The sequence below is a fragment of the Coffea eugenioides genome, chromosome 1 (genome assembly GCF_003713205.1).
Source record: "Coffea eugenioides isolate CCC68of chromosome 1, Ceug_1.0, whole genome shotgun sequence".
In the NCBI taxonomy this organism is placed as follows: domain Eukaryota; kingdom Viridiplantae; phylum Streptophyta; class Magnoliopsida; order Gentianales; family Rubiaceae; genus Coffea; species Coffea eugenioides.
Window position 1 is genome coordinate 42,771,096 of NC_040035.1, and position 53,908 is coordinate 42,825,003.

General features: G+C 35.5%; 4 protein-coding genes and 1 non-coding gene across 14 annotated transcripts in view; 3 read left to right on the plus strand and 2 right to left on the minus strand.

Moving 5' to 3' along the window:
- Window positions 1-4,613: 4,613 nt before the first annotated feature.
- Window positions 4,614-4,720, minus strand: LOC113752724. The gene has a single exon (XR_003464899.1). It is a non-coding gene; the product is annotated as a small nucleolar RNA R71 (small nucleolar RNA).
- A 12,266-nt stretch (window positions 4,721-16,986) lies between these two features.
- Window positions 16,987-21,466, plus strand: LOC113781960. Of its 9 annotated transcripts, none has more exons than XM_027327904.1 (7): window positions 16,987-17,108; window positions 18,476-18,647; window positions 18,980-19,050; window positions 19,627-19,758; window positions 19,862-20,000; window positions 20,091-20,152; window positions 21,176-21,466. In XM_027327904.1, the coding sequence occupies exons 4-7, from the start codon at window positions 19,633-19,635 to the stop codon at window positions 21,275-21,277; spliced, it is 429 nt and encodes a 142-aa protein (XP_027183705.1). In that variant the 5' UTR covers window positions 16,987-17,108; window positions 18,476-18,647; window positions 18,980-19,050; window positions 19,627-19,632; the 3' UTR covers window positions 21,278-21,466. The 9 variants fall into 9 exon arrangements, with proteins under 9 accessions (XP_027183705.1, XP_027183714.1, XP_027183669.1 ...); XM_027327868.1 differs by having other exon boundaries at window positions 16,988-17,108; window positions 19,568-19,758; XM_027327851.1 differs by lacking the exon at window positions 18,980-19,050 and having other exon boundaries at window positions 16,988-17,108; window positions 19,568-19,758.
- A 209-nt stretch (window positions 21,467-21,675) lies between these two features.
- LOC113779769 lies at window positions 21,676-28,955 on the minus strand. Its single transcript, XM_027325485.1, has 12 exons — window positions 28,828-28,955; window positions 28,578-28,651; window positions 27,349-27,729; window positions 26,793-26,858; window positions 26,502-26,641; window positions 25,828-25,954; window positions 24,879-25,030; window positions 24,312-24,447; window positions 22,650-22,734; window positions 22,280-22,551; window positions 22,079-22,153; window positions 21,676-21,797 (listed from the first exon to the last, which is right to left on the minus strand). The coding sequence occupies exons 1-12, from the start codon at window positions 28,871-28,873 to the stop codon at window positions 21,714-21,716; spliced, it is 1,638 nt and encodes a 545-aa protein (XP_027181286.1). The 5' UTR covers window positions 28,874-28,955; the 3' UTR covers window positions 21,676-21,713.
- Window positions 28,956-35,007: 6,052 nt separating this feature from the next.
- Window positions 35,008-37,523, plus strand: LOC113773078 (zinc finger MYM-type protein 1-like). The gene is made up of 3 exons (XM_027317612.1): window positions 35,008-35,251; window positions 35,561-36,846; window positions 36,936-37,523. Exons 1-3 carry the CDS (start codon window positions 35,008-35,010, stop codon window positions 37,521-37,523), a joined length of 2,118 nt encoding a protein of 705 aa, XP_027173413.1.
- A 13,438-nt stretch (window positions 37,524-50,961) lies between these two features.
- LOC113761286 (magnesium transporter MRS2-11, chloroplastic) overlaps window positions 50,962-53,908 on the plus strand; it is a 9,311-nt gene continuing 6,364 nt past the window's right edge. The window contains exons 1-5 of one of the 2 annotated variants that reach the window (XM_027304216.1): window positions 50,962-51,442; window positions 52,242-52,314; window positions 52,701-52,771; window positions 53,082-53,167; window positions 53,317-53,407. In XM_027304216.1, coding sequence (XP_027160017.1) covers window positions 51,062-51,442; window positions 52,242-52,314; window positions 52,701-52,771; window positions 53,082-53,167; window positions 53,317-53,407 — 702 coding nt within the window. In that variant the 5' untranslated portion in view covers window positions 50,962-51,061. The remainder of the gene's footprint in view (window positions 51,443-52,241; window positions 52,315-52,700; window positions 52,772-53,081; window positions 53,168-53,316; window positions 53,408-53,908) is intronic. The other variant, XM_027304206.1, reaches the window with a different exon arrangement.

Consider the following 53,908-nt stretch of genomic DNA (forward strand, 5'->3'; position numbering starts at 1 on the left):
GTTTTTAGTAAGTTTTAGTTCTTCGATTAATGTTTGTGTGTTTTGTAAGTGGCAATGACAAGAGTTCATGCAAATGATCTCAATTGCAAGGGTGTTTATATTAAGGCAAAAAGGGAGTTTTCATGTTCAATTGCTGCATTTCATGCATTTAAAGTGTTTCATGTTTAAGTTATATTCATGCATGATCATATTAAATTTGAATTTTATTCAAAGAACATGAAGTAGGTTGAATGTGGAAGGTTGGCCAAGCAAATTTGGAGGAAAAACTGCAGAAAACAGCTTTTTCTGCAGCAAATCCGGCCATAAATCCGGCCAAATGTCCAGAATGCTTAAAAAAAAAAAATGTAAGACCAAAAACTATTTTTTTTCCTCTCATTTTCTCCTCTCTTCTTTTTCTTTCTTTCTTTTTCTTTTCTTTCTTTCCTTTCTTTCTTTCTTCTTCTTTCCCCCGCTGCCTGCTTCATCTTCTTCCTCGCGAGCTCCGCCAGCCGCTGCACCTTCATCGCAGCTCTTCCGCTCGTCCAACCACCACCTGCGCGCCACCAGCAGCCAAGCCGCTGTCCCTTTCTTTTTCTTTCTTCTTCGGCTGCGAACCTCACCCAACCGCCGCCCACCCCAGCTCTTCTCGCCGCTGCCTCGGCTCTCCTCGCCAAGGGTGACCACCAGCTCATCTGACCTCCTTCACCCTTGCCATAGCCACCGCCTCCAAGATCCGCCTGAAGCCCCGAAAGCCGAGCACCACCAGATCCAGCTGCCGCAAACTCTTCTCTCTCACAGCCACCACCTTCATCGCACTACTGGCTTCGTATGCACGCGCCTGCCTCAATCTCTTTCTATTATTTTTTTTTATTTTCTTATTTTATTATTGCAGTATGTTTTTATTATTTTTATTACAGTACGTTTTTGAAAATTTTGCGTGTTTGGACTACCTGACATTTCTATTCCTCCTTAGTTGGGTACTTCTGTGTTACTTTGCTTGTTTCTTTTTACTTTGCTTGATTTTTATTTATTTAGTAGATTGACTTGTGAATTGAATGTCCAATCGTTAATCATTATATATATATATATATTTTAGGTCGAATTGTGTTTAATCTGCTGTACTTTGTGTCTAACTGTGGGTAATTTGCTACAGTTGTTTGTTCAATTGGGAGGTGCTTTTACATTTGGCTAAGTTTGGAACCACGAGTGTTTATTGATTGCATTTGTTATAAGTATTGAGATATCTGTATAACTTGCGAGTGAATGCAGTGTGCATTTTGTTCATTGAATTGATTTTTCATTTGTTAGTGCTTTGAATTTCTTGTTTCCATTATTCGTTAGCAACTGTTGTCTATTGTGGTTTGGAGTGCAATTTGGAAAGAATGGTGAAACCACGATCCCGATCCTTTGACCTCCGCTTCGCCTCCTCCAACTACAAGTGCTAATAGCTGGCACCAGCTTCAGGGGAGTTTTGTTGTCCTTCTTCTTATTTTTACTGTTTCATTATCACATTGAGGGCAATGTGTGATTTAAGTGTGGGGGGGATTTGGGTTTAGTTTTGATTGGTGTTTCTTTAATTTGCTGCCTTTCTTACTAGTGTTTTGATGAATAAATGTGGCATCTCACTCGTCTATTGCTGGTTATGATTTATTCTATGAATTTAGTTTAAGTGGCAAGTAAAAGCATGTTATCTTGGTGAATATCATGAGTTTAATGACTTGGTGCAAATTGTGGTTAAATTGTTTAGGCAATATAAATATTTTACTAGCAATTGTTGTGTGGATTAGGCAATTGTTGATCTTAGTTCTCCATATTAGGAGATGACGTGGGCCATGATCTTTAATTATCTGGTTTTCTGGTGCTTTAATTGTGATTAATAAATGACCCTACTCCGCTAGTGTCGTCACCCAGTAACCGGGAGTCTTCACCACAAGTGTCGACTTTCGCGTCAAAAAGTGACTATATATATGAGTAGTTAGTCCTGAAGCTGTGAAGAGTTGAGTAACTGGGCTCTTTCATCTAAAAATGTCAGAGTTCACGTCAAAAGACTTGAATAGCTTGGGACTGAGCATTTATTGAAAAAAAAATTATTATAAAAAAAAATAAATAAAAAAAAGAGAGAAAAGAAAATAATAAGTAAGCTTATGATTATGTTGGCCTGCCGATCCTTGTTCTTCAATGTTGAGATTTTGATTTTCAGTTGACCCAATTGCTAACTTTTGCTAGTTTAATATTTTGATTTCTTAGACGACTTAGCCATGAATTGGACGAGTCTATGATTTCAGGAGCTAACCGGGAGAAATATGTCTTGACACTTAGCCACTAAAACTTGATTTTGGGATAAGCGTAGCTTGGCAGTAAATGAAATGAGAGTTAGCCATTGTTGAATTTAGTTGTTCCCATGCTTGAGGACAAGCATGATTTAAGTGTGGGGGGAATTGATAAGGTGTTAATTGTTAGTAATTTTATTATTAATTTTCCCTGTTTCCATGCCAAATATTATTTTAATTGTCAACATATACTTATATTTGGCATCTGGACTCAATTTCAGGAAGTGGAGCAGAAAAGAGAGATTTTCTTACAACAAATACTCCACACGTGGGAAGTTTCTAAAGAACATACAAGCTAGGTTCCACGGGTGTATTTGTGCTGGAATTGATGATTACAGTGGACTCCTCCGTTTTGATAATTGCAGAGGAATTGATGATTGTGCTGGAATTAATTGGAATGATGTTTTCTTTCATTATCTAACGGGGACCACGTAGAAAGTCTGTCCTTATGGTGGGAGATGTACTCATTAGCCAAGATGTTGGCTTTGATGATTGTAGCTTTTCCAATTGCTCCCTACGTAGAGTAGTGGGCTCAAGGAGAAAAGACTATGAAAAAGCTATGAAGACTAAAGGCTTGCCTTATATATATCGAACGATGGCAGAAGACGAGACGCTAGTGAGTTGTAGTTTTCTTTCAAAATAAGCTCCGTAGGAGGATAGAGGAGTTTGTAGTTTTTCTCTCCGAGGGATGTTCCAGAGGAGAGAATAGGGAGTTGTTTTGGTTTGTTGAATTCTATTGTGCAATTTTCTTATTTTCTTCCGAGAGCTTTGTTATTCACTCTCTCAATTATCGAAGAAAGATGATGTCTTTAAATTCAATTGAATTGTGTGAAGATTTTCGTATGAGGCGTGGCTAATTTTCTCATCTAGTCAAGGATCAACGCGAAGACGCAGTCCCAAATATCTGTGAGATCTAATTAATTTTACGTGTTCCTTAATTTGTTAATATTTGCATGTTTTCTATTTTAATTTCCATGGGATTATTTTGTTAATTGGATATCAAGGGCCCGATGTGCAATTTGACTTATTAATCTCTTGTCAAATTAATCAATTAAATCTGTAATTATTTAGTTGGTTAATATTAGTGACAACTAGTATTTTCACATACTAGGGGGACATACAATCTGATTTAAATAACCCTTGTAGCGTGTTATTAATTTGGGTTAGGCTTTTCTAATTTTTAATGCAATTAGGAAATTAATTCCTACGGTCGTACCTAGGAGTATTTCCTGGTTAGAGGTAATCAACGGTCGTACCTTGGTTATCAATAAATTAAGGAAAAGCTGGTCGTTAGAGTTTATCGGCGACTATAACTAGCCTATTAATAAAATTAAGTGAACCTTCTTTGCATCAATGATCGGATGAATGGACTGTGTCTGCGTAGTTGTATCCTTGGCTAGAATTTTTTATCAGTTATTTAATTGCTATTTATAATTGTATTAATTAATTAATTATTTTTGGTTAATTATTTTTAGTTAAATTGTTTAATTATTTATTTTATATTTCATCCTGATAAAAATCCCCCGTGTCTCGAATTTAAAAAGAATCAAATTTTTTTCAGTCCCTGTGGATTCGACCCTGCTTACTACTATACACAGAAAATTTATTTTTCTTAAGCAGGTATTTATTATTGCACAGGCACGACTCCTGTCAATTTTTGGCGCCGTTGCCGGGGACTGGCGTTAATCATTTGTTTCTTTTTTAAGTTCATTTTTTTTTCTGGTATTTTTCTAGTTTATGCCTCGCTCTTCTCGTACAGGCGAATTAATTTTCGACCCTGAAGTAGAGAAGACCGCGCGTAGAACGAGAAAAGCAACCAGGCGGCTCAGGGAGGAGCAATACGATATTGCACCTCAGGAACTTGATCCAGAGGTTGAGCCGACAAATTTGTCTGGTGACAATTCAAGTGATTCAGACCAAGAGGAAGTCACTATGGCAAATGCACGAACACTAAGGGAGTTGGCTGCTCCTGATTTAAATCAGCAGCCCTTGTGCATTACTTTTCCACATTTAAATGATGACACCCCCTTTGAACTAAAATCTGGTCTAATTCATCTCTTGCCATCTTTTCATGGTCTACCAGGTGAGGAGCCCTACAAGCACTTGCAAGAGTTTGACGTCGTTTGCAACAGTATGAAGCCTCCGGGAATTACAGAAGAGCAAATAAAGATGAGGGCTTTCCCCTTCTCTTTGAAGGATTCCGCAAAAGACTGACTCTACTACCTACCGCCTGGTAGTATCACCACGTGGGACCAACTGAAGAAAAAATTCTTGGACAAGTACTTTCCGGCATCTCGAGCTGCAAGCCTAAGGAAGGAGATATGTGGTATCAAACAACACCCAAGCGAATCTCTCTATGAGTACTGGGAGAGATTTAAGAAACTGTGCACCAAATGCCCTCAGCATCAGATAAGTGAGCAACTGCTCATTCAATATTTCTATGAGGGGTTGCTTTTCAGGGACAGAAGCATAATCGATGCTGCAAGTGGAGGGGCGTTGGTGAACAAGACTCCTCGAGGAGCATGGGAGTTGATTGAAGGGATGGCTGAGAACTCACAGCAGTTTGGTTCAAGAGAGGACATCCCGACGCGTAGGGTGAATGAGGTGGAAACGTCCTCTATCCAACAGCAGATCTCCGAATTAACATCTTTCGTAAGACAATTAGCTGTGGGGAGTGCTTCACAAGTCAAAGTGTGTGGGGTGTGCACTGCCGTAGGTCATCCTACGGAAATGTGTCCACTGGTTCAAGAAGAAACTGCAGAACAGGTGAACATGGCTGGCCACGCGCCCGCGCCCGCGCCAAGAAAGCAGTACGACCCGTACTCAAACACCTACAATCCTGGTTGGAGGGATCACCCCAACCTTAGCTATGGAGGAAATAGGCAGTCTAACTTTGTGCCAAATAGACAGCAAGGGCACCAACAGCAGTATCATCCTCGCCTACCACCACCACCACTCCCTTCAAACTCAAATCCGTCCATGGAAGAGATGATGAAGCAATTACTTGCTAATCAACAAAAGACGGATTCAGACCTGCAAAGCATGAGAAATCAACTGGGACAGGTGCAATCATTGCAAAATCAAATGAATCAAATGGCTATAACAATCAACCGTTTGGAGTCCCAAGTTCAAGGAAAGTTGCCATCTCAACCTGAGGCGAATCCAAAGAATGTAAGCGCAATGACCTTAAGGAGTGGCAAGGAAGTTCAAGGACCCGAACCGGTGATTCCTAAAAACAAGGACGAGGAACGGATTGAGAAAGAATTGGAAGAGGAGGGCAGAGACGACAAAAATGCAAAGGTACCCTCGAACCCAATTCCTACAGCTAAAACTAATCCACCTCCCTTTCCTAGCAGGTTAGAGAAACCAAAGAAGCAAGACAAGGAAAAAGAGGTCCTGGAGATCTTTCGCAAGATGGAGATCAACATACCCCTACTGGATGCGATTAAACAAGTACCCAGGTACGCAAAATTTTTGAGGGACCTGTGTGCCAACCGCAAGCGGTTGAAGGGGGATGAACGAGTTATAGTTGGGGAGAATGTTTCAGCAATTCTACAAAGAAAGCTTCCACCGAAATGCGGAGATCCAGGTATGTTTACTATTCCTTGTAGGATAGGTAATACTTTGATTGGAAAGGCCATGTTAGACCTGGGAGTCTCAATTAATGTCATGCCAAAGTCCATTTATGCTTCCTTAAACTTAGGCCCTTTGAAAGAGACTGGGATAATAATTCAATTAGCTGACAGGACCAATGCATACCCTGACGGGTTGATTGAAGATGTTTTGGTAAAAATTAATGAATTGGTTTTTCCAGCTGATTTTTATGTGCTCGACATGGAGGATGAACACTCCCGTGATCCGTCACCTTTGTTGTTAGGTAGACCCTTTTTGAGTACAGCCCGAACCAAAATTGATGTTAATAAGGGTACTTTGTCTATGGAATTTGATGGTGAGATTGTTCACTTTAACATCTTTGAGACCATGAAATATCCATCCGATTCAAATATTGGCTCTGTTTTCTCGGTAAATGTTATTGACCCTGCTATACAGGAGATTTTTGAAATTGAAGGCAGGGATGAACTAGAGGTCGTCCTGACCAGGCACTTTGAATCCGAAACGACCTCTAGGGTAGAGTTGAGTGAAGAGCTTAAATGCGTGATTGGATCGTTGCAAACGTTACCAACCACGAAGACAAGGTATGATCTTGCACCGATTTTCATACCCGAACCTCACCAAAGGTTACTTCCATCTGTGGTGCAGGCACCTGTCTTGGAACTAAAACCACTGCCGAAACACCTAAAGTATGTATACTTAGGTGAAGGGGAGACACTTCCAGTGATCATCTCCGCGGGTTTATCAAAGGTTCAAGAAGAGAAACTACTTCGAGTTCTTAGGGAACATAAGCAGGCGATAGGATGGACCATCGCCGACATCAAGGGAATTAGCCCTGCGGTGTGTATGCACCGAATTCGACTCGAGGAGAATGCTAAACCCGTACGGCAAGCTCAACGGAGATTAAATCCTCTCATGATGGAAGTCGTAAAGAAAGAGATTTTAAAACTGCTGGACGTTGGAATTATATTTGCAATATCAGATAGCCCGTGGGTAAGTCCAGTACAGGTGGTCCCGAAGAAGGCAGGGGTGACAGTGGAATCAAACCAAGAGGGTGAGCTCGTACCAATTCGAAAACCCACCGGATGGCGACAGTGTATCGATTACCGAAAGCTAAATGCCGTCACGAAAAAGGACCATTTTCCCCTCCCTTTCATTGACCAGATGGTGGAGCGATTAGCATGTCGAGCTTACTATTGTTTCTTGGATGGATTTTCAGGTTATTTTCAAATTGCCATCGCACCCGAGGACCAAGAGAAGACTACTTTCACCTGCCCATTTGGAACATTTGCATACCGAAGGATGCCATTTGGATTGTGTAATGCACCTGCTACCTTTCAAAGATGCATGGTAAGTATCTTTTCAGAATATGTTGAGAAGATTATTGAGGTTTTCATGGACGATTTTAGTGTATATGGTGAAAGTTTTGAAAACTGTCTAGATAACCTGAAATTGATCTTAGTAAGGTGTATAGAAACTAATCTCGTGCTTAATTGGGAAAAATGTCATTTTATGGTTGAACACGGGATAGTTTTGGGTCATGTTGTATCATCTACAGGTATTGAGGTTGATAAGGCAAAAATAGATGTTATATCTACTTTACCTTACCCCGCGAGTGTGCGGGAAGTTCGTTCTTTCTTGGGTCACGCAGGTTTCTATAGAAGGTTCATCAAGGATTTCTCGAAAATTGGAGCACCCTTGTTCCAACTTTTGCAAAAAGATGTATCCTTCGAATTTGATGAAGCATGTAAGGGGGCATTCAATAAGTTAAAGGAGTTATTGATCACCTCACCTATTATCCAACCCCCTGACTGGAACCTCCCATTCGAGATCATGTGTGACGCCAGCGACTATGCAGTGGGTGCGGTATTGGGTCAAAGAGTAGGAAAGGCAGCTCATGCTATCTACTACGCATCTCGAGCCTTGAACGGAGCTCAATTGAACTATTCAACCACCGAAAAAGAGCTTTTAGCAGTTGTTTTTGCCTTAGAAAAATTTCGGTCTTATTTACTTGGTGCTAAAGTTATTATTTTTTCTGATCATGCAGCTTTGCGGTATTTGTTGACAAAAAAAGAGGCAAAACCGCGATTGATACGGTGGATATTATTGCTACAGGAGTTCAACCTGGAGATCCGAGATAAGAAAGGGGCGGAGAATCTGGTAGCAGATCACTTGAGTCGAGTACAAGTCGTCGAAGATGACATCCCATTGAGAGAAGCATTCCCCGAGGAGCATTTATTTTCTATTAACTCATCTTTGCCTTGGTATGCAGATATTGTTAATTTTCTAGTCACTGACAAATTTCCTACAGGATGGCCTAAGGCAAAGAGAGACAAGTTGAGGAGCGATGCAAAGTTCTACATTTGGGATGATCCTTACCTCTGGAAGCGGGGTGCTGATCAAATCATCCGTAGATGTGTAAGTGAAGTTGAATTTCAATCTATTCTAGCCTATTGTCACTCTTTTGCATGTGGAGGTCACTTTGGACCGAAGAGAACGGCTCGTAAGGTGCTAGAGAGTGGATTCTATTGGCCAACTCTATTCAAGGATGCCTACTCATTTTGTAAGTCATGTGATAAGTGTCAAAGAGTGGGTAATATCTCTCGTAGGGATCAAATGACTCAAACCCCAATGATTTTTGTTGAAATTTTTGACGTTTGGGGCATTGATTTTATGGGTCCTTTTCCTTCTTCCTTTGGTTTTTTGTATATATTGCTTGCTGTAAATTATGTTTCGAAATGGGTAGAAGCAAAGGCCACCCGCACTAATGATTCCAAAGTGGTTGCAGAATTCGTTAAGTCTAATATTTTTGTTCGCTTTGGGATGCCGCGAGCAATTGTAAGTGATCGGGGTACTCATTTCTGCAACAAAAAGATCGCTGCAATTTTTAGGAGATATGGTGTCTTGCACAAAGTCTCTACATCATACCATCCTCAGACAAATGGTCAGGCGGAAACATCGAACCGAGAGATCAAATCAATTCTAGAAAAGATGGTCCGACCCGATAGGAAGGATTGGAGTGTGAGACTAGATGATGCACTATGGGCATATAGGACAGCATACAAGACACCCATTGGCATGTCCCCTTACCGATTGGTATTTGGAAAGCCATGTCATCTCCCGGTCGAGTTTGAGCATAGAGCATTTTGGGCGGTCAAACAATGCAACATGGATATCGAGGAAGGCGGAATTCAAAGAAAGTTACAATTACTAGAGTTGGAAGAAATTCGAAATGAAGCATACGAGAATGCAGTGATCTATAAGGAGAAGAATCAGATCTTTCATGACCAACAGATCTCTAGGAAGACATTCGTCTGTGGGCAAAAAGTTTTACTATACCACTCCAAATTGAAACTATTTCCAGGTAAATTACGTTCTCGTTGGATTGGCCCTTTTGTTGTGACTAATGTCTTTCATTATGGTGCAGTAGAGATCCAAAGTTTGAAAACAGAGAAGAAATTTGTGGTGAATGGTCATCGTCTCAAGCCGTATTATGAAGGATTTCCAATTGAATGGGTGGAGATGATGCAACTGGAAGACCCGATTTGCTTAGTTTAAGCAAATTCTGGACTCCGTCTAGCCAAAGACGTTAAAGAAAGGCACTTTTGGGAGGCAACCCAATTTTTGATTTTGTTGGTTTTTGTTGTGCGATTCGTTAAATATGTCGTTTCTCATCTAGGTATTGCTTAAATTTGATATTTTTCTCTATTATGATCAGGACAGGTGATCATGGCGTGCCCATGCGAAGAGGGCACGCATTAAAGTTCCAACTTCAAGGTTTTGGAAAAGTGACCAAATGAGGCAAAAAAGGCGAAATTTGATCAAAGATCTCAATACCTCAAATTCAGTAATTGTGGTTTTTGATGCATTAAAGAGGTTTAGAATGCATGTTTAGATCATTTTACATGTGCGTGAATGGTTTATTTTGACATAGAAATGATCTATGATGCATTTTGGGAAATTGGGGTATCATTTGTAATTATTCCAAAGTTGAATTTCTGCTAAATTTTGCAGCAGAAAACGCGTTTTTTAATGAAACGCGCCACTGAATCGCGTTTTCATAGAATCGCGTTTTCAAATCTGCGCCTATAATTAAGAAAACGCGCCTTAAAAACGCGACAGGAAGTCGCGTTTTCTACCAAGTCGCGTTTTCCAGCCTGTTCAGAAACCAAAAACGCGTCTTCAAATACGCGACTTAAAGTCGCGTTTTTTCACGTAGTCGCGTTTTCAATGCTGCAAATTTGGTGAAGAAACGCGACTTCACAAAACGCACCTTGAGGCGCGTTTTTTGAGCCGCGTTTTCTGAGCACAATGATCGACCTCGGATCCTTTTAAAAACGAAGGCTTGGATCACTTTTCAACTCTACTTTTCTTCATGTTGGCTTGTTTTTAGTAAGTTTTAGTTCTTCGATTAATGTTTTTGTGTGTTTTGTAGGTGGCAATGGCAAGAGTTCATGCAAATGATCTCAATTGCAAGGGTGTTTATATTAAGGCAAAAAGGGAGTTTTCATGTTCAATTGCTGCATTTCATGCATTTAAAGTGTTTCATGTTTAAGTTATATTCATGCATGATCATATTAAATTTGAATTTTATTCAAAGAACATGAAGTAGGTTGAATGTGGAAGGTTGGCCAAGCAAATTTGGAGGAAAAACTGCAGAAAACAGCTTTTTCTGCAGCAAATCCGGCCATAAATCCGGCCAAATGTCCAGAATGCTTAAAAAAAAAAAATGTAAGACCAAAAACTATTTTTTTTCCTCTCATTTTCTCCTCTCTTCTTTTTCTTTCTTTCTTTTTCTTTTCTTTCTTTCCTTTCTTTCTTTCTTCTTCTTTCCCCCGCTGCCTGCTTCATCTTCTTCCTCGCGAGCTCCGCCAGCCGCTGCACCTTCATCGCAGCTCTTCCGCTCGTCCAACCACCACCTGCGCGCCACCAGCAGCCAAGCCGCTGTCCCTTTCTTTTTCTTTCTTCTTCGGCTGCGAACCTCACCCAACCGCCGCCCACCCCAGCTCTTCTCGCCGCTGCCTCGGCTCTCCTCGCCAAGGGTGACCACCAGCTCATCTGACCTCCTTCACCCTTGCCATAGCCACCGCCTCCAAGATCCGCCTGAAGCCCCGAAAGCCGAGCACCACCAGATCCAGCTGCCGCAAACTCTTCTCTCTCACAGCCACCACCTTCATCGCACTACTGGCTTCGTATGCACGCGCCTGCCTCAATCTCTTTCTATTATTTTTTTTTATTTTCTTATTTTATTATTGCAGTATGTTTTTATTATTTTTATTACAGTACGTTTTTGAAAATTTTGCGTGTTTGGACTACCTGACATTTCTATTCCTCCTTAGTTGGGTACTTCTGTGTTACTTTGCTTGTTTCTTTTTACTTTGCTTGATTTTTATTTATTTAGTAGATTGACTTGTGAATTGAATGTCCAATCGTTAATCATTATATATATATATATATTTTAGGTCGAATTGTGTTTAATCTGCTGTACTTTGTGTCTAACTGTGGGTAATTTGCTACAGTTGTTTGTTCAATTGGGAGGTGCTTTTACATTTGGCTAAGTTTGGAACCACGAGTGTTTATTGATTGCATTTGTTATAAGTATTGAGATATCTGTATAACTTGCGAGTGAATGCAGTGTGCATTTTGTTCATTGAATTGATTTTTCATTTGTTAGTGCTTTGAATTTCTTGTTTCCATTATTCGTTAGCAACTGTTGTCTATTGTGGTTTGGAGTGCAATTTGGAAAGAATGGTGAAACCACGATCCCGACCCTTTGACCTCCGCTTCGCCTCCTCCAACTACAGGTGCTAATAGCTGGCACCAGCTTCAGGGGAGTTTCGTTGTCCTTCTTCTTATTTTTACTGTTTCATTATCACATTGAGGGCAATGTGTGATTTAAGTGTGGGGGGGATTTGGGTTTAGTTTTGATTGGTGTTTCTTTAATTTGCTGCCTTTCTTACTAGTGTTTTGATGAATAAATGTGGCATCTCACTCGTCTATTGCTGGTTATGATTTATTCTATGAATTTAGTTTAAGTGGCAAGTAAAAGCATGTTATCTTGGTGAATATCATGAGTTTAATGACTTGGTGCAAATTGTGGTTAAATTGTTTAGGCAATATAAATATTTTACTAGCAATTGTTGTGTGGATTAGGCAATTGTTGATCTTAGTTCTCCATATTAGGAGATGACGTGGGCCATGATCTTTAATTATCTGGTTTTCTGGTGCTTTAATTGTGATTAATAAATGACCCTACTCCGCTAGTGTCGTCACCCAGTAACCGGGAGTCTTCACCACAAGTGTCGACTTTCGCGTCAAAAAGTGACTATATATATGAGTAGTTAGTCCTGAAGCTGTGAAGAGTTGAGTAACTGGGCTCTTTCATCTAAAAATGTCAGAGTTCACGTCAAAAGACTTGAATAGCTTGGGACTGAGCATTTATTGAAAAAAAAATTATTATAAAAAAAAATAAATAAAAAAAAGAGAGAAAAGAAAATAATAAGTAAGCTTATGATTATGTTGGCCTGCCGATCCTTGTTCTTCAATGTTGAGATTTTGATTTTCAGTTGACCCAATTGCTAACTTTTGCTAGTTTAATATTTTGATTTCTTAGACGACTTAGCCATGAATTGGACGAGTCTATGATTTCAGGAGCTAACCGGGAGAAATATGTCTTGACACTTAGCCACTAAAACTTGATTTTGGGATAAGCGTAGCTTGGCAGTAAATGAAATGAGAGTTAGCCATTGTTGAGTTTAGTGTTCCCATACTTGAGAACAAGCATGATTTAAGTGTGGGGGGAATTGATAGGGTGTTAATTGTTAGTAATTTTATTGTTAATTTTCCCTTTTATCATTGCCAAATATTGCTTTAATTTGCTTTAATTGTCAAAATATATTTATATTTGGTATTTGGATATAATTTCAGAAATTGGAGCAGAAACCTCTTGAGAAGATTATTGTGAAGCTTTACACAATTCCGGTGCAAACCAACGAAGAAGAATGGAATTGCATTTGGGAATTCAATTTGGCTAGACAAAATATCAAAGTTGGTGGGGACCGCAAATAAGTTGTATTGTCTAAAGTTTGCTTTCTTTGCACATTTGTGGTCTTGCTTTCTTATTTGTGAACGTGTGCACTTGGTCAAAAGAGAAACCGACAAACCATAGTTGGCTTTGCTTTTGTTTTCGGTGGAGTTGATTAGGTAGGGAAGGAATGTTTTCTTCTGTAAGCGTGGAGTGAAGTTTCGATTTGGTTTTTTTTATATGTGGGAGAGCGGCACATTTCCGCAGCAGAGTTTTTCTTCTTCTCTTCCATGAGACTATTTTGATTGTATTAGACTACAGAGAATATAATTCTTATTTTTAATTATTAGTAAGAGATAAATGTCTTTGAGTTCAATTAAATTGCGTGGGAATTTTCTTATGAGGCGTGGCTAATCTTCTCCTCTAGTCAAGGATCAACGCGAAGACGCAGTCCCAATTATCTGTGAGATCTAATTAGTTTTTACGTGTTCCTTAATTTATTAATATTTGCATGTTTTCTATTTTAATTTCCATGGGATTATTTTGTTAATTGGATATCAAGGGCCCGATGTGCAATTTAACTTATTAATCTCCTGTCAAATTAATCAATTAAATCCGTAATTATTTAGTTGGTTAATATTAGTGATAACTAGTATTTTCACATACTATGAGGACATGCAATCTGATTTAAATAACCCTCGTAGCGTGTTATTAATTTGGGTTAGGCTTTTCTAGTTTTTAATGCAATTAGGAAATTAATTCCTACGGTCGTACCTAGGAGTATTTCCTGGTTAGGGGTAATCAACGGTCGTACCTTGGTTATCAATAAATTAAGGAAAAGCTGGTCGTTAGAGTTTATCGGCGACTATAACTAACCTGTTAATAAAATTAAGTGAACCTTCTTTGCATTAATGATCGGATGAATGGACTGTGTTTGCGTAGTTGTATCCTTGGCTAGAATTTATTTATCATTTATTTAATTGCTATTTACAATTGTATTAATTAATTAATTATTTTTAGTTAAATTGTTTAATTATTTTTAGTTTATTTCTGATAAAAATCCCCCGTGTCCCGAACTTGAAAAGAATCGAATTTTTCCCAGTCCCTGTGGATTCGACCCTACTCACTACTATACACAGAAAATTCATTTTTCTCGAGTAGGTATTTATTATTGCACAGGCTCGACACCTGTCAGCAAGAGAAATTATGAAATGAAATGGAAAGAAATAGTTGTACTGGAAACAGGTAAAATATTAATGTACAACCAGGAAATAATCCAACAACAATGTATCAGTTTTGCTGCACCCTTTCTTTGAGTTCATTTTATGGCCTCCTTAAAAAAGAGTGCTCTTAATGGTGCCTCTTGTGAGTCGTCCGCGTTTAAACATCATAGAGAAAGAAATTACTGTTGAAATGGCCTACTCATAGAGATAAAATGGCAGTTTGCCCCCCCTAGTTTTCATTTGTTCCAATACCTAGGACTATTGACTTTGTACAACGGAATTGCTGTTTCTAGCTCCTAGGGAAATGCTTAACTCAGCTACAGTTATCAGAAGTTTATTAGTTTTTTGGCTATTGCGTTTCCACGTCCAACCACTTCTTACTAAATGCATGCACACGCAGACCTGATGCATATCGCTGAATCAGCTTTGGAAATCTCTTTCCTGTATACGTAGCATTCATCACAGAAAAAAGAAATGTCAATATTTCCTCCTTGACCATCAATCTGATTCTCAGGAAACTGTGAATTATATGCGCAGGCCTCCATAAGCAGGACACAAGACTAAGAATCTGATCATGGACTACTGTCAGGGCTTGAACTGTCGCCTGAAATTTAAGCATAGAGAATGTAAATTGGGTAGCTGGTGTTTTGTGACAGCAAGATCCTTTGATGAAGTTTGTGTCTCTTTGGTATGCCCACCTACTTATCTTTTGCCTAGTTTGCTTAATGATATATCAGACTTAAAAACACCTACAACAGTGTAATGTACATGTTGTGTTTAAGTAATGAACTACTTGTTTGATCCTTCACAAAAACTATAGTAGCATCCTCATTACTGTATTGGTTCATCTCAACTTTTCTAATTATTCCAATATGGTCTTTTTCCTTTTGATTCTTCTCTCTCACCGTTGCTTTGTGCAGCTGATACCATCAAGACTTTTCCTACCTTTTCCACAGCTATACTCACTGCGTATCATGTATGTTTTAGACTTTTGAGTCAAAACAGTGGCACTGAATTGTTTTTCTCAGTTCTTGAATGTTGAAAAACCAGTTCGCCCCTAAACATCCTCTCTTCAGTATTCTTATTTTCCCTCATCTCCATCAACTATCTATATTTCATAGATTTGATAACAGATCAACGTAAGGCTGGATGATTACGTTCTCAATCTTTCCCACGGGCAATGGATGAATATTCAAAGAGGACAAAGTGTGTGTGTGTGTATATATATATATGTAACGATGCTTTTGCGAATAGCACAAAAATTAAGCACTGGATCAAGAAGTGATATTAGCTTTGCGGTCAATTTACTTCATTGGCTTAGAAAGCTGCCTTACAAATAAACTTTGCCTCATGATTTCTTCTTCTTCTTTTTTTCTTTTAAAGTAATGATTCTATCATCTAAAAGAAATTAAGAAAATATGATTAATTATTGAAGCACATCACACTTGTAATTAACTTTCTTACACGATTCAGCATAATCTTAAAAAACATTAGGAATTCATCTAGAACTCTTTGGTGGAATGGTATCAAGTAATAACACAACCAATCTTCATAAATTCTAGACCCTACTTTAACACCCAATTGTGTGTTTGTTACTATCATTTTGTCCTTAAAATTATACAGAAATCATGTTATTTTCAACACAAAATTGTGCATTTTGTCCTTATAATTTAAACTTTAACACATTTGGTCCCTCTTGCTCATAAGTACATCATTTGGTGTGTTAAATGATGATCTTTCAAAAATTATAGAAGTCCAAATGTGTCAACCATGAAACATGAAAGACGAAAGAACAATGAAATGTAAACCGCGCAAACCAAAGATATCATTACTCCTACTTAAGGGTCCGTTTGTTTCGGGTGAAAATGTTTTCCAGAAAAATATTTTCCTAATTTTCCGTGTTTGGTTGCACAAAAGTTACTGAAAACATTTTCCTATGTAAAATATTTTCACTCATCTTATGGAAAACAACTTCCCTTCCAAACTTACTGAAGTTGTTTTCCGAAATGCATGCATCCCGCCAGTAGTATGTTCCAAACTTACTGAAAATATCTTGTAATATGTTCTTTTTTTTTTTTGTAAACAGGAGGACTCGAACCCAAGATCTCTTCCTTACACTCCCTCTCCCGTACCACCCAACCCAACCCTCCCCCTAGTATATTCAAAATTAAAAAAAATCTCATCCTGCTCATCCTATGCTAGTAATTAATTATGTATAATAGGGACATTCTTTTCTAGAGAAACTTTCAGCAGTGAGAGTGCAAGATATATGTCACAATAAGCATTGCATGTGATTGATATTTGACACTAAATGGCCAGCAATTTGTTTATTGCTTAAGAAGATATTTTTTATTCATATATACATTTCTCCAAGATTTTTTAAAGTTAAATAATGAGATAAATTTTACATGGAAAGAAGTATGTAGTTATAATGTGTAGAAAGTAAAGATAGAGATAAAAGTGAAAATATTTCAAAAGTTAAACAAACACCAGAAAAATGAAGTAATAAAATATTTTCAATAAGCTAACCAAACACCTGAAAATGATGAAAGGAAAATGATTTTCATGAAAAATTACTTCCACGGAAAATATTTTTCCAAGGAAATAATTTTACTTCCAACCAAACAGACCCTAAGTGACTAAATTAGAACTAATACTGAACATAAGGGACTAAGAATGAAAATTTCCTTCCAAATTATGCTTTCTCTGTTTTTATGTTAGTACTTAGTAGGCGTGTTCATCATTGGAGACAAAGAAACGCGTGACCGTTGCAACACGCCTTTAAGCCAGAGCGGCCATTCATAATTCGATATCAGGCCTCAAAAGAAAGCGGGATTTTGCAAATTCGAAGTTCATATGTTGATTAAACCTTGAAAGCTTTTCGAAACCTCCGAAGCTAACAGAAAATTTCTGAGGATCAATTTTCCACTTTTTCTCCAGGTATGACTACTTTTCCCATTTCTTGTCTATTTTGTTATTTTTCTTTTTAATTGTTTTAACTAGCTTCTTTTCTGTTTTTGTGGATTTGTAGATATGTGTTACTGGGTTTTGGATTCTGGGATAGTAAGTTAATTTGATGATTATTAGTTTCTGGGAGAACATGCTATCAAGCATTTCAGATGATATTAGACCTGGATTTGATTACTGAAACTTTTTTTTTCCCGCAAAATGTTGAATATTGTTTTATATTTTGGTTCCAACTGGTTTTGTGGATATAATAGGTCAATATTTGATTATTTTCCATTCGATGGGACGGAAATAAAATTGGGAAAGTAAAATTCTCGGCGAAGTAAGGAGGTATTTTTCTAATAAGCTGCTTTGATGGTAAAGTAAAATTCTGTTTTGTGGGTCAAATACCGGAGCTGATATAAGGGATGCCAGCCAAAAAATATACTGTAGAAGAGAGATTTTAACGACTGAGTTCTTCCTTAACCTTTTAATGTCTGAGTGTCGAAGCTGACTATGCTCTGAAATTTAGTTCAAGACTATGATCTGGATTTTTATTGTCTTTCATTTCTGTTTCTTGTTGTTGTCACTCCATGGGCTACTGTTTTTCTCACATTGGAGAGTGTTGCATAAGGGGATCAGTAGGGTTATCTTATTGCTTACTTCTTAGATTTCCTATATTCAATTCACTAGGGTTTATATTAGTATACTAACAACTTAGTAATACATTCTAGCATTGCTATATTATCCATTGCATATAAGCTCTGATGGATGATTAGATAGTTTTGTCCAGTTACATGTAGAGCTGTGTTGTGCCATTCAAGAACTTTTGCTACCATGGGTCCTTATGCAATAGAGTCGTGCAAAAAAAAAATTTTTTTTTCCTCCCTTTTCTTTTGGTTCCTATTTTTAGATGCATCTCATTATTTCTTATGGAGCTCATTTTGATAATGTAGTTTCTATAGGAATGGTTAGTGGTCTGTTTGTTTTGTATTGTAAAACTTGCCTAGTCTAGATTCCATCCTTTTCTCATTATGATCTTTGCACTTCTTGATTTGTAAAATACACTTGTTTACTTTCTGCAAAGATGAATATCTTAGTTTATTCTTTCTGTTTGTTTATATTATCATTTTATTAGCTTGATAGAATAGATGTCTTAGTCAATACTAAATCTTTGTTGAGATCAATTAGATGCTGTAGTTTATGCCCCAGAAATTCCATGAGTTATTCTTTTACTTTCTTGTCCTTTTCTTTTCCTTCTGTGAATTGCTTGCAACTTTTGATTTGTGAGCATGAGTTGGTTTAACAATGTACTTTCTTAGCCTTTATGTGTAACCTGACGGAATTAATTGGCGTAGCAGAGGCTGATAGTGTAATACTTGCATCAGATGTCCAAATCTTTCTGCTTCATTTTCACATTAGCAGAGAGATCTTTCTCTTATATGAACTTGCTGGGTCCTCTGGTCAGATCCAAAATTTAGCCCGACAGTTCCTGGAATTTTTTGGTTCTTGTTTTACAAAAGGAGATTTCAGGTATCCTTTCTTTTCATTACTTTGGAAGGAGAGAGAGAGAGAGAGTACATCTGCTTTTTTCACTCTGTTTTTGAGAAAAGATCAGTTCCACATTCAGCATGCCCTCCAGGAATTAAGATAGCACAACATTATTCTATTAAGAAAATAATGTGAATAAAAAAGCTAGGATAAAACAAATCTATCACGTGCATGACTCGACGTTAGTAAAAAAAAAGGAAAAGTTTGATGATCAAATAAAATGATTAACACCTAAGCATTCAGAAGGTGAGCCCAAAAAAACAAAGGCATTCAGAAAGGTTCACTACCTATAGTCACCATGCTGCTTTGTGCAGGTAGGTTGAGTTTCTAGCTGCATTACCCATTCCAGTAAAGAGCTTACACATCATTGAATCTTTCTTTCTTGGTAAAGTAAATTTCAATTTGGATTATTTCATTTTTGTAAAGCTACAGTAATATAAATTTTGCTTTGCGTAATATTACACTTGCTCTAAGCCTACATGTTCTTTAACTGCATAAGATACTATTATGCCCAATGTACTTGAAGCACTTCGTCAGGCAGTTATTGTCCATATTGGAAGTGACCAATGGAATATTTTTCCTTTAAACACTTTAAGATAGTGAAATTGGCTTGGCCACCAACACCATTTAGAAACTTTATTGTCCATGGAAACAGGAAACCGACTTTATTAACTTAACCTATTTCACCCAAAGTCCCCAGAGGGACATGACCTGCCCATGATTAAGGTGAGTCATTAATTTAGATGACATTTTGTTGTTTTTGTTAATACCCTGTATGTGTAGGCGGCTTTTGCTGAATGCTGCTAATAATAGTGATAACATCAGTATTTGTAGAGTTTATTCAAGTCTGGATATTGGTTGCTGGTTATGTAGGGTTTTTTTCTTTTTGAATTAACTAGCAGCACTCAAGAAGTTCATGAAGATGTGAAATTCTGGAGGGGTGAATTGTGAATATTTACAGACAGCAATGGACTACAATCTGGCAGCACTCAAGCTGCTATGCATACATCTAAAGAAGGCCCAGCAAGTGATTTCTGACTCCCAGTCCTCCTTCAGTCTTGGAGGTATTCTGTTTCAGCGTGCTTGGATCCAGGTAAGCATTCAGCTTACTTCATAAGTTACATCGTCCTTCTCATATGTCCTGTCAAAAATGATTTTAATTCTGAGAAGTGTTGAATGCTACAAACTTATGGTAGGGCATTTTAGTCTCGGCAGTGCCTTCCTCTTCCTCCACGGCCCCCAGTGAAACTGGCTGCCGCTTCCTCCTTGATGATGGCACCGGAATCATTGAACTCATCCTGTCGGGTGATTTCCGTAACCGCCATTGGGAAACAGGTTAGTATTGAACCCACGTTCTAGGTTGTTTTTTTAACTGAGAACAAAAGGGAGTAACACCTTTCTCTTCTTTTGTGTGTAAATGTCCAGGAATGTATGTCATGGTAGTTGGAGGTTATTTTATACAGACAGGTGATGTACCCATGATTAAGGTGAGTCACTAATGTAGACTACACATTGTTGTTCTTCTTTGTACACTTTTATGTCTAGGCAGCTTTTGCTGAATGCTGCTAAAAAATACGGACCGCATTTTTACCTGTGGAATTTAGTTGTTCAAGTCTGGAAATTACTTGCTGGTTATGTAGGGTTTTTAACTTAAATTAGAGGCACATTACTTTTCAGAACTGTTAATGACTTAATGGACCATAATAGGCTACTTAGTACTTGGATGTTTTCCTTGAGTTTGTCTAGTGCTCTTTGGTGATGTTTGGATTTTTTTTTTTTGGGCCAGAGTTGATGTAAGGTAAGAGGCCTAAAGGAATTGTTTTCAGATGCTTTACAATGCATTGTAATGGTTTAGTTACATTAGTTGCTTTTGAAGTCTGAGTTGATTGAGCAAATTGCCTGCTACAAGATAGAATAGTCTTTGCACAGTTAATCATATAAGACATCTCTATTGAATTTCCTTTGTGCTGATTTTCTTATTTTGAATTACTGAAATTCTAATACTAATTTCTTACCTTTCTATGAAAACAGAGTGGAAAGATCTCCTTTATCTTTATATGCTATAAATCTGGGAGTTCATTTGTGGTTGTCTATATAGGCTTGAGCAACAGTTGCTTTGTTTTCCCCTATTTTTCTAGGTCACATATATGTCTGCATTATACGTGTCAAGGCTTCCAGGTTTTTAATTTATATTTTAGCATATATCTGTTATATAGTTACAGCTTCTGTATCTGTTGATTCAGCATTTGTTTTGGGTATCTTAATAACTTGCTTTGATGGTTCATGAATAATTGGCTGTGGTCCATGATGTGACTATACAAACCGTGAAGATTTTTATAGCAATCTTTCTAACTGGAGTCCTCTTGGACAAGCCTACAAATTCCATGGAGTTTTCCAATGAATGCAAATAAACTTTCCATATATGTTTCCAGTTCTTGGTCTAATGGTTCTTTCAAGTAGGAAATCTTTCATGTTATATAAATTAGAACTATGATTCTCTACAATTTCAGGTTCACAAGATTGTTGATCTTTCTGCATTTCCTGATCGAGAGGCAATGTGGTATCTTGAAGTCATGGAGGCCTTCAAACTTTTCTACCAGCCCTCTATTTGAAGAGTAACAGAGGGAAATTAGTCAGATTGACATATTCATGTTTGTTAAGCGATACCCGTTGCTTTTTTTCCTTGTCTCAGGGGGATATGATTATTGATATTGTTCTTTGGCTTTAATAGTGAGCTTTTGTTCTTTGTTTTTCTTTTTTCTTTTTTTGGAATATTAAGAGTGGTTGTTAAGTAAAATTTAATTATAGATACTGGTTATGGATAATAATCAGAATCAGCAAAAACTACTCTTTAGTTGATTATAGATTTTAGCTTTTTTCTTTTAGTTACTAAAAATCTATAATTAGAATACAAAACCAACCAAAAACATGACAAAAACTGATTATTCAAAATCAGAATTTACAATCAGTTAAAATAAACAACCAAGAACAAGCCAGTGGTAGGCTATATCATCTACCTTCAACTTATCGTTAAAAGTAGTTCTCTGGTTAAATAGCATTCCTGGTCCCTTTCTTTATGTCGATTCCTTCTCTTTTACCCCCAAGAGATGCAAAAGTCAGATATTTATACATCTGTTTAAGGGTGTTAGAAAAGGTAAAAGTGTCAATCGTAGTTGTTCAATGTGAAGTTCAAATCCTGTTCTTTTCTACCTCAAAAATGATGCTCTGATCCAATATCATGTTTTAGCAACCAAAAAAGTGTTTCAATTACATACCATGTACAGGAAAGAGGAAGTAATGCTAACAATAATCCGTAAACACGGCTCTATTTGAAAGGAACATCAGATAAAATCTAAACATTTACGACAATACTTCAGCAATTTATTGACATCTCCTTCATTCACAACGTTTACCTCTGATAAAGGAGCATCCTTGAGTTGAGCTTTCAAGAATTCCCATTGCTTCAGAATATCAAAAATTCTTCTGAGCTATTGAGGAGGTGAAGGAGAACCATAGTAAGACATATGGTTGGCAGACAAAAAAGTAGAAATTACGAGGCAGAATTGAGAACAAACTTGATGGACAAAGTGTAATAATATTGAAAGAAAGGATACAGTTCTGGTTCTAGTTCTTCGATATGTGCCATCAGTAAAGCTCTTGCCTTCCTCACTTGCATCAGCTAATTGAAGGTCTACGAATTCCTCTTCAATCACATCCGATTTGCTCACAAGTATCGAGATATACTGATGCATACTTGACGGGTTACACTCACTAACTTCTATACAAATCAATAGTCTTTCAAGAATGCTCCAAAGTGCACCTTTTGCTTCTATGTCATCATAAGCAAAAGGGATTATATCGAATATGCCCTGTGAAAAACAAAAATCTGGCAGAACCAAAATGTCATTGCTAATTATGCATAAGTTTCTCATGCTTGACACAAAGATTGCAAGAAGGCCCTTCAAAGACCCTGAAAAGTTTAACCTTGTGATATTTCACTAGCAAGATGTTCTACTTCAGGCAGGATATTTGCAACCAAAACTGCTGCAGTTACGCAAGAACTGGCAACCTGCAGGAAAGAACAGCCACATCATTTATGCCCACTACAGCTCCCTTAAAATAACCTGATAAGCTGATTCACATTTTCCCTGTTCAGCACCAATTTCCTACTAGGCATGTGCAATTGAACCTCCTGGACTAAATTTATTGATTATTCTGCATCTAAACTTTGATAATAGTAACTCTTAACAGATTAATGGTCCATCGTTGTGGTTTAATAACACTTAAAACACACGAAGGAAATACTGTTAACCTAATAATAAAGTTATTTGTACATTATAGGATATTGCACCTGGACACGAAAGGAATACAATTAGTTGAAACTAAAGTACTTTACAAGGCCATTACCACCGCATGGTGATGCCCATGCTCAATGACCTATCCTGACTGTTATTAGCTGTTTATTATTTCAAAAAAATAATTAAATTTACATAAGGACCCCCAAATTAATTGAAAAAATTAAAAATTATCAACTAGCTCAGTTGCAAAATTTTCTATGCATAAAGCTGCAAGTTTTTTCAACAACAGTTGGAGGCACCTTAGCAGAACTAACACACCCAGGGACAAATGATTAGAAAGTTTCTCACATTTAATCCTAGTAGCCATGAAAATTCCAGAATGAGCCCAGCTATTGCTTGGCCTTCATCAGATCATTGCTCGACATGATTCTGCAATTTCCTCACTTAACAAGATGCATTCTATATGTAACTCGCAATATGTATATGACCAAGGAAGTTTCCAGAAAGTTTTGCTTTAAAGGGGTCCCCGTACAAAGCCTCTTGTTTCTAATATAAGTACAGATTGTTTCCCTCAACCAGGAAGATAAGTTAGAAAGTGAATTTTGGTGGAAGATCTTCAAGAAATATAGGGCCTCCTTTCTTGCTGTTGCAACCTTAGATCAGAAAGGGGAATTAAGAGTTGCAGCAGCAGAACACAGAATGGTCAGGTTCAACTGGAAGTGCAGCACCCATGGCAAACCAAGTGACGATGTAAGTTATTGGGAATCTAAACCTGGTAAGGTTGCAAGAGAAAGGTATTTGGCAATTTTAGAAAACAAACTTAGAGCTCTGATACTGAATATCAATATGATGCACATTGGTAAAGCCAGGACCACAGGGCAGGGGCTCTAGGATGTGATAGTTGAGGGTATCTTTTAGTATGAGACGATGTAACCATCAGCATGCCAAGAGGAACAGGAGTTGCAGTGACTTTCTTCAAAGTCTAACACTGAATATTGACTTATGATTAGGTGGCTTCGACCACCTGTGGCACATGAGTGTAGTTGTATTTATTGAAAGTTAAAATTCTTCTTTGCAATTTGCATAAGTATTTTGTCTTGAAGCAGCTTGAAGAGTTTATTCTTAACATCACATCTATGACCAATTTAGGAAAGGTCCAAATCACTTGTGGAAGGTGATTCATCCTGAAGTAGTCCTTTTAGGGGGATAGATGAGGGAATTTCATCAGCAACTAAGACGCAATTGTTAAACCTTTGTACTTTTCTACCCACAGAGTAATCAAATTTGCTGCACATGGGGGGTTGTTGGGCGGGGGGGGGGGGGGGGGGTTCTGAAAGCAGCTATGCACCTCGGTTTTATCAGGAAGCTTGATCAGGTCATTGAGTAGCTTGAAGAGTTCCCTATTGGAACATATGTATGATGAAAAATCATCAGCAGCAGAAAGAGCTTCAAGTGCCTGGAGAATTATGTCCAGAACGGGGTACCTGATGCACCATATTTTAATTAATTAGTAAGAAAGATTCCCACTGCTTGATAGCACTTCAGTCAAGAATCAACAAAAGCTACAGTAATGAAGTACACTAGCATGGGACATCACAAGAAAAAGATGCTTCTGAAATACTTGGAAGTTTATCACACATTTTCAGCAACAGAAAAAAAAGATTCAAGCACAGACACAGGAGAAAGCACAGTTTTTGTTTTTGTCCCCTCTGCTACAAAAAGCATAGTAAAACAGAACATAGATTCAGAAACCACTCATGCTGGATCAGTAATTACATTAAAGAGGTCCGAAAAATATCAGTCTGAGAAGGTTCAAAGAAGATAGAGTCATCTTGAAGTTTACAAGAGTGATACAATACTTCTAAACATCTAAACCTGGAACCACAGTTCCGTTAATAGAAGAGAAGAGAAGTACCTTTCAGGCATTCGCTCTTCTGTCAGCTTGCTCATTTCAAAAGCAAAAAGGTTAATCAGAAGATTTGGAAGACCCAACTTCATCAAAGGCGGTAGAAGAACCCTAGCTATCTCCTGTTCGCTTCGTAATATTGCTGAAAGTAAACCAACACTCTGTTTAAGACAAGAATTTGACAGAACATGAGAAAACTGTGGATATGATGTTCACAGTTTAGAATAGTCTAAAGATTAAGAAACTTCACAAGGTAAACAAAGAATTACATTTCTCAACTAACTCGAAATGAGCATCCAAGAATGCTCTTACTGTCCAAGACTGAAAACTCCCTATCTATTAAATTGACTAAATGACAGACATAATTCAATACAAAAGCAAATCTTCAAGCAATCTAAAATTGCTAATTCCCAAACAACAAGAAGCATGAGTGAATCATTCTTTAGGATTGAAGTCCTGTATCTTGAATTGTAAGATAGTGCAAAATTTTCTTTTTATTATGGCCAAGTAAAATAAGAATGTGTTTCGAGCATCATGGGAGTGCATCCCAAAGCAGCACAGAAAGTAAAGCATATGAGATCATGGAAAAGCTTGAAGCACAAGCCTGTATTACAGCTCCTTGCTTAAGCAAATGTTTTGCTCACTTTCAACTAGTATGTGCCAAACTCCATTACTTCGCGTATAGTTTGTTAAACATGCATTTCCCGAACTCCGGCAACGAAAATTAAATGGATGCAAATTAAGTATGATTAGGAAAAGCATCAATCAATGAATCGGGGGGAAATTTGAACTGCACACATACATAGTTTTGAAAAAAATAAAGCCAACAGACATAAAAACTGGTGCTATTGTGTAAAAGAATATAAAAAAATACTTCAAAATGAATCCAACAAGCTTGACCTCATTAACCAATGGCTCAGCTTCCAGAACAAAGTGAGATCAGATAAAAGCTCATTACCTTTTCTATGAGCGGCAGATTCAAGGTGTTCTCAGCAATCCACAAAATACGGGATAGAATATGCTCAGGTGTTAATGCTTCTGTCCAAACAACACCTTCACCACTTTGAAAACATAACGTTATTACCCTGCATGACATAAGAAAAGCTCAATGCACCGAATGTAAATCTCAAAATATGCAGAACAAGTACTATCATGAAAGACTACCTCATATGTAAAACATTCAGGACACAGAAAACGCAAAAAGATCAAGAACAGTCCAAATACATAGAATGTCCTACAAATCAGAGAGGAAGAAGCTAAAAAATCTCAAATACAGAGACATAAATGCCTATATGTAACCTAGGGAAAATAGTTAGTGCAGGTAGCAACTACCTAACAATAAAAAGAGACAAGAGCACAGTTGAACACCCCCTGCCCCCCCTCCCGGCGCTCCTTTCCCCCATTGGAGGCACTAAAGAGGTCTCCCGTCCCTTATATGGGTAAACCAGAGTACTCAATTCAGTCTAGAAACATTATGACAGACGCTTGCTATTTGGGGTTGGCCTCTCTTCAGAGTCTACAAATTGCAATAATATAAATTAAAATGGAGTAATACAACACTGGAAAACATGTCTCAAAATTAGACAACTAGTTTTGGGGTAAAAATGCTGCATAATTTCGAAATAATACTACCGGAGTGCTTCACAGAGGCATTGAGCATCATCCAGAAACAACTGATCCACAATTGTCTTTATCAACCCATTTGTCGAGGCTATGTGTTTCCGTGAAACTTCATGGCAAGCCAGATTTCCAATTATTCCGAGGCTTATCTCCTGAAAATATAGAAGTTTCAAACTAGCTTCTATGACTTTGCAGTATCTCCTTATCATCGTTAAGCAGAAAATTGATTTAGCACAAGACAGAGAAGTAATACAACTGACATGCTGTTAACATGAAGCACCTAAAATTGAGTGGGAACCTTACAGTGATTCGAGCAGATTGAGAAACCATTAGGTTAGCCAGAAGCACTTCAAGAATGAGATTTTGAACCTGTTTGGAATCGCAGTAGATGCAACTCAGCCCATGAACGCAACTTTTCCAGCCATGACCCTCAAGATGCATGTAAAATAAAAAGATGGTATAATGCAAATCTCATACAAATTTCATCTTCAGAGAAAGGGGGAGATAGAGAGAGAATGGAGCAGCTAGTGTTGGAGATGAGCTGGAGGCAGGGAAAGAATGCAACCATTGTCTATTGTTGATGCACAATCAAAAAAAGCATGAAAGCCAGAAGATTTTTCCTTAAAAGATTGACTCTCTCAGCAGGGGAAGCAGTCTCTCTCATATTACATTTGATTTTCGGAGAGCTAGAAGCATTATCCATTTCACTTTCCCACAAACCTAAGATGGTAACCTTTCTTTGTCTTTAGTTGACCAGTAACTGGAAGAAGATTCAGAAACACTTGCCAAAGGTAGAGCTTAAGAACTGTTACTTTCTAATTGTGGAGTAAATCAATACTGAAAAGGAGAAACCTAGTACCATTAGTTCAGCATGAGTCTCATTAGCCGCAAGATCCCATAAAGTGCATCCATGCTCTTCCCAAGCAGCTTCTTCCCCTGCAGCAGACCAATGCTTCTGTTGATCTTCCATCGCATCTTCCGTAAATCCTGGTGGATTATGTGCTTCACTAAAATTTTCACAAATGTTCCTAACTGCATTTTCACTGCCAGCACATGGTTGAACTTCTCCACCATTAAATGGAGACACCATTGTTCTTTCACCATTTTCAGTTCTAGGCCCTTTGCTAGGGGAAACATGAACTTCACTATCTAGAGACTGGTTGCTGTATTCTGGTGGCAGGAGTTTTCTTATCAAGGATATTAGATAACTAGGATCTACAGTCGTTGAAATGTCAAATACCTGCATTATAGAACAGAGAACTCTCAGTTAGCCCTCAAATAAAATTGGAAAAAATGAACAAAAGAAGATATTATCTTTACAGAAAATAACAACATTCTGAAGATATATGGCAGCTCTCTACCACAGCAAAATTTACTACAGTAAAGTTGGTGCCACAAGCTGGAAAAATGGTGCCCCCAATATAATATAGAATGCCCGATCTACTTCCATAATCAGAATATGATGGCAACAAAAAGGGAAAGAACGAAAGAGTTGGGGAATTAGTAAACCAAAAACTATAAAGTAATTTTGGGATTCAAAATTTATGATGGCATAAGAGATTCCTTATCCAATGGCTAGTAAAATGACTTAATACCGTTATTTTACCTGATCACTGGGGATATCGAGCACATGTACGCCACAGCTCCCCCATTTTTTATCTTATAGTTACTATGAACACTCCAAGACCATTATTTCAATATCTAACAAGATCAAATTTGGCTACAGGCTTCTGTTCTCGTGCATTGGACCCAAGTTAAGTCTCAAAGCTAATATGAACAGAGATCACCACGAAATCACTACTTCGATCACTAAATGAAAAACAACAAAATCCCCACTTTTTACCATTAGAAAGCAAGTGTCTATCCATTAACCATTACTTCAAACAAATGCAAAAGAGATTCTTGCAATCAAATCTTGGTTTTTCACTTTTTATTTTCACCCTTTTGCAGCCACACCTCCACCTTTTTCACAACATAATCCAACGACAAATTCACACCCTTAGAACAAAATATGGACATAAAGGGCATAAGATGGCTTAATTAGCAACAAACAAGAAAAGTATTTGACATGGGTTTTACTTATAGTACCTCGTGGGATGGCGCATAAGGGTGGTGATGGGAAGCTTGAGGCTGGAAATCCTCATTTTCTTCAGAGGGTGGCCCTGCCAACAACTTACAAGAGTATTAGTATTTGTATGGTGGGCTGAGCAGCCAATAAACTTCAGCACGAAACACAAAGTATTAGAGGTAAAAAGCACGGTATTGGAGGCAAAAAGAAGAGATTTATTGACTATTATTTATTGATAAAAGCTTGAAAATTTACCAAAACTGTACTAACCCGAATAACCTTCTTCATCAGCTGAACTGATGGAACTTCGCGCCATGGACTTCGGAGCTAACGTTGGGGGAGCGAAATTATGAAATCTTTTTTAGACTATAAATTTTTACTGAAAGACTAGTACATTTTATTTTCCAATTCTTCCTCCATAAAGAAGAAAATAGGTAAGAGAAAATTGAAGAACACTGAAGGCGTGGGTCTTCACCGCTGGTCAATCTCACGCCATTAATTTCTGTCTCAGATATAGTGGCCATAACTGTTGTTGGGCCTGCCGTACCGTTCCATGGTTTAGGTACTGGTGGCTATATGGGCCAGAAACGGATGGATGGGTCGGGCCTGAACTTATTCTGCTATCTGGCTATCTCTCCTTCAGTTAGACATGAGATATTTGAAGATCAATGGTAGGTTTCATGTTTCATTGATAAGTCTCTTCTAATTTTGCAGATTAATAGTTAAAATCTCTCCTTGTAGCTACTAATTACTTTGGCAAAATTTACTACATCCAAGACCAAGTCAGCGTAGATTTTACCTTTTTTTTTTTTTTTTTTTTGTCGCTGGGTATCGGTCACTCCGGACTGGTAATACCGTCTGTGCCACTATTCCCATCGCCCGGGGAGAGCGGGCCCCACCGATCTCCGAGAGTATCACCCCGGACACTCAACCTTGGGGTCGAACCCCAGACCTGTCTCACCTAATGAGGTTACACAAGCCAGCTGAGCTGCCCGTGGGGGGCAGCGTAGATTTTACCTTGTTGGGACAATATGATTTTGCTACTGTACAAAAAAAAAAAAAGAATTTACGATCGCTTTTTTCATCACCAGCATATCATAAGATCGAGGCAATAAAAATATTAGGAAAGAAATAAACGAATTAGCAAAAGGAGCTTGTGAACTAATGCCAAATTTATCCAAAACAAAAATAAAATGAAGTATCTAACTCAATCTATTTTCAACACCCAATCCAGGTGGCACACTTTTTACGGTCATTCATGTGTTTTTACCCTTTTACCCCGTAACCAGGCCATGAACATATAAGTTAGTTGCTTCTTACTTTAGGTCACAATATATGCTGTCATTTATTGCAGGTCCAATGTCTGCTATTTTTTTTTTTTTTTCATTTATTGTCACCATTTACACTTGCTCCTGCTTCTAGTCCTACACCAAATCCAGTGTCTACTGGAAAGTTTGAACTGGGTTCAAGACCTCGGCTCTCAAGCAAATGCTTCTTCATATCCTTGAGGAAGATATTGATATATTTCTATTGGGTTTCTTTTTTATGTAAAGATGAAATGCTTTTAGCAAGTGGAAATACGCTTTTGAGGGAGATATTGATATATTTCTATTGGTTTCATCATCTACATATTGCTCCATGCTTGGTTTCTCTTTTGTGGAGGAGGAAGAAATTGAGAGGTTTTTCAGAAACCTATCCGCGAAGGCCATTTCTCAATTCTCATGCTCATTCTTTCCCATATTGGTAAAGTATTTTGGGTCTGTTTCTGCGTTCCGTTTTCGTTCTGGTATTGAACACGAGCAGAGCCAGAGCTGCACACCTACAGTCCTGATATTACAAGACTATGGACTCACCCCGTGACAATAAAGGCTCTAGATGTTTAATCAAACTGCAAAGATTTTATTTGAGCTCAATGAATAATACAAATCAATTTGTCAAACATTGTTTGAAGAAAATCCACGTAAAACTCGTTACCATTTGCTTCAATCGATGAAGAGTTCTAAATATCTCCATCTTAGGAGTTATCGTCAAGTTGTCTGCATTTAATTGTTTGTTTCATTAATCTGAAACATGAATGATAGAGTGTCTGCATGTATATATGACCATTATTTGAGGCTGTTTGAGCACGATTGTTGTTATAGAAGTTACGTATAAAGTTAGCCTGCAAATAATTTAAGATCTGAGAAGCAAAGAAAATTCACTGACAAAAGTTGGCGGCAGCCCGATGTGTATATTCTGTTGGCAATCTCTTCTTGTTCCCTTCAACTTGTCTTTTCTTCATAAGCTTCTGCTCCATCCGTATCTCGCTAATATGGGGATCTTTTTCCGCAACAACTATTGTTCCGCAGCAATCAAGTCCAGGGAGGCAAAGACATCACCAGACTTGCCACTTCAGAATCCGGAAGGAAAAGAAAAGAGCAAAATGTGTCAATACCTCTCAAACTATTATAAAATTCAACTCTTAGCCCTCCAATTATTAATAGACGCTGTTAGCCCTCAAATGAATTAAAACACATACTCATAACCCTTTCGTCAATTTGAGTTATTATGTTCAATAGAATAGTGGAAATGGTTCTTGACACTTTTTTTTTTGTAATGTTTTCGTTAGATATAACGACTCAAGTTGACGAAAGGGTTATGAGCATACGTTTTAATTAGTTGGAGGGCTAAAATTGTCCATTTAATAGTTGAAAGGTCAAAAGTTAAAATTTATAATAGTTTGAGGGCCACTGAAGCATTTTGTCAAAAGAAAATGGAAAAGATGCATATTTGCAACCTTTTTTTGGCAACCCTTTTAAAATAGAATGATATCAAACCTAAGGTCATAAGAATGATAAATCGAAAAAGAATTAATTCCTTATTAATAACATGTAAATGCTGCATGGAAGCTCATCTTATGCACTTAAAAAGTCAGAAATCAGGTTAATGTTTGAGGAGTACATGCAATTTCATTATTCCATTCTTGCCACACATTAGGCATAATAGAAAATGAGACAAATAGAGCCATACACCAGCAGAACATTTTTTTCAGCCTAAGGTATGTACGCAAAGCAAGGCTCCACATACGAAGAGTGAGTGCATTTCCCTTTCAAACCCAACAAAGATTGTCGAAGTAGAATAGACATACAGCATAGCTAGGCAACTAAATTGGTTGTCGCTCTCTGCAAATCTAGAATGAACAATTAAGTCATTACGCAACAGAAAATGCAGAAACATACCATAGGTTCTGCAGGGTTCATTAGTGAGAATTTGTTCCCTCATGTCCGACATTCAGTTAACTGTCCTCCCTTAGGTGATTTTATGAAGAGGTAGAGATATGCAGATTAGCTGTACTCAAGGGGCATCTTGAAGATACAAGCATGCCGAAGCAAACTCAATTTTGTACCTTTTAAAAGGATAGTGACCTTTTATTAGTTGCTTCAGTAAGCAACACAAACGAATTGGAAAAGACACACAGAAGACAAATCAACAATACAATTCTTAAGGAAAAAAAAAAAGATGTAATCAAATGAAAATATAGGACTTGAACCATCGAATAGAAGCTAGGAAGTCTGCAAGAACTTGGTAAGAAAGTGACATGGTCAAAGAGCAAAGTTTTCACAATTAAGCATTTGACAAACAGATGGTAAGTACTTGAACAAATAGACGGTAAGCAGAAAATTCACGGGGAACAAGTAGCAGAAAGAAAGCAATATACAGCTAGGAATTCTGTATTTAAAACGACAGACGGAGCAAAACAGACAAGTAAGTTACAACTCAGAGATAAAAGAACACGTAGTTCATAGAAGAAACCAATGATATAACAGCAATGTTAATTGCAACTTCAATATAAAAAAAAAAAAAAAAAAAACCACCTGCAACAATTCAACACATGATGCCTTTGTCAAAGAGCTAAATTAAAACTATTATTAGCACATAGAAAAGGGGTGCAAAATTCGTGACATTTATAACTTATAGATTTCACAGCATTGAACATTACTTACAAATGTTGCTAGCTTAGGAAGTAAAGGAAAAGCAAAAAATCCAGAATAATAAAACTCGATACAACTAAAGTATAATTGGAAAAAATTGAAGGACCCAAAGCGTCAGCAGCAAAGGAGAAATCCAGATTAACGAGAATGTGATGCGTATGGGACTGGAATCGGAAGAAAGCACATACAGCAAAAATAAAAAAAAAAAGAAAAAAAAAGAAAGCAGAAATCAGCGATATACATCAATAAACTGGTCTTCCCCTGCCACAAAGCAGAACCCGTACCTTGTAATTACTACACACCTAAGAAAAAAAGAAAAAGAAAAAATGGAGAAGCCCGTCATAATTTGGAACGAGGGGCCTGGACGGTTGTCAGAGACAACCGACAACCGTCCCAGGCAGTTCACGGCCTGGATGAAGCTAAAAAAATTTGTGCGACTCAAATCACGTCTTGTAACTCGATTTTCACGCCGTGTGGAACCCACAAAAATGTTGTTCTATTTTACTCGCTATTGTTCAATTGTTACACATTGTACAGATGATGTTACACCATATACAAATGGTGTTACACCTTCCGGAGCGGTTGTTCTGACAACCGCTCCAGCCCCGCGTCCCATAATTTGGTGGGCAAGGAAAAGGAAATGAGATAGATGCGAACTATTTTGTCCTACTAAGGGACAAGTGTCATGTGTTATCTTGTGTTTTGAAACTCAAACCGCATCGGTGGTTGAATCGGAAATCGAGTAGGCCCTAAATTCACCTAGAAATATTTTATCAATTTTATGATTGGACCCCTAGAGTACTAGAAAACCATTATTACACCTAGAAACATTTTAGGCCCTAAATTCATGTACTACTTTTCAAATAAGCCTTTCAATTTGGTTATAAACTTGTTGACTATGCCTTAAATTATAAATTGCTACTTAATTATACTACCTTATTTGTATTGTCTTGTAAAGTATCTTAGAAATATCAAATACACATTGAATCTACCTTTCTTAGTATTAATATGTTTTTAAAAATTTTATATAATATATTAATTTTTAAAATTAAATATATTTATGACATCATGATGACGTCATTCGATTCTTGGATGGATTTGATCAATATAGAATCCATTCACCCCTGACCTCGCCCAAGTCAACGGCGGTCCGAGTTTCAAAACATTGTGTGTTATTTGGAGAGAAAGATAACAACCGTCTCTCTTTCCGATCATTTGCTCCCACTACACAGTGCCAGCCTACTACGTAGCGCCTGTAACATCACCACCAAAACCCTCAACCTCTCAGTCCTTTGAAGTTTTTCTCAGTCCCATCTATTTCCTTTTCATCTCTTAAAGGTTTTTCATAGAACAAAAATGCCCATATTCAACAATCAACTATTCAACCATGTTCGCACCCTTTGGTTCTTACCCATTTTGATATTCTTAGGCCTATCTTGCTAGTTCTTTATGGCCACTCATCTTTCACATGCTCATCATTGTCATGTTCTGATTCTTGTCTGCATAATTAGCCACGGATTTAAGGGGGGGCTGGTGGGGGCTTAAGCCCCCCCCCAAGCCGCCGAAAAACCCCCTATATATAGGGGATTCCGGCGGCCAGCCCAGCCCCCCCACGGTGATCCAGATCTACCATCCTCCATGGCTCCATGAATGCTGCAGAGGAAGTGAAAAAGAGCTGGAAAGCCGCTGCCGTGCTGACTGCTGAGGAAGAAGATGACCCATTTCATTTTGATTTTTTTTTTTTGCCCTCTAAATACAAAACGTCTGATGCAAAAGCACGCCGCCAGTGCCAAAGGGCAAACAAGACTCCAACTCCAAGAAGAAGACGCCAGGCTCCAAGAACTCCAAGAAGCTTCAGTTGAGATTCTACCATCCTGCTTCAAGCCTTCAATTCAAGGCTCCAAGACTCCAACTCTCCACCATTCCATTCACATAAATCTTTTAGGTTAGTTTTTTGGTTTAAATTACAATATTCATCTTTATATTTTTGTTAATTATATGTTTAAATTATTTTTGAATTTTGAGTATCTTGATATTAATTTGATTAAGATTAATTTTTATTTAGTTTATGTTAATGTAATTTAAGAATTTGAAAGATTACATTAAAAAATTTAATGATATTAAATTTAAATTAGAAATTAGTTTAGAAATTGTATAGATTTTAGGTTGTATTTAGTTTTTAAAATTTTGTTAGTTTTATATTTGAAATTTTAAGAATTAATTATGTGAATTAGAAATTTTGAATGTAAATATAAATTCAAAATTTTATGAGATTGAATTAGAGATTATATGGGTATTTAGTTGTACCTTATTTTAACTTTTTGATAATTTTATATAATGAATTTTATAAATTGAGAAATATAAGTAATATGAATTTATTATTAAATTAAAGAATTATTTATATGAATTTTAAATTAATTGATTATTGAATTGCATAATTTTATTGAATTTAACCACAATTATTTAATTGTGACAGAAAATGGAGAGATTCTTTAAACCTAAACGAGTCCGTAGTGGTGAATCTTCAAATGAGCCTAATATTAGTGAACCAGTTCAAAATCAATCTTGTGTGGAATTGAATTTAAATGATATTGTTAGTGATCCGGGATTACGAAAATCAGTTGAGAAATTTGATATTTCTCTTCGAGACCATGTCCGAAGAGAGTATTTGACTAGGGGACCTTGCCAACCGATTGGCCATATGTATCCAAAAACATCATTTGGTAAACAACATAAAAGTTTCCAAGATAGTTGGTATCAAAAGTTTGTATGGTTAGAATATAGCATATCGAAAGATGCGGCGTTTTGCTTTTGGTGCTTTCTTTTCAAAACACAAAATAAGGGAGGTCGATATGCAGAGGATGCCTTTACAAAAACGGGATTCAATAATTGGAAAAAGGCAATGGAAAGATTTAATGAACATATTGGAGCTGTGAATAGTTGCCATAATGATGCTAGAATATAGTTTGAAAGTTTTCAAGATCAAAGGCATAGTGTGTCAAATGTGCTACGATCTTGTGGGCGCGAAATAGATATTGCATATCGCACCCGTTTAACTGCTGCTCTGGATGTGACCCGCTTTCTTTTGAAGCAAGGATTAGCTTTTCGTGGAAATGATGAGTCAACTAGTTCTTCAAATAGAGGCAATTTTCTTGAATTGTTTGAGTGGTATAGCCAGCGAAATACTGAGATTTTTGAGGTTGTAAATCAAAATGCTCCTGCAAATAATCAACTAACTTCTCCAATGATTCAAAAAGATCTGGCACATGCTTGTGCCTCAGAGATCACAAGTGTTATAATCAATGATATTGGAGACAATTATTTTTTCCTAATAGTTGATGAGTCTCGAGACAGTTCAGTGAAAGAGCAAATGGGAGTTGTTTTGAGATATGTGAACAAAGAAGGGCGTGTGATTGAACGTTTCCTTGCAATTGTACATGTGTCTGACACCACATCTCTTTGTTTGAAAGATGCAATTGATTCTTTATTCGCGCAACACGGATTATCATTATCCAAATTGAGAGGTCAAGGATATGATGGAGCTTCAAATATGCGAGGTGAGTTCAATGGTTTGAAGGCCCTTATATTACAAGAAAATCCCTATGCGATGTATATTCACTGTTTTGCTCACCAACTCCAGTTAGTTATTGTTGCTGTTGCTAAGGGAAATATCATTGTCAGTGAATTCTTTGTCTATGTCTCTATGATTGTCAATTTAACTGGAGCATCATGTAAAAGGAGAGATCAATTAAGACAAATAGAACATGATAAGATTGTTACACTTTTAGACAATGGAGATATTATTAGTGGAAAAGGCAAAAATCAAGAAACTAGTTTAGCAAGACCAGGGGATACTCGTTGGGGATCACACTATCTAACATTACTTCGTCTATCCTCTATGTGGGCTTCGGTGATTGGAATATTGGGAAATATACAAGATGATGCCACCACTTCTGACAATAGAGGTATGGCCAGGGGTTTGATTGATAGAATGAATGATTATGAGTTTGTTTTTGCATTGCACCTGATGAAGTATTTATTGGGAATCACAAATGACTTGTCACTTGTTTTGCAACAAAGGGATCAAAATATTGTCCAAGCCATGAGTTTGATTGATACTATGAAATCTCAATTGCAAGACTTTAGGGAAGAGGGATGGCAAATAATTTTAGATGAAGTCAACAATTTTTGTGAGTTGAATATGATTCCCGTGATTGATATGGAAGACAGTATAGCAATCCGTGGCAATGCCAGGCGCAGTCGCAGAGGTCAAACCATCACTAATTTTCATCATTATCGCGTGGAAATTTTTTGTGAGGTATTATTTTTGAAATTATTATTTCATTACATTTGTTACTTGTTAGCAGATTTTCTTAGTTATTAATTTTATTATTGTTGTGATGTCAGGTTGTTGATTTAATTATACAAGAGATGAATAATCGTTTCTCGGAAGTTAGCACGGAATTGCTTAGTTGCATAGCATGTCTTGATCCAAAAAGTTCTTTCTCTCAATTCAATGTGCAGAAACTACTCCGTCTTGCTGATTTATATCCTGAAGACTTCTCAAGTAACGATTATTTATATCTTGAGTCTCAACTTCGAAATTATATTTATAATGTGCAACGCGATCCTCAATTTTCAGAAGTTGGAGATTTGGGAAGTCTTGCTCAACAAATGGTTAAAACTGGTAAAAATACAGTTTTTCCATTGGTTTATCGTCTGATCCAGTTGGCATTAGTTCTACCAGTTGCGACTGCTTCTGTTGAAAGAGTATTTTCTGCAATGAATATTGTCAAGACTGATTTGCGCAACAAAATGGGAGACGAGTGGATGAATGACTGTCTGGTTGTATACATCGAGAAGGATATTTTTGCAACAATTGAAAATGAGCAAATATTGCAGCGTTTTCAACGGATGAAGACTCGCAGAATGCAATTGCCTCCTCTTCGTTATTCGAGTGCAACGACTACCAATACTTCAAGTGTTAATCAATAACAAATTTTTGGGTATGTATAATTATATGTTTTTATTATTTTTATAATTATTGATTCTAAATTTTACTTATTAAATATATTTATTTCGTCACAAAAAAAATTTTTAATACACTTCAGCCCCCCCAAAAATAAATTTCTGGCTCCGTCGCTATGCATAATTGTCCATGGACTTGTCAGATTATGTTTGATATTTTCATACTATACTATAACACTAAGATTCATGAGTGGTTGGCTGGTCATGCGCCTGGTGCCCTTCTCCAAGCTATCTTTCCTATACTCGTGTTTGCGGATACTACATTAGTGCGTCCAGCTTTTGCCCTCGAACATTCTAGACATGCTATCTTTTTCTTGTTTTCAGTGGCTGCTACGATACTGTGCCGCGGGAGGTTGGTCAGAGCTCCATATGATATAGGATTCATGGTTTTTTTTTTGTAGTGCTACTATATTTGTTTATGTACTGGAGCATTACGTTAGTTGAGAGACTTGGTTTCACGTGGAATTAGCAGCAGTTTTGGTTTTTGTTAAGGGCGCTGCCATGCACTTTGATGCATGATCGACCCGGACGTTGCAGCAACATGGGTTTTGCTTGGATTTTTTTAGAGGTGACAACTTGTTCCAAGTCCCAATGGGTTATCCATGCCCATTGAGACTTTGGGCGGGATGGGTATTGGATTTTGATATTGGGTTTAAAATGGGACAAATCCCAATTGTACCCATTAATTGATGGGAATACTTGGGAAATACTTGGGTACCCATTGGGCTCAAATAACAAGGGCTCTGTTTGGTTTAGCTATTTTTGGGGGGTATTTTTGAAATATTTTATTATAGCAGTGTATATGAAAAATTTTTACTATAAATTTTTTTTGAAATATTTGATATACTAATATGGATGGGATGTTTTTTGAGTTATTGTATATTACTGTAACATTGTATTTGAAAAACTTATTTTTTGAAAAAATAGCCAATCCAAACGGAGTCTTAGATTCAAAAATTATATTTAACAATTTTATAGTCATGATTGTATATCTATCTTTTCCTTTATTTGTTAATCCAATTTTTGGTGATAATTCTGAGTATAAAGCGCTTGCATGTTTATTTAATAAAACTAAAAGAATTTTAATAAATCAAAAATATTAAAATTATATAAAAAAATAAAAATAAATTAAAGGAAAAAATATGTAGAAAATAGATTTGGGTATTGGGCAGGATCAATCTAAACCCATCCCAAAGTGATCCCGCCCAAGTTAGTCCCAAAACATATATGGGTAAGATTGGGCCCAAACCCATATGACTCGGTTCCATCTTAAACTCAATCAAATCCCGCCCATCCCGCCCATTTTGCCACCTCTAGATTTTTTTATGTTTGGGTTTTCTGATGTCTGCCATCTTGATATGCTATAGTTGAACTTCAGCTAGGTACCATTAGCCCAACTATCTTTCTGACACTTGACTTTATCGCTACTGCATTAGTATGTTTGACCTTTATCCATGAGCATGCTAACTTGCTAAGTATGGCATGTTCTTCTTGTTCTCCATGGCACGAGAGATAGTTAGAACTCGATTTGATGCTGCAAGAGATGGTTAGAACTCCATTTGACATAGGAATATTGGCTTTTTCTTGTATCGCTGTATTTATTTTATACTAGAGCATTAACTTGTTGAGGCGTATGACTTTCCATGGAATTGGCGGCAATTTCTGCTCTTGCTAGAGTCATTGGCTCATTGCCATGCACTTTGATCCATGATGCACCGGATGTTGTAGATATTGCATAGGCCTATCATATACTATTTTGATGTGTATATCATATGCTTTTTAGGTTTTTAGATCTACTTTATGGGATGTTGCTGCAGTATGTTTAGGAATCAGAGAAGAGGTGTGGAAAGTTGCTGCGGTATGATTGTGACCACAAATAATAGGAGAAGTGTGGGTGATGGACACCTGTAAAGGGCTTCTTTACCTGCAACCTGGAGGGCTGTTGGGTGTTGGGGGACTACAACTGCAAATGTAAAATGTGGAGTGCCTAAATTAGGCAACTTCCAAAGTGAGGGGGTCGTACGCTGAAGTAAGGGCAGGGAAAAAAGGCGCGAAGCTTGGCGGGTAAGCTAAACACAGTATGCATAGTAGTAAGGAAGAAGTGCGAAATCGGACGAAAGCATTGAAAAGTGGGGTTCTTTTAATAAACACTGATGTGTTTATTTTGTATGCTTTCCGATAAATGAAGTACCCAATTTAAGAAAATTGGGTACTCCTGACCGTATGATGGACGAAAGCCATAACGAGCTGGTCGTTTATAAGACAACGGGTTTAACTATACTTTTTTTTTCTGATAAATACATTTCTATTTAAGGCACCTTGCTACTCTGTTCGTGTAACGGTCCAAAAGACATAAAGAGCTGGTCTTTTATTCAACAGCGGGATTATTTTCATTTTATCTGATAAAACATTGTGTCTTTAAGGCACCTTGGGTATTATGTTGTTGTAAGAGAGGAAAGCCATAAAGAGTTGAAACTTTTAAATTGAAACACACGTTTGAATATATGAATGGGCCTCTACGGAAAATGGGTTTAATCTTTACTTATAATAGGGGAAAGCCATATAGAACTGGTTTTATTATCGAAAAATGCATTTCAATATAATGTTGTCAGATAAATAAATATTTATTTAAGGAAAATAGGTACTCCGTTCTTATACTTTTTTTCGATAAATACTTTTATACATTTCTATTTATTAGTAAGAATTACTATTTATGTATAAAAACTTACTATTATTTGAACTAAACTTACTCTTTTAAAAGTAAGTTTGGGATATAAAGTAGTAATCTACTTATTTAAAAATTAAATCTAATATTTATTCCAATTTACCTTTTGAGGTATAAAAGTTACTAATTTATTAGGCTTAACTTACTATTTTAGATAGGAAACTTTGTTTGGATTGTGATTTATTTGCCAAAATATATTTGCTTACATTATCATTACAATTTTCAACACACCTTTTTATCTTTCCAATTACCTTTTTATCTCACATACATCACATCACAAAAAGTGCTACAGTAAAAATATCTCTAATAATTCACAATCCAAACAAACCCTTACTTCCATGATTTTAGGTGTTATTCTATTTAGGTGAATAGGTCCAACAATAAATCAAATGATCGCTAAAAGTGCAACAACATGTTATATTAGGTAAAAACTATTTCGCTACCATAACTATCATTTAGTATATCTATATGTATTGTTGAGGGGGTTTTGGATAGGGAGCTTCCAAAATTGTCAAAAGTTTGAATGCTATTTTAATAGAATTTTACATTTTTATAATTAAAAAATGTTTATCCCTTAACTAATCATGTAACCGCTCCTACAAATCCTATAATTATGCTCATATTTTTCCCACATTTCCCGCACGTTTTTTTCACTACCCCGTAAAATTCAAACTCCTAAACTTTAACTAACAAATAATAACCACCCCTGTAAAATGATATCTGCAAATTTCAATTCACATCTCACATTTATTACTGACACTTATCATATCACTGATAGTAATAACTAACCGTTAATTTAAGAAATTCGCAACTACGAAAGTCAAATATCCAAAATTTAGTAACCTGTTTAAATTACAATTTTCACAATTCAACGTATCTTATTGTCATAATATATTTTACTCTCACAATCATTCACAAATTATAAAGGGATTAAAAAATAAAAAAATTTTAATAAAAAATTAATTCAAAGGTAGTTAATTCACACACACACACACACGCATACATATATATACATATATATATTCATAATATAAACTAAAATTATAAAAAATTAGAAGGGCTAATTTTTTTTTACACAAATATTTACACAATATGAATTAAAATTTTTAAAACTTTGAAAAGAAGGGACCTATGGCCCCGATTAGCCCCTATTAGTTTGGAAGTGTTTGGATAGCAGATTTTTTCAAATAATATTTTGCTTATATTATAAACACATTTTTCAATCCATTTTTTTATCTCACATACATCATATCACAAAAAGTGCTATCATAATTATTTCAAATAATATTTTAAATAACACTCTATCCAAACACATTTCAATAGCGTCTTAGTTCCAAACCTGCAAGATTACAAAAGAGAAAATAACTTATCACAAAATGAATTTTACACTATGGTGATCCCACCCAAATGTAGTTATTTCACGCATACACGTACATATATATACTTATATATTCTCATAATATAAACTAAAATTATAATAAATTTGGAGGACCAGTTTTATTTTACACAAATATTTATATAATTTAAAATTTTTAAAACTTGGGGAGGAGGGCTATGACCTCCATTAGCCCCCATTGGTTCCATTATTGATTTCAACAGCATCTTAATTTCAAACCTGTAAGATTACAAAGAAAAAAAATAACTAATCACAAAGCGAATCCCACACCATAGTGATCCCAATGAAATATTTTAAAAAGATTCAGCAAGTTCACTTCAAAAAAATACAAGTCTTGCTGAACTTTTTTTGTAGTACGAATTCTTCAAAATTCAATAGAATTAATTAAACCACCAATATTAATTTTCATACTAAAAGTTGATTGGTGTAAAAAATATTCGCGCCTTTGTACAAGATTATCAAACCGAATGCATAATATTGGTAAGTATTTCATTTGAAAATCAAATAAAACATGCAATTACATTTATTTCTATCCAAATATCATTCATTTTCTAATATAAATTATTATTATCATTTTAGGATTCATCTTTCGCAAAAACACAATTCTTGAATGATTTACAGTTTTTGTCATATTTTGAACTATTGTTAGTCAAATCTTAAATTTTAATTATGTTGGTATAATTTTTTTAACTTTTTTCAAATTAAAATGGTATAATCTTTTAATTTATTTTAATAATGTAAGCACCGTGCGTAGTATGGATATTCACACTAGTTGTCCTTGTATGACCGAGCCTGAGAGTTTGAGCATGTTTTGGTTGAATGTTATAATTCAAAATTTGGGGTTTGGAGGGAATAGGTTATATCCATTGTAATCAAAATTCAAACAAATGTGGGAATAAGCCTGGTTGTCACAACGAACTATATAAAGTGAATTTTTTTATTTATTTGCACAATGCTACCTTATTTTTACATGCATCAGAATGGATTGATTACAAGTTGCATTTGCTTGCCTTTTGTTAGAATTTTGGCTAACTAACAAATTATACTAATTGTAGAAAAGTAAGTTTGTAATCATTTTCAATTTTTGAAAAGTTTGAAAGTTTGGATAATAATAACAACAAATCTTTCTAGTTACATGTAGAATATCAATTGTTTCTATATCACAATTTTTATAGTTTAACACTTATGAATATAATAAGATAAAATTATTATTTTATAATACGATAAAATTTTATTATTTTCTAAGGTTATGTGAAAGGTCAATATATTTTTCACAGAATATTTTAAAATATATAAGTACAAAAGAATATTAAATTATACATATAATCATGTATTATACAAGTATGTTACGAGTACTTACTAACTAATGTACTAAATTTTAATCATTTATAAAATATTTTATTCTTATTTCAAATAAGCTTCCTAGTATTGATTTGGTATAAGCCATAAAGGATTCAGTTATTTGAGTCAGCTACTTCTGTGTTAATGTTGACTGTGGTTAACAAACTCAATGATTTAGTCCGTCTACTTTAGGTTAGTGGGAAAATGGGTCGCAGTTGGCTGGAATAAAATTGTAATAAACCCGTTTTTCAATAAAAAAAAAATGAACTATTTATGACTTTCCTTCATTATAAAAATAGAGTACCCATTTTCCTAAAAAAAATTATTTATCGGATAAAATAAAAATAAACCCATTTTTCAATAACATCCTAACTCTTTATGCCTTTCCTCTATTATAAGAACCGTGTACCCATTTTGTCATAAATAAATTTATTTATGGAATAAAAAAATTATTTATCAAAAATATAAAAATGAACCCGTTTCTCAATAAAATATCAGCTCTTTATGGCTTTACTCCCTTATAAGAAAAGAGTATCCATTTTGCCATAAATAAATTTATTTATCGGATAAAATAAAAATAAACTCTTTTTTCAATAAAAAACCAGTTCTTTATGACATTCTTCCATTATAAGAATATAGTACCCATTTTTCTAAAAAAAATATTATTTACCGAATAAAATAAAAATGAACCCGTTTTTCAATAAAATATCAACTCTTTATAGTTTTCCTCTATTATAAGAACAGAGTACCCATTTTTTCATAAATAAATTTATTTATCGAATGAAAAAAAATATTTTTTAATAAAACATCAATTTTTTATGGCTTTCCTCCATTTACTACAACAAAAAAGGGTATTAGTGACAACAACTTTAGCAAGAAGTAGAAAACTTGACACTATTAAGAGGCTTATAGCAAGGAAAAGGACAATGCCTCACCAAAAATTGGCGCCATCACATACTCTGCGAGGGCAAAGACTTTTCTCGCTTAAAATTCTCACCAAAATGAGTGCGGGAAAGTTTCCCTCCAAATACTGATTCTAGTGGGCCAAAGTTTATGTTATTGGTGAGAAATTATGGGTGCTCTTTTGTGAAAATTTCAAAATTTTGCTCCCTTTCAATTTTTACCAGAGCTGCGCATTGAAAATTTTTTAACCATTCCAGGCACAGCACTTGTTAAGCGCAGCACCACATGAATTCCAAGCCTTCTATACTTGCAAGGCTACTTTCCCAAATATATTGTTCTCAATCAGAGCCTTCGAAAGTTCAATCGCAACCTCCCCTGCACCTTTCTCCTTCTATCTCTCTTTCCCTCTCTATCAATTTTCAGTTTTCCGTAGACATATGGTTCCCCTCTTCCTCTCTAGCATCCAGATCTGAATTTATACAATCATGGACACACTTTAAAGACCCTTCCGATGCAATGGCAGACTTCAAGAAAAAGCGATGGTGTAGGTTTTTTAAGCAGATATGTTATTTTCATCTCTGTTTTGTCAATTGCCTTTTTCTTGCATTTTTGGTCAATTTAACAATCGCAAGATAAACTTTTTAAAATTGTAGGCTTCTACTTTAGTGGATTAGAGTGAATGGGCATCTCAGTTGGAGTAGAGAAAGGGGTCTTACTGGAAGGCAAAGTGAAAATGGCCCGTCAAAATTTCAGATCTGAGATTTCAGGTAGTCTCCAACATATTTTCATCCTAGAATTCTTCCTTCCACGATTTGATTTTCCCCTGCTTTGTCGTATTGTTCAATCTCCTCTCTTTACCACTCTCACTTCCATTCCTCCGTACCTCTCATTGCCCAGCCCTAATTGTCCCCTTTTGTTGTCCCAAACCCCCTATATCTTACACAATTTTTGAATGCTAAACACTGATTATGACATGTTTTAATATTTAAGCCTTATTTTTTCGGTGACTTAACTGAAATTTTGGATGATTTTCTACTCCGGTTGGTGATTAGGATTGATGGTGTAGGTGATTTTGCTTGTCTTTGGACTGGTTTGTGGTGGTTCATCATTATCTATTGTTTTGTGTTTCGTTGTTGTAGGACCATTCGTGAAGCATATTTTTTCCCTTCCTTTGGACTAATTCTAATGCTTTCATTGCGTTGCATGTGATTCTCTTAGGTGATACCTTCTTCTCCTCCTGAATGTTTGTGCAAGTTTTAATGCATTTGGTCTTTTGCCTTTTTGATGATTTAATTTTGTTGTTTATTTCTTAACTAAAGATCTAGTAAATAGAATATAGTTTTCTTTTAAGTGAACATACTGGACAAAAATAATAAGGATTAGAAAAAAAGGATCTCATTGGCTATTTGCACCTTGGAAGCCTTGTTGGCAGTAAAAGCTAATTCCTTTTTTCAAGTTCATTTCATGCTTTCCAAGTCCGAATGTTACACTTTCTTAGCTACTTCTCAATTTTGAATGAGCTGCAATGGGTGAATGCATTAACTATTTTTGTGTTAAAGGAAACAGCCTTGGCGTTACTTTACAATTGGTTTCATGTCAATTGGGGTCATAATGATTTCTTCATCTTAAGTACATGCTACCAACTTGTAGTTTGAAATTCAGTTCACATTTTGTACTTGTGGTTAATAAAAGTGATCCTTAGCATTTCTTTTAAAGTCCCTCATTTTCATTTCTTTTCATGCAACAATATGAGGATCAATGTCTTAGTTGATATATGTAGGCTAATGCAGGTTTAATTTATCTAACTACCAATGTAAATTTCAGTTTAATAATTTTTTTTTTCCATTGGACTCTGTAGGTTGACGGTGGATTGTAGTAAACCTGGCTATGAAACTCTTACAAGCTACTTCGATTATGAACTTCACCAATTAATGCAAACATGATACTCATTGTATATCGGCACAGGGTCTATCTTAGCATTTGTTATCCCTGACAATTTTGATTGTACATATTAAAGCCTAATTAGGATTTGATTTGAGTATCTTTGTGCTTTGTACTGTTGATAGTATTGGTTGTAATATATTGTTGCTCGTTTTGTATTTGTAATGACAAATTGGTTTGTTATTTCGTATAAAATTTTTGCTATATCTCAATATTGACATTAATGATGCCTCTTGCTAAAAAAATGATTGAAAAAGAAAAGTAGCAACTACAGTCACAAAGCTGCTTTTGGCAACTTTCTTGCAAGAAAATCATTTAGTTGCATTTGATCGTCTTTGGTAAGGGGTCGATGGTTTCTAATTAAAGAAGTTACTTGTTTATGATAAAATGGGCACTCTTTTCTTATAATGGAGAAAAGTCATAAAGAGTTGGTGTTTTATTGAAAAATGAGTTTATTTTTATTTTATCCAATAAACAAATTCCTTTTTGCTTTCACAATGGGTACTCTGTTCTTATAATAGAGGAAAGTCATAAAGAACTGGTGTTTTATTAAAAAAATGAATTTTTTTTAAATAAATATGTTTATGAAAAAATGGATACTCTGTTCTTAAAATGGAGGAAAGTCATAAAGAGTTGGTATTTTATTAAAAAAATGGGTTTATTTTTTTATCTAATAAATAAATTTATTTATGGGAAAATGAATACTCTATTCTTATAATGGAGGAAAGCCATAAAGAGCTGGTCTTTTATGGGAAAGTGATACTTTACACAAAGTGACCGGGATTTGGTTTATGAAATAATCCCAAATAAAAATTTAGAATGAATTTATTTGTTTTGAAAGTTATATAACGGTCGTTAAAACTCCAGAGATTGGCAAAAAAATTTTGGGGTTGCAGAAAGGTAGAGCGAAGAAGGAGAAGAATTGAGTTTTTTGTCCGTTGCAATTGTTCCGTTAAAAATGGCTCTATTCGGTTTTACCCATTTTTTGTTGGGTAAAATCATTGGTTCTAACGATCAATTCTTCATTTCCTGTCAATTAGATTTATTGCATCCTCAAGGTTTCGTAATTTTTGCCAATTAGGGACAATTGACGGGAAATGAAGAATTGATCGTTAGAACCAATGGTTTTACCTAACAAAAATGGATAAAATCGAATGGAGCCATTTTTAACGAAACAATTGCAACGGACAAAAAGTTCAATTCTTCTCCTTCTTCTCTCTGCATTTCTCCAACCCAAAATTTTTTTGCCAATTTCTGGAGTTTTAACGACCGTTATACAACTTTCAAAACAAATAAATTCATTCTAAATTTTTATTTGGGATTATTTCATAAACCAAATCGTGGTCAATTTCTGTAAAGTATCACTTTTCCATAAAAAATCAACTCTTTATGGCTTTCCTCCATTATAAGAACAGAGTACCCATTTTTTCATAAATAAATTTATTTATCGGATAAAATTAAAATAAATTCATTTTCTAATAAAAGATCAGCTCTTTATGGCTTTGCTCCATTATAAGAACAGAGTATCCATTTTTCCATAAATAAATTTATTTATCAGATAAAATAAAAATAAATCCATTTTTCAATAAAACACCAACTCTTTATGACTTTCCTCCATTTTAAGAACAGAGTACCCATTTTCCCATAAACAAATTTATTTTTCGGATAAAATAAAAATAAAATCATTTTTCAATAAAACACCAACTCTTTATGACTTTCCTTCATCAAAAGAACATAGTACCCATTTTTCTATAAATAAATTTATTTATCGAATAAAATAAAAATAAACCCGTTCTCCAATAAAATACCAGTTCTTTATGACTTTCCTCCATTATAAGAACAAAGTACCATTTATAGGTAAAATTGTTGGTTCTAACGATCAATTTTTCATTTCCCGGCAATTGTCCTTAATTGGCTAAAATTACGAAACCTTGAGGATGCAATATGTTTGGGGTGAAATTTTGAGGATGAAATTGGCCAACTACCCAAACTTTGAGGATGAAAAGTGCATTTTTTCCTATAAGATATTTAATCAAATATTATTTCTTGTCTTAATTTTAGTTATGACTGTACTACATATTTATTAAATAGACATACCTTTATAATTAAAGTTAATATTTGATATTTTAGAATGCCATATATTTAAATAGATGAAAATTATTTTGAATATAACATATTAAAATAATTTTATTTGTCAATCATTTTGGCCCCTCCTCCAAGGAAAAAATCTTGGCTTCGTCACTGCTTAGGAGGAAATTGGGGTCTATTGCTAATAAAAGATTGTGAAAATTTACCTTTATATCCTAATTATTTAAAAAAATCTAATGAACAAATTTTGCAAAAAAAATATTGTTTCTTACCAACAAATTAAGTAACTAATAAAATCACCCGTAATGTTGCTTTAACATATTTAATTTATGTTAAATACAAATTTTACCAGTTTCTCTTTCGTAAAAATATCAGTGTAACACTTTTTCAATTTTAGTTACAAACATTTATGTATTTTACATAAATGTAGTGATTCAGAATAAAATGCCCATAAATAGCTAGTATTTTGTTGATGTAATGCAAAAAGTTCATAAAGAGTTGGTATGTTATGGGCGCAATCTTTTTTGCTTTCACATATTTAAAATTTGTTAAATGCAAAATCTATCAGTTTCCCTTTCGTAAAAATATAAGTATAATACTTTTTCAATTTTAGTTACAAACATTTATGTATTTTACATAAATATAATGATTCAGAGTAAAATACCTATAAATAGTTAGTATTTTGTTGATGTAATGCAAAAAACTCATAAAGAACTGGTATGTTATGGGCAAAATTTTTTTTACTTTCACATATTTAAAATTTGTTAAATGCAAAATCTACCAGTTTCCTTTTTGTAAAAATATAAGTATAATACTTTTTCAATTTTAGTTACAAACATTTATGTATTTTACATAAATATAATGATTTAGAGTAAAATACCCATAAATAGTTAGTATTTTGTTGACGTAATGCAAAAAACTCATAAAGAGCTGGTATGTTATGGGTAAAAACTTTTTTACTTTCACATATTTTAAATTTGTTAAATACAAAATTTACTAGTTTCCCTTTCGTAAAAATATTAGTGTAAAACTTTTTTAATTTTAGTTACAAACATTTATGTATTTTACATAAATCTAATGATTCAGAGCAAAATACCCATAAATAGTTAGTATTTGGTTGATGTAATGCAAAAAACTCATAAAGAGCTGGTATGTTATGGGCAATATGCTTTCTACTTTCACAAAAATCAGTTTATGTTAAATACAAGACAACTAATTTCCCTTTCGTAAAAACATTAGTGTGACAGTTTTTCAATTTTAGTTACAAATATTTATGTATTTTACATAAATGTAATGATTCAGAATAAAATATCCATAAATAGATAGTATTTTGTTGATGTAATACCCATAATCGGGAGAATCAATTGGAATTCACTGTTCCTCAGCCTTGTACGCTTTATGTAAAGTAGAGATATTTGTATTCAATTAAATGTGAAACAGACAACAATCTGTCTTCCCACGAATCCAATTTTCACAAATGTTAATATTTTACTAATATAATAATTAAAATCAATTTTAATAATTTAAATTTAGTAGGTTAGATAAAAGTTGTTAGAAAAGTGAGAAACCAAAAGAAAAATAACTCAAATTTATTAAAAGTCCAAAAAGGATTCAGTACTTCAGCTTTAGAAGTTCTCCAAATGACTATATATTAGAACGTCTATAATCAAAATAGATTAGATAATTAAAAAACTTAATATTTTAAATATTTATTTTCTTAAGTTTCATTTCTTAAAGGCTCTCAGCTCGTTATTCAATAATGATCATATGTTGCTTCAAAGCCAAGCATGACTGTGTTTAGTACTGCTTACGCTTCATCTTCAGTATTTTATTCTTAGGCCCATTATATTTATGTTAATTCCGTGACACCCCAATACATTTCCAACTTCTACAGTACCCTACATTTCCAAACCGCGGTTATAAGTCACCACTTCCTTTTTTACAAACATTCCCTTCATGATCCCTACTTGTCAGGTTGCAACGTGGTGGCCTCTGTGCCATATTCTTTACTTTCCACACCTATATTCGATTAGGTGAACACACTACAGAATTTACCCTACTTTATGATGTTGTTATTGCAATTGTGATCCTTTTATTTTACATGATTTGAGTTTTTGATTAAATCTTATATACGCTCACAGTGTACGCACTATTACAGTATGATACATGATATATGTTCAAAATTTAGATTTTAAATTCAAATTTAGGTTAGTGGTCATGCATTTAAACTTGAAAATATTTGTAGTGTCAATGAATAAAAAATTTAATCCTTCAATTTTTTTATGTGCTCTACTATGTTTTTATCTTTTCAAGAAGTTTTACTTTTATGGTTCTAGAATATATTAGTGTGAAAGGACTTTTAACTATGATTTTGTTTTGGGAAGAGGGGATGGACTAGGTGATTTGGGGTTCGAGAAGAGGTTCCAAATTCGAACCCTCTCACTTACACAAAAAATTATGATTTTATTCCTATTTATATGATTTTATGGTTTTGTTCCTACTTATATGGTGGAAAAGAATTATTGAATTTATGAATATGAATAAGGTCACTCTCAAATTGTTCTCAGTTGATTGATTGTTGGTATTATATTCTAAATTTTGAAAAAAATCAATTTTATGATGTTTTCTTTTTACTTTTGTATTAAAATTTTTTATTAATAATTTAGAATTTATGAAAGTAACTTTGGATTTTTCTAATAAGTGTCCAAGGCTTCTGAAATTATTTTCCTTCAAAACGAAAAAGCATATTCGAGTTCAGCAATTTAGGTAAAGGCGCGGTTGGGGAAGATCGAAAGAATTAAAAAAAAAAAAAATTCTGGGGTGAAAAAGCACAAACTTCACTTCTCAGAGAATGAAAAGCTGAGTAATTGCCACGCCAGATATAAAAATTGAAGTATTTCTGATTTTTATTTCACAGATTATTCACCACCACCAACTTCTTAGTTCCTTGTCTCCCTCAGAAACCACACACAGACAGCACCCACACTGCGTGATCTATTTACGTATACCTCTACACAGAGAGATGATTGACGACGACACCTCACCATATTATCTCAAAAGACACACTCACACACTGATAAAACCTCCTCACATGATCGCTACCAATTCGCTATGGCTTCTTTACAGTTCCTCCAATTACCAGCTCACTCCTCCCAATTTAACGATCTCCTCACCGGATATTCACTTCTCCGATCGCGTCTGGAGGCATCCGATTCGAAAAATGCGTTGCTAGTTTTGCGGAGTTCGCTAAGGTTGCGTAGAAGCTACGGTGAAGCTCTCCGGCCAGTGCCGGTGAGAGTTAAGTGTTTTTCGAATTCCACGGAGGAAAAAGAGGCTGAGGTTGTCAGTAACGAAGGTAATGATGAGAATAATGTCGGGAACCAACTGGATTTGGCAAGGCAGGATTTGCCGAATGGTTCCGCCAATTCGCAGAGGATTGTTACATCCACAGGGGATTCACTCTCCCTTGGGATCCGCGAACCTGTTTATGAGGTGATCATGCCATTTTTACTTGGTTCCTAAAAGTTTTGAGTGTGATTTCGTGATTTTTGGAATTAATCCTGAGTTTATAATTTGTGAAATTGAGCTAGTTGGTAAGCAATTAAGATGAGATTATTGAAGCAATTGATATTTGTGTTGCTGTGGAAATCAGAATTTGTGAAATAGCTTGCAAAATAATCTCAGAAAAGGAAAACTTTGTTACTCGGCTACTGATGCAGAGCTAGTATTAATTGTGAAATTTGTATGTTCAAAATGAAGCTAAAGAATCGAGGTAGTATGGTAGCTAACAAGCAGAATTTGTATATTGTGAGCGAATGGCCCTTCACATGTTAGGGATGCAGAAGTATAGGCTCAACCAGTAAAAATGAAATTTATAGTAAGACAATACTTTGGACGGAGAGATTATGTCAGAAGGTTGCACTTGTAACTGTCAGAAAAGAGGTTCTAATGTTCGAAAAATTCTAAGAGGCTATAGGATTTTCAACCAAGAAACCGTTTTTGGAGTGAACATAGAAAGGAAGTTTTTCGACTTAGTTACTGATACGGTGCTACTATGAGTTCTGGAATTTATTCATTTTACTTGAAAATAAATGAAATTTTGAGAAAAGTGAAGGAACTATTCTTGATATGTGGAGATGAGGAACTATGGGCTTATCCACTTATAATGAAGTTTCTAATTTGTATCAGCAACTTGTGTGAATGCTCTTTTGATTTGATTCCTTTTGTTTTCTTCTGGGATATACAATCAGGAGGATTATGTCTTACATGCTAATGGATTTTCCTCCAATAGGTGGTGGAAGTGAAGTTAAATGGGATGGTATCTACACGGAAAATAAACAGACGGCACTTGCTGAAGTCAAGTGGTGAGCAGGAATCTTCTTGAAATTGTTTATTTTCTTTGAAACAAAGTTGAGTTTTCTTATTTCGGAGGTAAAGATCTGTATAGAGTTCAGAATTTGATGCAAGATAGATATATTGTGAGCTGGAGCTTAGATTTTAGAATTTTTTTCTTTTAGGAATATTTGGTATTTTGTATGCCAAATATTTTGTATGCCATTCCATATGGATATTCATGGATGACTTTGTATTTAATCTTGAGGCTTTCGCATAAACTGTTTCATTTGGTGTCTCTCTCTCTCTCTCTCTCTATATCTATATATATATATATATATATATATATATCTATCTATTTCTCCCTCTCTCTTGAAATAGATTTCATTTTAATCTCTTGATATGTACTCACTTCCAGGTCTTCGTCCTCGGGATGTTAGAAGTGTCGACCCATCATTGTGGTTGACAAACACAATGCCTTCTTTGTTGGTAGGCATCAAATCTCACCCTTTCTTGCCTGTGACTGTTCCTCTTTTAGTTGCAAAATTAGTTGCAGCATTGCAATGTTTATACTTTCTCTTGTGCCCTACCTAAGTCCATACTGGATGATATATGCATATATGTTTACACACACACACACACGTCTTTCTGGAACTACTTAAAACAGGATGGGGATTGATATAGTTGATTAGGGTCTTCTCTCACCAAAACTTGATGCTGAAATGTGGAATTTCAGATTGTTTTGCTTAAATTCTGTCTGATTCTGATCTCCATTGACCTCTGCAAATCTCTATTCTAGGTTCGCGAGCATGCAATTCTCTTGAACTTGGGCTCCTTACGGGCAATAGTGATGCAAGAAAGTGTTTTAATTTTTAACTATAACCGGTAAACACCTGATTACTTAGATGATGCTACTTAAGTAGACATTTATTATTGCTTTTTTGTACTGTTATTTTAGTTAATTAAATAGTTAAGGTTATGATTGACGAGAACAGATTAATTATTATAACCCTTGCTCTCCTTATCTTTTGCAGTAAAGGAGGAAAAGCTTTCATTGATGCATTATTGCCTCGCTTAAACCCTAAAAACATGAGTGGAGGACCATCAATGCCATTTGTGCTTGAGGTAGTCTGTTACCATTAGCCTATGATTTGATTGTGAAACTTCAATTGCATGGTCATTAATCCACAAACTTCTTATTTCTCGTAGGAATTAACTGTCTCTGGTTTCAAAGTATTAACCAGGTTAATGCCATTTAATGTCAGAAATAATCCAAAATCATTCTCTCTTGCTGTTATGCAATTGGCCATGACAAGTGACTTTTAGATTGCAAATTCAGATGCAATAGCTATCAGGATTAGTAAGTCTCTCAGGGGGCCAATCTGTGATTAAAAACTGTGGAAAATTGAGGCAAATTAGAATGACATCCAAAGTTGTTTTTGTTGCCCAAGTACCAATATCTTGTAATTGCCAATTTATTTTGTATTGCTCAAAATGATCCTTCGGACAGCATCTCTTCATATTCATATGTGTTCTAGTTGTGAATTGCTTCTTTTGTTAAATATCCTTGCCAAAAGCTTTATGGTCTTTTGTAGCATTTTTTATCTTCATCTACTTTCCCATGCT

Excerpts from the sequence above, each read along its gene's own strand:
- LOC113779769 (XM_027325485.1), bottom strand. The coding sequence starts at position 28,873 with ATGGCGCGAAGTTCCATCAGTTCAGCTGATGAAGAAGGTTATTCGG. Across the intron at positions 26,642-26,792 it reads CTCAATCTGCTCGAATCACT|GAGATAAGCCTCGGAATAAT; the intron begins GTAAGGTTCCCA and ends CTATATTTTCAG. Across the intron at positions 25,955-26,501 it reads TGCCTCTGTGAAGCACTCCG|GGTAATAACGTTATGTTTTC; the intron begins GTAGTATTATTT and ends TATGTCATGCAG.
- LOC113773078 (XM_027317612.1), top strand. The coding sequence starts at position 35,008 with ATGGAGAGATTCTTTAAACCTAAACGAGTCCGTAGTGGTGAATCTTCA. Across the intron at positions 35,252-35,560 it reads GTATCCAAAAACATCATTTG|ATATTGCATATCGCACCCGT; the intron begins GTAAACAACATA and ends GGCGCGAAATAG. Across the intron at positions 36,847-36,935 it reads GCGTGGAAATTTTTTGTGAG|GTTGTTGATTTAATTATACA; the intron begins GTATTATTTTTG and ends TTGTGATGTCAG.
- LOC113781960 (XM_027327904.1), top strand. The coding sequence starts at position 19,633 with ATGGACTACAATCTGGCAGCACTCAAGCTGCTATGCATACATCTAAAG. Across the intron at positions 19,759-19,861 it reads TTCAGCGTGCTTGGATCCAG|GGCATTTTAGTCTCGGCAGT; the intron begins GTAAGCATTCAG and ends AACTTATGGTAG. Across the intron at positions 20,153-21,175 it reads GTGATGTACCCATGATTAAG|GTTCACAAGATTGTTGATCT; the intron begins GTGAGTCACTAA and ends CTACAATTTCAG.